Genomic DNA, 72,089 nt, shown 5'->3' with positions numbered 1-72,089 from the left:
ATGAAAGATTATTTGTGACGAAAATGACTATTTATGATGAAAATAGACTCATTTTAGTAATAAATAGTTATTTTCGTAAGAAATAACTAGTCACAAATAAGAAGTTTTCTTGTAATGTATGTTTCATCTTAATATTATATTTAGGGGTTGAATTTTTATTTTATTAAATGCTATATAAACTTTTAACGTTAGATATTATTTGTTGAGTATCTAAAAGAAATTTCTTAAATTATTCTTCTCTTAAAATGGATAGACTTAATTTAAAGAGAGAAGAAAAGAGAAAAAAGATATTAATAAAATGGAAAAATTAAATATGAATTCATGAAACACATAAGCACACCTCCACCAATTTATACTCATCTCCAAAAAATCAACTTTGACAATCATCATCTGTCAAAGTATCTACAGTTTTGATAAAATGCAAAATGCACCATGCAAAATCATGCGTGCTTGCGTTGTATTTATAAACCATTTCCGTACAATATGATAACTATAGATTTTACATAGATACCATTAGGACTCTAATCGTTACTGAACTTCATCTGGTGTTGGACTAAGATTCCATTGCTATTGGACTTTTATCCTTCAGTGCAATCTTTATCTTTATCTTTTCCCGGAGGGAGACGTGGACTTGGGTTTAAACTCTGTTCTTGTAGATCAAGAGATTGTAGAGATAGACTGAGTTGGACTCTTGTGATGTTAATGAACACGGTTCAATATCATCAAACTGCAAATAAATTGCAGTGTAGTCAAGGTGCTTTGTGTACTTTTTTTCATGAATAATTACTGTTACCACTAAACTATTGAAGTTGTCACGTAGTCCCGACTTTGAAAGATATGTTAATATTAGCATCTTTTGTATGCTTTGATCTTTATAATCCTACAACTAGATCTTAATAATATGAAACTGCAATCAATATTCCAAATTCGGTGAAATTTAAGTAGCTTGGAGATCATATCATTAAATAATGAGAGTTTGAGAGAGATAAAGTGTACTTATCCTTTAAAAAAATAAACTTAAGCATATATGAAATGCAAAAATATTTAGATCCCCTTCAGTTTATACACAAACTCTAAAATTTATAGTCAAAAAAATACTGGCATATATAGTGGATCTCTCTGTAGCAGGGGAAGGTATGAAGCCTTACTCCCCTTTCACTAGGGTTGGACGGTGGGGTACCGCTCCCCGCCACACCGTGTCCACCGCCCCCGCCCCAACCCCCTCCTGGGCTACGCAGTCAACCCCGCTCGCCCCATGTGGGGGCAGGGGCCCTTGCCCGCAGGGAAAACAAGGGTTGGGCCTAGGCCTACCCCCTCAGCATCAAGAACACCGGGTTGGGTTTAAGCCCAACCCAATTATATATATTTATATATTTATATATGTATATATAAAACAATTTCGTATTAAAATGAAGCTATGTTTTTAACAAATTTTTTTAAAAGCAACCGCACAACTTTATTAGGGATTTATTGTGTATTTTACTATTTTGTTGTGGATTTGTATTTTTTTTGTGGATTTGTGTTTTTTTTTGTTTTTTTTGCATTATTCAGTCGTGGGCGGCGATGGATGAAGAGGCAGATAGACTAGGGGTCCACCCCGCCCTCGATGTGTGGTGGTGGACTTCGTAGGAAGCAGGGTGCAGGAAGGGGCCAACCTCGCCCCCTAGGGGCAGGTAGCACTGCTAGCTTTCAACGTCTAACTTTGCCCACATTCACTTTACGAGTACATGGATGCATTAAAAGATCCATCTAATGGTGGAGAAACAAAAAACCAATAGCCCACAAACACAAAATACTCGCAAATAAAATGGAATTAAAATTGTAGGGTAAGCACCATAACAAATGAATCAAAACTAAAGGGTACCAAATCAATGGAGAAAAAAAGATAGAACATGCGGTGACACTATGATCGATGAAGGAAGATTGTAAAACATTGGTATGTGATGGTGAACCAAAGATCTAAGAGTCGTTTGGATACTTAGTATCTCTGTATATCTGTGAATAATAGTGAAATAGATTAAGTTAAAATGTTTTATTGGGTTTTGAGAAAGAAAAATGATATTTGCAATCGTGCAGTGCGTAAGCACCGCACAACGTAATCTCTTTAAAAAAGTGAGTAAATATAGGACCTGCATGAGAAAAACTAATTTTTTTTAATAGCAGATTCCACTCTTTTTCAAAATGATTATGTGGTGCTTGCACACTCCATGACTGTATGTAGCATTACTCTTTGAGAAATGAGAGGGAGAAAGTTGAATAAAAATATGAAAAATGATGCATCCACTGAGGATACATCCCGACAAAAGCTACCGATTCCCTTTTCTTACTTAATTGTTAAGGAATTTTTTTTAAATGAGTTTGTAAAGTTTTTATTTTTTTAAATGTTTAAAGGGGTTTAAAAAATGCTTAAAAAAACTTAAAATAAAAAGTACATTTTGCACTTCTCGGTAAAATCCTCGGGGCCACTATCGGTGTCCGTAGCATGACTCTAAAAATATTATAAAGTTAAAAAAAAAATTTGAATATAATTTGTTTAATATAATTTTTTTTTAAATTTTGAAAAAGTAATATTATTTTTTGTATTTTGTTTGGGAGTTTGAAAAAATTGTAATAATTAGGTAATGATTAGATAAAAAAAGTTGAAAATTTGATATTGAAAAGTGTTTTATATTTGAGTGATCAATATTTAGGAAGGAAATATATGTGAATACTTGAGAACAATTATGTTGCCAAAAGGCCCTAAGAGAACAAGTGAGAGAGAGCGCATAAGAAAGAAATAATAGATGAGTTGTTAAGGTGTGTTTTGTAGCTGCCACCCACAACTGTAATCCGGCACCTACGAGAGGGGAGGGGATACATGGCTGGAGCCGGGAGTCTTCGATGCCAAAGTCAGTGTCGCAAAGAACTTAAGGCCAGGGATGAGGATTGGAACCAAGTGTCTAACCTTCTTATTGTTGCCGACTTTCTCCTCTTATAGTCGCTCCTTTGTGTGGTTTCTTGGTGGTTGGTTTCCTCTGCCTTGGCTGTCATGACGTTGCATTTAATGCAGCCATTCTTGTCAGTTGTAGGGGCTTGACCTTAGGATCGGTCACTCTTAGTCGCACTTAATGCAGTCGATTTTGCAAGGGACAGGATCCCGGCCAGTCCACTTCCCATTAATGCTTGATGACTAGCGGACCCATTGATTCCTTCTCTCTTCCTTAGATCTCTGGGCTCATTCAAGCCTTTCCCCATTAAGGATCGTGGGCCTTGGTTGAGGCGAGCTTAGGATCCAGTTATTCCACAAATTCCAGTCACATGGGCGTGGCTAGAATTTAATTTTCCAGCAATACATCCCCCTTTCCCTTTAAACTCACAACATGCCACACATCTCCCTTCCTTGGGAACCTGCACAACTATCGCATCCCCATGTACCATCACACCTCCCATTTGGGGTCTCCTGAACAGTCGCGTCGTTCTTATTTATTTTTCCATTCCCGCTCCTATGTGTTCTCTGTCACCATTCCCACTTTTGCTCTTCAAGTCCTCAAGTTCTCTTGTTGTCTTCGTATTTTGATTCCCAATATTTCCCTAATTTTGCTTGCAATGGCTTCCATGGGCTCCTCTTGTAACGGTTCCTCGGCCTACGATGGCCACGTGTGCTCAATAGTTATTGACCTTATTACCTCAACAGGCTTTGGGGCACGTATGGGATTCCGGAGTTAGTGGCCTTCGATGTTCCTACTTCAAGCATTGGGGCTGTCAATTCTAAAGGCAACGTTGAGAGGTCGGCTTTGTACTCCGGCATGTTCACGCATGGGGTTAGGCTTCCCTTTCCCTATTTGATTCGCGATGTTCTGGATTTCTTGGGTGTAGCTCTGACCTAGGTTCACCCTAATGCATGGACGATCTTGACATTGTGTTGCATGGCATGGTGCAAGGTACTGGAATCTGTCGGGGAGGAGTATCCCAACTTGACCGTGCGGGAGTTCTTGTCACCCATGTGGTTTGGGCACTAGGGGGCAACATCTACAGCTTTAGATCTCACTCCAAATTTCGGCTCGACCAGCCATTCCAATGCAAAGTAGTGGCAGAACAAGTTCTTCTTCATGGTGGCCGAAGGATGGGAGTTCCCTATTCGATCTTACTGGGGGAGCGTTCCTATTGATAAACAGATAGCGTTGATCGCGAGCTAGCTCGCATCCAATTGGTGTACTCCTAGGTTCGGGAGCACAAGAAGGGGCTCGAGAGTGACGCACTCTTGACTGAGGATAACATTTTCCAATTCCTTGTCGCCCCTGACCGATCCCATGTGGCAAGTCGTGACTTGCCAAGATAGATCCTGGCGTTAGGGAGGGGTAAGTGACCATCGGAGGGTCCATTGGGCGAAGGGCGAGTGTAAAGCCCAGACCGTGGCACAAACCTAAACAACTCCATCTGAAGACCCCAAAACGACATTGTTTCAAGTAGGACCTATATCTTCTTCTTCTTCTTCTTCTTCTTCTTCTTCTTCTTTCCAGTTTTCTGTTCTTCATCCCTAACAGTTTCTCCCTCTCTCCCTCTCTTCAATTTCTACAATTCTAAAATCTCCTCCTTCCTGTATCCCATTTTCCCACTATTTCATAGTTCTTTTCATTTTTCTCATATCTAGCTCTCTCTTAACAACCACTCCCTCTCAAGTTCTCTCCCATTCTCCTGCGATTTTTGTGTTGTTGGTGCTGCAATTATGGTGAATTTTCAAATTGGTGTTGCCGAGATTTCTCATTCTCTTCTCTCTCTCGCTCTTTTGCTCTCTCTCTAAGATGCCCATCTCTTCCTCTCTTTTCATCTTCTCTGTTTTTCCCTCTTATCTCCATTGTGTGGGGTCACAGTAGCACGTTTGCTGAATAATCCATCTCTGTGTGCTCCCAACCACTATACATCACCCCCTCATGTAGGTAAACCCCATTCGCACTTTGTTTCTCTCAATTTGATTTTCCTCTTTATTTGATCTCAATATCGCACATATAAATTCCTTTTACAAATGTCTCACACAATAGTCCCTGCAAATCTTCCCCTCTCCATCATGTATCACTGTTATTTGAAGATCACTGGAAATCCCTCACCAACACTGGTAAACCCTCCCAAACCTTGATCCAGGTATTATAGCGTATTTTTACTTTTAAAAATACATACTAATGTTGTGTAAATTTTCCATCAAACCATCATTTTTTTAATTCCCTTTCCAGAGTAGATTTTGGCCATTTAAGTTTAGCCGTGAATTTATTGAGTCATCCGAGTCGACCTACTCCGCAACACACACTTAGGTAAATTTCTCTCATGTTTACTCATATTTATTTAATTATTTCATCGTGTGACACCTTCAAACATGGAATTTAACAATGTTGTTGTTGTTGTTGGTTTATAGGACAATGAATTCGTATTTGGGCAGTGTTGCTCCACTCTTTTATTTCATCGGATATCACACGACACTAGGTATAGTACTTCGATCTAAATTGCCCAGTCATTTAGTTACATGTGCAAGATGAGTAAAACATGATTGTTGGATTTTTGCTTGTGAGATAAATGTGGTTGGTTGAATTATTTGGCCGTGCATTTTTTCTTCTTGGATTGTTGTTGGGGGTACTCTTGGTCAAAAGAAGGTATGGAGGAATGTGTGATGCTGGTTGTGAGATTAGGGTCGGCTGACGGAGTTATTTTAAGGTTGAATATGTTGGTTTTATGGCTGTTTGGGGGATGAAGTATATCAGCTGGTTGTGTGGAACGTATTATGAGTTGTGGGGAGGTTCGGGATTGACGTATGGGCTGTTTTTTAGGTCTAAATGTTGATTGTTAGATTAACAATGGTGGTTACGAGTTGAGTTGGATATGTAGTTGGTTACGGTGGTTGATGTGGGGTTTGTATGGAATGTTGCATGTGGGCTTATTGTTTTGGATTGGTCATGATGTTGGAGTAATGGATTGGACTTGTAAATGAATTAAACTGCTTATAGATTGGTTGGATTCTTTTCATAGGATGGTGGAAATGTTTAGTTAACTACGTAAATACGTTGGATTAGTTATTAACGTGTGCACAAATATTATATTATAGGTTATTGTGACATGACTAGAGTACAGTTCCAAAACGTATGGAATACATTGCAAGAGTCAGGTAAGTAGGGTTCCTACTCTCGATTTGTATAAAAAGGAAATAGAACTGGGGTTGGTTTATAAAATGTGCATGTTATGTTTTAAAAGAAAATGTGAAAACAATCTTAGTTATGTGTCTGCATTGACTTATGAAATCTGTATGGAAGAGTAAATACTTGTTGACATGAATAGTTTAGACATAAGTAATATTTGGTATGTTTTTGAAATGTGCAAAAGAACGAATATGAAATCTGAGAATTTTTGTACGTGTGATATGAAAATGTTTTGGATCTGTTTTTAATCATATGAAAATGATATGAATATGTTCAGCACGTGGTTTATATGATATGCATCTGAAAAATCTTTGGCATGACTTATTTGTTTTTACTCTGATTCTAATTCTGAATCTGATATGATGATACTAGTTTACATGATATGGTACCAATGCGATATGATATGATATGAGTGTACCCACTTTGAAAATAAAGTGGTCTCTTTTATATGTTCTTTCATGTGTGCATACTTGGGACTTCGAGAATGAATAACGAAAAGTCTCACAATATGATATCGTCTGGTTTGGCCACCAAGGATAGCACAATCCTACCACGAGAGTTAAACATAGTATATGATATAATATGGTGATACGATACGATACGATATAGTATGATAAGAAAAAGATGTTCAGTTATGTTATGCCAAAATATTTTTTTTTTAATATGAACAATTATTTTTGAAATATGAAAAAGATTGAATTGAAATATGAAAAAGATTGAAATGCCGATCTAAAATGTTGTTAATATGTTTTGGCATATAAAAATGAAATGTTTTTGCATCCTTTATATTGAACTTTATGAAAAAGCTCATGTTGTACACACTAATATATGTGCTTTGCATTAACTGGAGCCCGAACTTCTCTCTCTAGGAAAATCATCTCCCTTCTCTCTAAACACTCTAAAACTTCAGATCGACCGAAAGGGGGTGGGAGCTTCGGCTCCTCCCCCCTCTTTCTCCTTCCCCTCCCCCTTCTCGTCTGTCCATGTCATTTTCTGTGTAGTGTTTTTTTGGGTTTGTTTTTTTTATTTTTCAGGCCGAATAAGGGAGGATCGCCGTTCGGATCTTTGCAGCCGTCACCCTCCTACACGCGCCCCACCGGGATGAAACCCAACTGCCGATCTTCAAGGCCACCAAATTTGGCGTTCATCGGAGTGGAGCGTAGCCCGCACGCGCGGGACGAAGCTCTGGATCCCGTCAACGCGTGCCCATCACACGCCACCACAGAGCCCTCTGCCGATGCCACGCTCCGCATCTCTAGACTCCTTGACTCCGGGGCTTCCAAGATTGATCGTCGATTTTCCTCCCCGAGTGACTAGTACCCTGCACGCGCCATTGCCGACGCATCGTGCACTGTTCATTCGCTTGGGTCTTCTGTTTCTTTGTTGTTCTATTCCAATTTTTGATATGTTTGTTTTTGTGTTCTTGTGTTCTTTTGTTGACCCAAGTAAGGTGTTGTGCCTTTGGATCGTCCGTAATCTGGCGCAAGAGCTATTTGAGAGTGGGGGGCGATGTCATGGCCGATGATATCGTACGACCAGTGCTCGCACGTAGGTGCTACTTGCGTAGTGGAGGATGTTGTGTCCATGTATGAGCTGGGTGCTCGTGCCGTCGGGGCTCAAGATGCCGATACCTGCGGTGGGCGTGACGTCCAGGTCATACTGAGGCTTGTGGTTTTGTAGTTTAGTTGTTAGTTAGTAGTTGTTAGTTGTTAATGTGTTTTATTTTTTTCTTGTTAGTTTAGTTTTTAATAAAATAGAAATAGGCTATTGGATTTAGTGTCCATAGCAATGTCCCGTACTTTTCCTCCCTAGGAGGATAGAAGGGCCTTCAGGTTCTGTTTACAGAACGCTTTCTCTGTTATGAGAGAATTTATTGAGGAGTTAAAGACAATGTCCGCCACAAAGAAATTTGTGTGTGGGGAAGCCCCAGAGCTTATGCGTAGTTGACTTATAGTCTGGATTTTTTCATGTATTGATAAGTCACAATTGTAACTTCGGTTCATTAATGAAATGAGACTATTTCCATAAAAAAAATATATGTGCTTTGCTTTCTTAGTTGTTGATAACTCACCTATTTATTTTCAAAATATTTTTCAGATGATGTGGAGGGTTTAGCTGAGGACCAGGAATAGAAAATGTGAGCAAGGCTGAGCTGAGGATAGAGTGTCGAGTACCTTAGGGTACTACTATTAACAGAAGGATTTCTGATGTCTATTAGATATGTTTATATATTTGGTTTAGTAAGACTTATAGATTTATCAGTTTATTATGTTGAGACTATTGGGAGATTGTTGACCCCTTGGTTTATGTTGTTATTGTAGTGATGATTTTGTGGTGATTACTATGTTTCTAATTGGAAAATATGAGATTGTATATTGTTTTCCAAATCTTTGGAGATTTTATATGCGTTGGGAAATGGGTTTATAAATGACAGGTAGTAATTCTCTGATCCATCAGGGTACCGGGCGTTATAGTGGGACCATGCCCTAAGGACCAAAGGGACCTGCAAGTGGCTCGGGGCGATGTGGGTCTACCCCCCTTGAGTTGCATTCCACCTTGCCTTTCTCCCCAAAAGCTTCTGCTTCCCTGCCTAGCGACTGGGGTGGCAAACCGGATCGAGATCAAGACAATGAGGATTTGAAGGCTACGTTACTCGTGGCTCTACATCGGACGGGGTTAAGCGCCCCACTGGGATCTGTTGTTGTTGATAGCCCCAAAACTTCCAGGCACACCAATGCAACATCGAGGGGCCAGCAACCGGGACATGGGGTCCATCCCGATAGGTGTCTCCTACCCTCCAGAGGGGGTTGCCCAAGGCAATGGTGATGGCGCCTCGCATCACACCAACTCTGGCTCAGGCGTGGCTCCCACCAACATTGTACCGCTTGAGCGTCTCGCTCATGAGAGTATTTCCCAGGAGAACTCGATGTTGCTAAGTGACGGTGGGTCCTAGTCCACTGCAAGCTCATCATCCTCAACCAGCACTTCAGTCAAGCTGTACTCCTCAACAATTTGCACCGAGGGTGCTTTCAGGTCATTCGAGGCAATGGTCCTTCCGGTCAATTAGGTAGAGTGGGAATTGAAGCCCTAAGATGGAGGAACCCACCCGACCCTTCTGGTGTTCGGCCCATGGACCCCCAGACGGGTAGGGACCGTGAGTGGGGATAATGCATTACCGTCTCGCCTTGCTAAGGGAAGGATTGACTCGACAAAGGTGAACATGATATAGAGGTGTCCAACCAGCTCAACGAGCTTTTTTCCCTTGTAAGATTTTTCGTCTTCTCATCTGATAGGTGACTTTGCTTCTAGGTATCGGTGGTTTGACCACTCTTGCCTTGAATAACAAAGATTCAATTTCCTAGCGGCCTGGATAATGGATGGCAGACTGGGATAGAGAGAGAGGTCTAGCTCTTGCACCGGTTGGGAGGGCGGGCCTATAGCGAGATGTTCAAACTCCAGACCGCCCTAGAGCGTGTGAAGATGGCCCATGAAGAGATTGAGATCGAGATTGAGCACCTACAGTGGATTATCAGGGAGCTTTACCAGAAAGGGTCCAATCTTTGGGTCGATACTAAGGTGTTGAGACTGGAGTGTCTCACCACGAGGCTACTACCAGGGCAGTTGCAGAAGAGCGGAGTCAAAAGGGGGCACGGATTCTCTGATTGGAGGAAGGGGTAATGGGGGCTGAGCAAAGACGTCAAGACTACATAGCTACAATTACAGAGGTCTCGAACATCCATTGTGACCTAAACACGCGCCTCAGTGAGCTTCAGCCCGGGAGGGACGCATTTTCAGTATAGAACGTTGCAGTCAAGGACCTATATGTGGAGCTATCGGAGTCTCACTTGCAGCTCAGGGAGGAGTCAAGGTCCCATGAAGAGAGGGTGAAGCAGCTGGAGCGCGAGCTCGCCTGGGTTACTTCCCAGCTCGAGGCGGCCAAACAGCTCCGTAACCAAGCTTAGAGCTACAAGTACTCCTTGGACTCTGAAGGTCCGCTTGCCTCCCTCCCGAGCATACCACAAATCTCTTTACTCTTTGGGGCGCGACCTGATGCCCAATGTCTTTCATGACCTTGCCTCTTGGTAAAGGTGTAAATATAAAAATACTTATCGAATCTAACACATGTAAATATAAACATACTTATCGAATGTGGCTTTGCACGCTTCTCTTTCTGCCACCTCTTTATTGTTAATGTTCTCTCATGAGTTTGCGCTTTTTTGGTTGGTCGTTCGACTTTTGGCTTATTGAGTTTTTTCCATTGCGTCGGGCCGATCGTTCGGGTGGCAAGGGGGGCAGGGCACTTGGGAGAGGTGATCCCTCCTTCATCGCCAGGGCGCAAGAGCGAAACGTGGACCCTCGGGACCATGCGGGATCTAAAATTGACTGCTCTGGCTACTGAAGGGCCACTGAGACACTTGGAAGAGGTGTTCTTCCATCCGTCGCCGAGTTGCAAGTGCGGAACATCGGCCTTAGGAACCAAGTCGGATTTGAAATCCGCTCTGGGTGGTGAGAGGGGACCAAGACACTTGGGAGAGGTGTTCCCACCTTCGTCGCCGAGGTGCGAGCTTTGAACATGGGCCGTAAGAACCAGGAGGGATTTGAAATCGACTGTTCTGGGTAGCAAGGGGGGACTGGGACACTTGAGAGAGGTGTTCCCCCCTTTACTGCTGAGGTGCAAGCACAAAGCATCAGCCTTAGGAACCAGGCAGGATATGAAATTGATCACCCTAGTAGCATAGGGGAGACTGGGACACTTGAGAGATATGTTCTCTCCCTCGTCGCCTAGGTGCGAGTGCAAAGCATCAACATTAGGCATCCAAGCGGGATGTGAAATCCACCGCTTTGGTGACGAGGGGGGATCGGGACACTTGTGAATGGTGTTCCCTCTTTCACTACATAGGCAGGAATGCAGAGTATTGACTTTAGAAACCAGGCGGGATCTGAAATCGAAAGCTTTGGGTGGCAAGGGGGACCAAGACACTTGGGAGAGGTGTTCCCCCTTGTCGTCAAGGCACAAGAGTGGAGTATCGACCTTACGAGACAAGTAAGATCTAAAATGGACCGCTAGTGAGGGGGGACTGTGACACTTTGGAGAGGTGTTCCCCCTTTCATCGCCGAGGTGTGAGCATGAAGCATTGGCCTTAGGAACTCGACAAGATCTTAAATCGACCACTCTAGGTGGCGATGGCGTACTAGGATACCTGGGAGAGGTGTTCCCCCCTTCGTCGTCGAGGCGCAAGCGCGATGCATCAATCTTTGGAACCAAGCGGGATCTGAAATCGACCCCTCTAGGTGGCATGGGGGGACCGATCGACTAGGGAGATGTGTTCGCCCCTTCGTTGTCGAGGTGCGAGTGCGGTGCATCAGCCTTAAGATTTAGGCTGGATCTGAAATCGACTACTCTAGGTAGCGAGGTGGGATCTGGACACTTGGGAGATGTGTTTCCCCCTTCGTCGATGAGGCGTGAGCGCTGAGCATCTGCCTTAGGAACCAAGTGGGATCTTAAATCAACCACTCTATGTGGCAAGGGGGACTTGGAAACTTGAGAGAGGTGTTACCTTCGTCGTCGTTGATGGGATTATCATGCCATTTGATCCATATGTGCAAGCTGGTGCGTAAAGAAATAGTAGCTTTCCCATTCATTTCAAATGTTCCTTACAAGGGGTTCGTTGGGTATACAGGGGAATGGGTAGTGGTAATGCGTACATAAGACAGTAACAAGGGAGATAACCAGCTGCTCGATCACATTATGAGTGGTGTTGAATGCGGGTGGCCAGGTTCCTTTCATTCTGTTACCCAGGCTCGGGTCCGTTACATGTCTTTTCCCACAATTCTTGCATATAACGCTCCCTTGCTACCACATGTTGTCCTCCCATGACCCCTACGTTGTCTTTTGTCAAATTTCATTTTTAGGCGGTAGGTCGAGGTCACCAGCTTTAGTTTGTTCAGGGTTTGCCGCCCGATTATAGCATTATATGAGGAATGGGTCTTGAACACTAAAAAGTCTGCCATGGTGGTCACAGTGAACCTCCCTGTCTCCACAGTGACGTGAAGCTTTATTGACCCAACCAGTTGTACTATTTCACCGAAGAACCTTCTCAATGGCTTGGGTGAGGGTCGTAGCCTATCTTGGTTGATTCCCATTTTGGAAAAGGCCTCCCAAAAAAGGATGTTAGTCGAGCTGCCATTGTCCACCAATATTCTCCTGGTCGTATAGTTGGCCACCAACATTGTGACCACCAGGGCATCGTCATGCGAGTAAATGAGCCCTTCGCAGTCAGCATCGTCGAAGGTCACGGCAAGGGCCCTTGGGTTCAGGCCTACTTGGGTGGTCTTTCGATATTGAAAATCTCCTCATACCTCAGCCTTCTAGCATAGGCCTTCTTGCCCGATGTCGAGGCTCCTCCGTTCGTGGGTCACCCATCGATGGTATGGATTTCTCCCAACAGGACATTATTACAATCTCATTCTGGGGGGCTCACCTCCCTCCTACTCATGACCCTTCTTCGCGGGCACTCGCTCCACCAACCTTCCCACCTTGGCTCTACCTATCCCAGCTCACCTGCCTGGGGGACGACGGGCATCTGAGGATCTCCCCCAAGACCTCTACTCTAATATTGTCATGGATTTCCTCAATGACCTTCTGCCTCAAGAATTGGCAATCCTCAGTCTGAAACCCCTCCTCTTCGTGATAGGCGTAGTATGCATGAGCTCTTCAACTGCGATCGCCACTTTCCCTCACTTGTCCATCCTCCCGTGTTTGTACACTCAGGCTCGCTTGGGCTCTTCTCATGGAGGTCCCGCCATCGCTCCTTTTTTCATTGTTCCCTTTCCTCACCCTGGGCTCCTTTTTGGGGGCCTTCGCCCTTGTAATTCGCTTGGGAGTGTCATCAGCTCAGTCAGAACTAGTGTGCCTGGGTGCGGTTAAGGCCTAAAAGGGTATCTTAGGCATTAACGAAATAGTCAACATGGTGCATGAAATCTCGTAGGATTGCTAGGGTTCTCCTAGCAATCTTGGCCATGAACAGGCTAAGGGGCTAGATGCTGCCTAGGATTGATGTTAAGGTGATGTTCTCGTCTTGGTCATCAATGGTCAGTCGCTATTTGTTGAAGCGGTATAGGTATGCCTTTAAGCTTTCCTCCTCCCTCAGATTCATAGGGAGGAGGTAGGCAACCAACCGCCTTCTTTTTCTGCTGGCCATGAACTGGGTTATTGACCTATTTCCTTGAAGTTGTGGATCGTGCCCGACTGGAGAGTTCCGAACCATGACTGTGCGGAGCCCTTTAGCTTCAGCGAGAATGATCTACATGTTATCTCCCTCGAAAAATGGTGCAACATCATGTAGGTCCTTGGACCCGTCATACATTTCCATCTGGGGAGCTTTGAACTTGGGTGGAAGTGGGACAACCATCACTTCCAAGCTATTGGGCAAGTCCATGTTGTTTAGCATTTGGTCCATGGAAGACGACCCTCCTATTCTATTTGCCATTTCTTCGTACTTGTCCATGAGGCCTCGTAGTTCGTCTCTCATCCACTTTCGCTCCTCGTCCTTGGGTCGTGCCCTGCCGCCGGTTTGCGGCTCCCCTGCTAGGCCCGGTGCTCTCCTCGAACTTTCACCAGTGTTGCACGATAACGCGTAGTGGCCGGCATACAAAAGGCACACCATTGTCATTAGGCCAAAACAACTTGGATCTCCTAAACGGCGCCAACTGTTAAGGCGAGTTTTGTAGCTGCCCCCCGCAACAGTAATCTGGCACCTGTGAGAGGGGAGGGGATACATGGCTGGAGTTTGGAGGTCTCCGATACCAAAGTCAGTCTCGCAGAGAAGTTAAGGCCAAGGATGAGGATTGGAATCGAGTGTCTAACCTCCTTATCGTCGCCGACCTTCTCCCTTTTATAGTCTCTCCTTTGCATGGTTTCTTGGTGGCTGGCTTCCCTTGTCTTGGTCAGTCACTCTCAATTGCATTTAATGTGGTCGATTTTGCAGGGATGACTGGAGGACCCATCAGTTCCTTCTCTCTTCCTCGAATGTTTGGACTCATTTGGGCCTTTCCTTGCTAAGGATTGTTTAAAAATATAAGATGATACTACTACAAGTATTACTTGAATCCTTATTAACATAATTATTGATATATGTATTATATAATTAAACTATATATATAAAGATACTTACAAAAACTTAAAGTTGGTTTGTTAATTTGTAAATAAAGTTATAAGCTAAATTATTAATATCAAAATTAATAATCTGAGAGCTATTGGTGCTAAGCTCCAGTTTTGAGTCGTAATTGAATAAAAATTTAAATGAATAAGGCTCGACAATAAGCTCGAGTTGCATTTGAATAATACATGGGTTTGGTTATATATGCATGTCCAGCTTGTTTGTATTTGTTTGTGGTTATAATTGGAACGATGGATGGATCTTCCATTACATATTTTACTAATTAATGGACCATGCAGGCCTGGGCTTTAATTTTCGTAAGAAATTCTGAAAGAAGCACGCAACATTAACCCAATAGCTTTTTTTTTTTTTTTTTTTTTTTTCCTTTTTAAAGAAAGAAATTAAATAGCACTAAAAAGAAAAATTGTCCTGCAATCACATCAGGAGAGAATAACGAGGAATTAGTAATGATTATTTGGTTGTTTGCTTGTAAGATTCTTAGATAAAACGAGAATAAGACCTTGCTTGCATGTTTAGGTTCATCGGCTTTTACGACTATAAATTTATTCACATCAATGATAAGACAAATGACCAAATTTTTTTGCTCATTTATTAGGATTTTTTATTTATTCAAAATTTTGCTTGAAAATATTCAAAAAAAAAATTATAGTTTTAATTAGGACCTATTTAAATAATGAGATGAGATGAGTTGAAATAATTTATAAATAATAATAAAATTATTAATTAAAATTAAATGAAATAATATGAGATGGTATCCATTTGAGCCTATTATTTTACACTTTATTAACTATTGAAAAATTTCCAGAAATTTAATACTAATTAGAGCTAAGATAAAATGTCAAAAATTCGATCCACAAATTTTATTTTTTTTATTTTTTTTTATTTTAGCTTCATATATATTTTGTTTAGATTTTGTGAGATACTTGACTCTTGATGTAATAAGGATATGCTTGTTTCAACGTAAACAGAGTTTCTAAAAATGTATAAATATTCTTGGGTGTTTAATTGATAGCAAACAAAAATGAAAATTCCATTCGATGAAGATTTTGTTAAAAAAATAACATTTTTATTGCATTAATGTTTGTCAAAGAAATACAGACAATGACTACAGTCAACAAAAAATAAAAAGCTTTAAGAAAAAAAAAATGGCTTACTCCTTTAAGAATGGAAATCAATTATATATGCATGGATCGAAAGAAAATTTAAAGAAACATATGTAAAATCAGCTAATGGAAGATATTATGGAAAGTCTTTAACATGAGCACGAAGATGGCCGGAGGTAACAGATTAAAATCCATGATAATTTTGCCTAAAAATATAATGTTTAGAGTAATGATTTCCGAACAATACTTTTCGCAATACATTTCACAATTATATTTTAAAATAAAAATATTATTATAGATCAGTGATGTTACTTTTATGACATATTTTATAAAAATATCCATCATTTTAAAATATAATTGTGTAAAATTTAGTGGAAAATATTGTGAATTTATCTTCTTCTTTTTTTTCTAATATTTTTGTGATATAATCAATATTTATGAGAAGGGAAATGATTACAAAAATTAAAACCAAATTGTCAATTTAATTATAAGAATATGAAACCCAAAGAACAAATTAAAATTAAAGACGAAAAGTGACAAGTCAGAAGCAAACATTTCTGAAAAATTGAAGAGGTCTGCAAATTATGGCGCATTTGAATATCTGAAAAATGGGTGATGTTGGGGAGTGGACCATTTGGTTGTCCTTAATGACATTTGCTCACACTTTAACCTAACAGCATTATGGAAACTGTACGTACGTGGGATATCAGCTTTTTAAAAGATTCTTCAATATTGCGTGGTACGTACGGCCTCATGCCAAAGTCCTGGTTAACTCCATTATATTCTATCATATTTACGGTGATAGAATTCGTAAATATCGCACTTTTTTTTAAAAAAATAATAATAATAAATATAAAATTTACATAAAAAAATTAAAATTTTAATAATAAATATATATATATTTTTTTAAAGAATGTACACATATATATATTCATGACTGTATATAGATTTGGAATGGCCACTCATACCTTTGATTAGGGCCCATTACCATTCTTAATGGTGTCCTTTTCTCGATAACAGTTAGAACTGAAGGACGGAGAAAAAAAGATGCAAAGTGATTAAATGCTAAATGGTCTGAACGTGTAAGTTTCAGAGGTGACAATTTTTGTACGTGCATGGCTACAATTGTCTTCTTGAGTCTTGCAGAAGCTCCCAAGCACAAACGGTTCTCTATTGCTTTGGTCCTTCATTTCATGAGTGTTTCTCAGGACTATGATCATGATAATTAATTTCTTCTTTTTGCTTTTTTGCAGAGAAGATTTAAGATAAGGAAACTAGCTGATGATGGCTTATGAATTAAGGGCTACATGCATTTTAGTTGCCACTTAACATTCCTATATGCAGTACCTATATATATATATATATATTATATTTATAGGTGGGGCAAACAAAAAGAGGAGCACATAATTAATGGTTCGATTGATAATATTATGATAAAATACTTCTCATGGATTCAAATATATATAATTAAGTGCGCCATAATTGGAAGTTAATAAATTATAATAACACTGGCCGGTGGATATGAACTTCGATCTCGTACTGGGAGGTGGATGGCCGGCGAGGAAGAAGAAGATCAATTGAGATAAGAGTAATGCCTGCTAGAAAAATGGACATGATATAATTTTGTACTTACATATAATTTGCAATCAATTTTGGTAATCATTCCTCAAACATATATGCAATGATCATAAAATTGAAAAACATTTCCCCCAAATAATGTTTTTTTTTTTTTTATGTGAGGCTTTTGAGACCTGCCAAAGAGGAAATTACTCTTTATTATTTAAATTGAAAAATTATATATACAAGTTCTAAATAAACAAATTTCACATAAATCTTTGAAAAAAAATAAACTCCACTTAAAAAAAAAATATTCTTTATTAATAGAATACATTTTTTTATACCTAACATTAGTCGTTTGAACTAAGGACCATGCATGTCAGTTTTCTTTTACACACGCTGGAGTTGATTACCAGGCGCTGGTTGCGTTAAAGGTAGCTTTGAAAAAAGCGGCCCTGCATGAATTCAAGATAAACATGCATTATCATGAAGAAGGCCTCCTCGAGGCATTACTTCCTTCTAACCCTAATTATGTGAAATAACTAAGAAGTCCTTTGCAGTCAGACCATGACTCCTCTTTCTTGTTCATCCACACATAACATACCACATAATATAATTCTTTGAAAGTCGGTAATGCTCCCAGCTGGTTTAATTTTATATTATATATTAGAGTCGACTGCATGATTTTCTTTAATCAATTGATATTATTCTTCATTTTAAACTTGGGTTATATGATATTGAACTGAGTTGAGTTGAGATGATAAAATATTATTTTTTAATATTATTATTATTTTAATTTAAAAAAGTTGAATTGCTTATTATATTTTGTGTTAAAATTTAAAAAAAATTATAATGATGAGTTGATTAAATAATATGACGTGGTATAAGTCATAAGTGAATTCTTATATCAATTACTCATTAAAAATACTTTAAATATACCAGATTAGTTGATGTGATTGAAGTTGACAAAATTTATGATAAAGAATAATATTTTTATTTTCACTCAAGCAGATGATGTGACCACTTTTGAAAGTTATTCACTGTCGTGTAGGGGTGTCAATTCGTGTATGCTGGTTGTATTCACACTATAACAGAAATGGTCTTTTGAGACGAAAATTTTCATCTCAAAATACCCCAATTTCGTCTCAAAAAAGTTTTTAGGATGAAAAAAAATCGTCCCAAGGTCATTCCAACATCACTGTGCCAAAATGTATTATGGGACGAAAATCACCATTTCGTCCCAAAAAATATCTTTTGGGACGAAATTGAAAGAAACCGTTCGAACATATTCGACCGGTAATTTCTTTTTGTCACGGTTGAAATTTGTCCCAGAATATCGTTCAAACGGAAACAATTTTAAGTTCGAACAGTAGTGACGTGTTTGAACGATTGCAAAATATGTTCGAACAAACATGAAGTCATTAGAACGGTATGAATTTATCTTTGTGTTCGAACGTTAAATGGTCAGGTCGAACGGTATATGGGTTCGAACGGTATAGGTTATATTCGAACACGACTGAAATAAATGACGTTCGAACGTTGTGTGATCGTTCAAACTCTACAAACATAAATTTTGTTCGAACATTATGTTAACGTTCGAACGCTATTGTAGTTCGAACATAGAGTTCGAACGTTTTATATTCGTTCGAACGAAATCTCTTCAATTTAAATCAATAATAGAAAACCAAATAGATATTCATAATATTTGAAAAAATACATTAGAAACTGTTTAATACTCACAAAAGTGTTATAATAAGCGCAAACTAAATAAATAACAGTCGAGACGGGCATTGTTCGTACATAAATAGATAATCCCAAAATCTGTACGTAAAAGGCTATCAGTTGCTTGGAGGCTTGTACTGTTGCATAAGCTGCTGCATTTGGAGTTGCATCTGTCTTCTGAACTCTTCTTGTTGTTCTTCATGTTGTTTGAGGCGCATCTCTATATCTGCTTGTTTTGCCAATTGAGCCTCTAACCATGTTGTCTTGCAGTCAATTCTTCGATTATGGAATTCGCATTTTCTAGCGCTATAGAAGTCATAGATGCATTCCCAGAAGAAGAGGAAGAGGGACCAGGCTTTACACAGCGACCCAAACCCCTCAAATATCCTGAACGTTGACCCAGGACTTGTGTAAAAATATCAATATCACTTATTGATGAATTTTGATCTGACTCAGATTCAGCACGTAGCGCAACCATTTTATCCTAAACATATATAAGATAAAGAATTAATATCGTCATAAATATTTTAATATATTTAATTAAAACAGGTAATAATACTTACATAATTTTCACGGGCATCAGGATGAGTCTACTCCATTACAATCAGTGTGCGATGCAGCACATTATTTTGTCAGATCATAATTAGTATCTAAATCTTACTACAATAAATGTGTTAAAATATAAAGTCATTATGATTCATCCAAATAATTAACTATATCCAATAAAAAAAATAGCAATACCAATTTCTTAAAAAGGCGATGGAAAGATCTTGAGCCTGCATGATGATTAATCTTCAATTTTGATCTATTTGTTTTGTTTATAAAACTTCGCTCCTGCAAAGAAATTGAAAATATTATGAAGCGAAATAACAAATAGGACAAGTAAAATAATTAAATTTAATTATACCTGATATGATGGATCCTCAAACATGTCACAAAGTTTTTCCCACTCAGAAGGTCGGACATCCTGAAAAGGATGTTGCCATGCATCTTCCTTCTTCTCAAACTTATTATAATGCTCATGACACCTCGCCTTATATTTGCGAAATGCATTACCCATAAGCTCTTCCACAGTTTTACGCTCCTCTCTCCGACTAAAATTTAATTCGAAATCATCTTTAAAAAAAATAGTCACAAACACATTATCATTTATAATATTCTAAATTTAAGTAAAATATAGAAATTTATTCTACTAAATCAATGTTTTAAACATTATCAAACAACGCTTCTTGATAAGCTCTTTAACATCTTGGGGGACTTTCTTCCATGAAGCCGTTGCCAAAGGTGCGTAAGTTCGTGTAAGACCACCTACATGCGATGCAAGCCAAGCTGCTGGTTGTCCTTCGCCCCCAGTATATTCGTCAAGAATGTTAACCTTGATCTTACCCACCTTCCGATATTTTTCCAACGTCACCCCTCTAGTGGTGCCTCGACCTTGACGAGATTGTACTGTAGACTCTATAAAGAATAACATTGTAATCAATTTCATTTATATGTCTATTATAGGACCTTAATTAATAACTTTTATGAGTATTAGATTTTTACTTGTTCTGTAGAGTCAATCTCTAATGGTGAGTCTGAATGAGAGCTAGGAACAGGTGGAGATGGGTTGCGAACTTCCTTCCTCTTTGGCGGCATAATTTCAAACTACTGATACATTCAATAAGTAAAATATTTCTCATCAAGTGTAATGTTAACACATAATTAGTCAATCATAATCTGTATCAGTTTCATTTGACAATTCGCTCTCATCATCTGTAGATATTTCAGATGATTCAACATTTTTCTCAACTGTCGCATCAACAATTTCAGCCTCAATATCTTCTCTATTTAATAGAATCATCTCATACTGGCTCAAATCCACAAACAAATTTAAGGCGGGTTGACTCTCTTGGTATGCTTCTTGAGTAGATGAGTCATATTCTTCTTCATCTTGTCCTTCCGCCTGAGGGATAACATCATATATATTTCTTGGAGAATATTTTTGTACTACTCGCCATTGATTTCTTAACTTCGGGTCATCTAAGTAGAATACTTGAGATGCTTGATAAGCTAAAATAAAAGGATCATCTTCATACCATTTTTTTGATATATTAACACTCAAAAAATATTCATCATCACGGACTCCAGTACGAGGATTGCTTAAATCCCACCAATCACACTTAAACAGATACACCGCAATCTCTCCCAAATATTTCATTCCAATTATATCGACAATAACCCCATAGAAATCAATATTTTCTCCATCATGACTTCCTTCGACTAGGACACCACTATTTTGGATTTTCCTATAACAATCTCGATCCATTGTGTGATACCTACTTCTCCGAGAAATACATGCAGAATATCGTGCAGCGCGTCTCGATGGGCCACCCGCAAATGCATACAATTCATCCAATATATCATTTGGATTATTCGCATGCATTTGTACAACCTACATATTGAGTAAAGCATATACTATTAATTTACAAACTTCATTTTATTAATTTAGAATTAAGTATTTAAGTATTATTAAATCTTAACTATTTGTATTTAATTTAAAGATTTAATAGTATTTTAATTTACAAACTTCATTTTATTAATTTAGAAGTAAGTATTTAAGTATTATTAAATCTTAACTATTTGTATTTTAATTTAAAGATTTAATAGTATTTTAATTTAAATATTAATTTTATTAATTTAGAATTAACTATTTAAATGATATTAAATCCTAATTATTTGTATTTTAATTTAAAGATTTAGTAGTACATATAATTTACAACTATCCGGAAATATTTATACTCTAAATGTAAATACATTAATGTAATGTTTACGTTCGAACGATTCTAACCTATGTTCGAACATAATGAATACGTTCGAACGGTAATCCTAAACCGTTCGAACATATTCATTCCAGTTTTCAGTCGTCTTCAACAACGCCAAAAACTTCATTAATCACAAACTCACAGCAACACAAACAACAATATCAAAGCATACAAATTTTTAACATTGCAAAATATTAAGTTCAAATCATGCATGAGAATATAAAAGGTATACCTGAATTTTTGGAGATGAAAAGGGAAGGAGATGGTGATATGCCGTGCGAAGAAGCTCCACTGCAAGTAGTAATCCGAGAATAATTGAGTGAGATAGAAATTTTTTTGAGTTTGGGGGCTAGTTTGAGGGAGAATACCTCTGGTACGCGAATGGGGTAAACTTCGGCGACACTGAGAGGGCGCACAGGAGAAGAGCGACAATATTGTAAGGTTCTGTCGTGTTTTTGCAGAAGATTTCATGTTCGAACGTGAAAATATTTAGAGGGAGAAAATTCCCTCCTAGATTTTCACGTTCGAACGTATAAATAATATGCTCGAACGTTATTGAATTATTCCCGCTAGAAAATTATCCGTTTGAACTTTGACTTGTAACTGTTCGAACGGTATCATAAATGTTTATTAATATTTTTTTTCATTATACCTTTGAATAAAAGAACAACATTAATATATATAGACATATTAGATGATAATATAGTTTAATTAGCAGGATATTTTCCCACCACTGCAATAATCCGTTCGAATTATAACAAATTACGTTCGAACGGTAGTCTATCAGTCTTTAATTGGTAGGATGTTTTCCCACCATAGCAATAATCTGTTTGAATGTTATTTTATATGTTTAAAGGCCAAATATGTGTTCGAACGGTTTACGAGTGCCGTTCGAACACATCACCTTTATGTTTAAATATAATTTTTTTCATCATTAAATGAAAAGTACTATAAGATCATATTTATTAGTTATATATACTATCATATATATAGTAATCTATACTAAATATCATCTGATATAGTATAGTATACTAGAGTATACTATAAACATGTAAGATGATATCTATTAATAATATATACTATGATATATATTAGTAATATATACTATAATATATATTATACTATACTAAATTAGTATAAAGGAAAATATATTAGTAATGATTACGATATGATATATAATAATCTATACTATATATGATATATATCGTATCATATATATTATCCTATATTAAAGTATAGTGAAAAATATTAGATCATATGTATTAGTAATATATCCGGAGAACATATCTATAGCCCAAATATACTAAGGTCACATAATAAATGATAAAGAAATTTATAAGATAATAGTATATTAGTAATCTATACTCTATATATATATATGCTGTATAGTATCATATATAACTTATATAGTAAAGTATAATGGAATATATAGTATGATATATATTAGTTAACTATAAACTCATACCATATAGTTCTATATGCTATTTTATATATATATATATATATATATATATATATATTACAATCTCATATATAACACTTTGATAGTAAAGTATTATGATATATTACTATTATACTATAAAAAAATACATATAAGTTATTATATTTTCATTTAAAGTATTCTACTATCATAATATATATTATAATATTTATCATAATATATATTATAATATTACATATATATTACAGTATATATAATCTACTATAATAATATATATATTATATTAATTTATAGGATTATAAATATAATACACATTCAATATAATTTTTACTAAATTTAAAACAAATTACGTTCGAACGTGAAATATTCACGGTCGAACGGTTTTATATTACCGTTCGAACGTAAAATATTAGGTTTTATATTACCGTTCGAACGTTAATATTTAACGTTCGAACGGTTATGCACATATAAGTTATCGCGGGCAGAGATTTCTCTTACACTGCCGTCCCCACCGTTTGAAAAAGCGAGAAAACATTTGAACGCAAAACAATCGCCGCCATCTGCCGCCTTAATCAGCACCTACGTCAAACACTCTTCCCCCCAAGTGAAGGTATGCATTTTCAAACTCATTTTACCGTTTATTTTATAATTTTATGGATTTATTCGTTTTTGTTTTTAAAAAATTAGATTTTTTCATCAATAATTACCGTTGAACATCATAAATCTACCGTAGGATGTTTAAAAATGAAGAGTACTACGTATTTTGTCGAAGAAACCACGGAATCGATGCTATTTTAGGTGTTTTCATGGCCGCTGAGTTGACTCAGCCATGGCCGAGTTAGATCTGGTTTCCGTTCGAACGCGTTCGAATGATTTAACCCTTACGTTCGAACCATATATTAAGCGTTCGAACGGTGTTCAGTTTCCTTTCGACCATATATTATATTCGTTCGAATGCTTTATATTAAATTCAAACTATTTTGTTTATATTAGATTATTAAATTGTTTTAATAGTTTTATTGAATTATTCTATCAATTAATTTATTAAAGTAGATAATTTTGTAAATCTTTTCGTCGTAATTAGATTTTATCACTAATGTTGAATATATATTTTATTTTTAAAATTTCAGGTTCATAATAATGTCTTATCGGGGCCGTAAACGTGGTAGATCAGGAGAACCTTCCAACCAAACAGTTCGAGAGAGAATTGTTTTACTTGAGCGACAGGTAAAACTATCTGATTTTGTAGCTCTTATATGGGAGAGTCATTCCCTCCCATCAGTATTTAATGATCGTGGTTGGGCACCAATCTTAGATCAGCGAGAAGAAAGAATGGAACTCGTTTCCTTCATTGATATCGTTACTGAGTTCTATAAAGAGCTCGGTACTGCCGGCATAGATGATGGAGGGGCATACAGGATCTGTGTCCGAGTAGCTCCTATTATATTTTCAGCAGACGGACTCGCTGCATATCTGGGTATTCCTAGACTTCTTGATGCCTATCCAAACCTGCCGCCTAGAGAGTCTAATCCTTCAGGTGATGCAGCTATGTCTCAGGACGAGGGACCAGATTACATAGATGAGATTGATAGACTTGCTGATCATGAGGTCAGGAACTTGATTGTTGGTCCAGATGCTCCAGTGTACGATGAGACGAAGAGTATTAGGCAGACAAATTTATCTTCTTTCTTCAAGATTATGAATTTGATAATTGTCAACAATATTGACCCACGGCAGCACAAGACCGAGGTCGGCATGGATCGAACGAGATTTATGATATGGGTCGCTCGTGGCATCCCGATCGACCTCGTTGGTTATATATTTGAGAGGACCCGATCAGAGGCACGGTTCATTACTACAGATATACTGCCATTTGGGATCCTCATCACTCATTTTTTGCTACATGCCGGGGTCGTGTCCGAACCTGCCGAGCGTTCCCAATTTTCGATGGCACCGATCAACAGCACCACCCTGTCACGGAGCACGGGACACTTGAGATTTCGTTTTCGTGGGGCTGTTCCTAACAGGGCTGAGATTCAGAGATATGCACAGCCGGGAGATACTGGAGTATCAGCTGGTGAGACATCTACACAGGCTGAGGCATCACGCACATCTATTCGCGAGGAGATGGTTGACATATTGCGTGCTGAGCTCGGCGTACACACATCAGCAGTGATTGATGCAATGCATACTGTAGTGCATACTACCATGTCTGTGTTGCGTACAGAGATTATGGCTGCCGTCTCTGGGTTACGTACAAAGGTTAATGAGTTACATATATCGATTAATGCCAATAATACAACTCAGGTCACGCTTAGTACTCGACTGACACAAGTAGAGACACAATTAGCTGCAGTCGAGGATGTGTGTAGAGATCTCGCATCACAGTAGTTTCTATTTTTTATTTATATTTTCTTTTATTATAGTTATGAACAATATATATGGTGTTTTGATAATTTGCTTTATTTGTAAATTAAATATAAAATCTTTTCTGGAGTAATTAGTGATTTATATTATGTGGTGTATGGTTGATAATATTTATTTAACTAAAAAATCTTATTTAACATAAAATAAATCATTAAAATATTTTTAAATTAATTACATAAAATTAATTAATGAATTTGTATATATGATGTATATTTTTTATATTTTGAGTTTCGTACCGAAATTAATATTATACCTTCGAATGTATAAATGTGGTGCTTGAATATGTTCTAACTAAATATATTCCGTTCGAACGGTTTAGAAACCTTCTCGCCAGGATTTGCCACCACATATTTTCCGTTTGAACGCAACAAATAATCGTTCGAACGTTTGTGAACTTTAACCGCCATAATAAATTAATTATCCGCCAAATTTTACCGTTCGAACGCATTTTTTGATGTTCGAATGGGAAAAAGATTTTGAGACGATTTAATTCGTCAGAAAAAATTATGTTCGAACGGTTTTGTAAAGTTATCAATTTTTTGGGACGAAATTTAAATTCCGTCTCAAGAAATGACTTTTAGGGATGAAATTATTTTCATCCCTAAATAATTTCGTCCCAAAATCTCAAATTTGTTTTAGTGTCATATCGTGTTAAATCATGAGTATTAAACTATATGAGTCAACTTGAATACGACTCGTTTAATTAAAATGGTCAGATCCTAAAACTCTAATATGATCCATATATGTAACAGATGATACGACACGACCTGCTTAATCCATTTAGTAATTAACTTTTATTAGATTAACCTGGACATGATCCATTTATCCCATTTCAATCTGCTTCAACCAGTTTTTAACTAACTTTATATAAATAGACTTAGCTTACTCATATATATTTTTTAATCCAATTAATATAATTTCATATATACTTCAAGTATAACTATATAAATTATGCACAATTACAACTGGATTTATTTGTTAACAATATCTAAACCAATAATATATAAGAAAATCAATATTCTCGTAAAATAAAATTACATATTAACAAAAAAAAATTAATTGTTGGAGATATTAAGTAGTTAAATACCAATATTAATATTACGTATTCTCAACAACAATAACAAAAGACATATGAGATTAAACATTTATAAAATCTAAAAAATAGAATTTATTTGTATTATATGGGTTGATTGCAGGTTTTGCGGGTTGATCCGTTTATTAATCGTCTCTTATCGGTTCATTAACCCGTTAATCCGTTTATATCAAATTTAAACTTACTTATTTCGTATCGTATTTATGTCGAATTTACAATCGCGTCATATATTGACATGAATACTTTCATGCTTTGTTGCCACACCATGTATGCCCCAGTTTGGTAAGTGAAAGAACCTCCCTCTTGCTGGTACGTAGTTGATTTTCCTGGTTAGTTCTTATATAGTTTTTCTTGCTTTCTCTTGTAATAATGTCATCTTGTAAAAAGCAAAAATCATTTACTAAAACCCTAATGATCAATCTCCTGATAATTAAGCCAAAGATCTTCTATGCGACCAATCTAATAAAGTCTCAAGTTATAATTAAGTTGAGAAGCATGTGGCTTGTGCAGAAGTAATTAAGATGCTCATTACAAATCTAAATCATAGGTTCAAATAATGCAACAGTAGTTCTCTTCCTGATTGATCAAGTTCTTTTAATATTCCCTACCACTTGAAAAAGAAAAGAAACAAAAATGAAAAAGCAAAGGGTTTTGCAGAGAAGTTGTTGATGGGGGGGTGGGGCCTGCTTTTACCCATAATTTTTACGTATGGGATAACTGTGGCCTACAGTATACTCAATGCCGTTGAGTTTTAGCTTGCAAGGAAGAGAAACAGAGTGACACTGAGCTTCACCATGTGCCACCATCAAAACTTAGAAGTCACCTCAACTCTCATGACTTTTAATAAGGATTCAAACAAGGTTTTTTTATTATTAGATTATTGATCTTGGATTTTTGTATATTTTTAATTAAAGTAATGCTAGGGATAAATTTCAAATACAGTACATGTTTTGCGCAAATCTTTAATGAAAACATTATCACACTTTTTTATTATGGAGTATAGTCTTTTTATAAAAGACTTATCCGAGACTTGTTATTTTAGTTTTGTATATATCATTGTTCTTTTAAATAAGTTCGATTTTAAGAATTCGATGATTGAATTCTTCATTTTGAATGAAAATAGTTATTGCGTTTATACGGGTGAAATCAATATTTGTTTATACTAATAAAACTTTAACGCATATGCTCAATCATGTCATCTTAGCTTTGTGCATACAATGTTGCCCTCTCAAATAGTTAAAAAGAAAATTACAAAACTAAACCCCAAAATTAAAAATAAAACTAAATTAAAAATTAAAAAAAAAATATTGGGAAAAGGGGGCAAAGGTTTCATCCTCATACCTTCGCCTGGGGTGGTTCTATACCACTTGTCGGGTAATCCATCCTTGCCACCAAATGAGACTCGTGCCCCCATGCGTATTGGCCTTAAACTAGAGGGCAGGGCCGGTGGATTTACCTACAAAGGGGGCAGAGCTCCCTCTCTTGCTTTGCAAAGTCATCTCGAAAGGGGTGGATTTCGTGGTGACGATTTTTATTACTGAAAGACGTCTGCGCCCACCCTGAGGTGGACCCACCCCACCCAGAGCCAGGGCTGTTGCATGCCATGCCATCCTGTCACGGGTTGGCCGAAAATATCCACTCCTCTTAAAGTGAATTTCCTTACAAAAAGGGTGAAGCCCCTCTCCTACTAGGCAAAGGTAAGATATTGCATTGGTTAATTCCCTTGCAAACAACAGATCCCTCTCTCTCTCTCTCTCTCTCTCTCTCTCTCATGTTCATTGTAGTCAACTAACAATCAAAACTTCAAAGCTTGCCAATGTAAAAGGCTGCTGGTTGAAGACCAGACCTAACTTCCCCAATTAATTATTGATTTATATAGAGAATGCATTGCATTCCCCCAAACAATCCAAATATTTTCTTAAAAGATTCTTATCCCCTAGCCTCTTCAATAATTCAATTTCCATATGTCTTTCTCACCAGAAGAGTCCAAAATAATTACATTTCTTTTTCAGACCAACTTAGCATATGAAAAGATCAAATAAAAGTAATTGGAGAGTATATATAATTTTCTTTCCTGCCCCCACAATAACAACAAAAAATCTGACCTCCATTTCCTTTCTAAAATCAAATCATATATATGCCCACCAAAATCTTCCTAATTATAAGTACTTGGGGTTCCTTATAATTTAAAGTTCTAATTATAAAGTAAACAGAAGAAAGAATCTGTGTTGGGGACCCATCAACAAAAAGAGTAGACATATATTATTGCTTCAAAATTAATGATATTGCTCCCAATTTTTGAAAATAATAATCTTTTTTTGGATAATTTGTATACAAATGGAACATGCATGATATAGATTTTGTCGTGGATACGACCAAGACGATAATAACGTGATGTCTGGTTTACAGAATTCAACATTTTTTTTGACATCTACGTTATAAGAAGAAATGTAATTTTGAAATTTTGAGTAATCGAAAGTGCAGTCAAACACGACTTTAGAGATTATTTTCGATATAGTGTTTTAGAATTTTATGTTTATGTTTTATTATTATTATTATTATTATCATACATGATAAGTTCATATATGTTGTTCTTGCTTCATATAAATACAATTACTTTTTTTTTTTTTTCTAAAATCATGTGATTAAAAAATAGAAAGAGTAATAATTTGGTTTTCTTGGTTCTATAAAGTTAGGCCGTGGATGCTTATGTTGTAGCAGAAACGGCATAATTGAGGCATGTGCATTTTACTTGTAACAACTTGGGTTTGCTGAGCACCAGACTCCCAAACCGACGCTAATTATGATTGGAACCATTTTTACCTTTTCCTTTTTTTTTTCAACAATATCCATCAGAACTATCAGTTTTGATCATCTGTCCAAAAAATATTCCCTAGCTTTTTAATCTTTAATGTAATCCATTATTTAATCGCAATACCTTCTTAAAAGCAATATATATATATATATATATATGAATTTTGCTATATATAAATTATTATTCATCTTCACACTCTACACCTCATATTTGATATTTTTTTTTTTATATAGGATATGGAGTGTGAAATAGTAAATAATAACTGATGATGTACATATCCTCAAGTTCGGGTTTAAATTTGACGGTATATTTTTACTTTTTAAAATGTTCTCGTTTTATATCCCTCTTTATTAATATTAAAATTAAATAAAGAGTAATGATAAAGTATTAAGCGTGTAAATCCATACACTTTTTTTAAAAAAATAAATAAATTTATTTCTTTTATACAAATTCAAAATTTATTTATAGAAATGCGCCATACATGAACAATAAGTATGTGTATAAATATATACACACACAGACAGAGATGCAGTGCAGTGGACTAGTGGAGGTGGCAGGACTGGGGAAGGGGAATTTGTTAGTAGGGTGACGACTGAGGGCCGTCCTTTCCACCGCCCGTGACGCCCACCCAAACCTGTTTTTTCTTTTCTGTCGTCATTTGAGATAATGACACCATGTCCTATCATCCAAATAATATGTATAAATATATATATATATATATATATGAGAAATACTTTAATCACAAATAAATTACATAAAAATAATCACATAAATTGATGTGGCTTCACGTGGTTCGTCAGATTATAAAATTATTTTTATTATAAAGTAAATTTAACGAATTACATAAAATTACATCAGTTTGTATAATTGTTTTTGTGTAATCTCTTTATTACTATAACAGTCCTCTATATATATATATATATAATCTATTAATCTAACTACGTTCTTATTAAGTGGTGATATGGCTTAGAAATAGAACATACATGAGGTGGGTTGGGATATAATGCCAACATTGTGGGGTGGGTAGGGGGGCATTGTATCCCGCTACCCCGCCCCCGTTCGTCCCGCTCCTCTGCTCTACATATATAAAAAAATATTTTTTTTATATTTATATATATAAATAAATATATTGTATATAGATCTATACAATTTATTAAAGATTTGAAATTATATTGAAATTATTGGATTACTTTGGCCTCCTAGGCCAATCTTTATATAGGAGGTCAAGACAATACAATAGCCATACAATAGTTATACTTACTACTAAGTCTCATATTGCTTAAGTATGGTTATTGTATTGCTTTGACATCCTATATAAAAGTTGATCTAAGAGGTCAAAACAATCCAAAATATAACTCTAATAAGTTTAAGTTCTTTTTGTATTTATAAATTTTATTTATAATTTAAATTATATTATAATTTTGGTCCAAAAACAAAAAAATAAAAACTTTTAGACCCAATATGTTGGTCTAGGCGGGGGGCGGGGTGCGGGAAGGGTCCCCCCAGCACCATGCGAGTAGCAGCCCTACTAACATCAATGTTGACAGTTTGATGGTAGTTGTACCTAAGTCCCACATTGCTTAAGTATGATTATTGTATTGCCTTGACCTCCTATATAAAGATTGACCTAGGAAGCCAAAACAATCCAAAATATAACTCTAATGAATTTAAATTCTTTTTGTATTTATAAATTTTATTTATAATTTAAATTATATTATAATTTGAGTCAAAAAATAAAATTTTTTAGACCCAATGTGTTGGCCTAGGTTGAAGGCGGAGCGAGGTGCGGGAATGGTCCCCTCGCCCCGCACCATACGGGTAGTAGCCCTACCAACATCAATGTTGACAGTTTGGTGGTAGTTAGAAGAGGTGCAACGACAATTGCAAGTGCACTTCATGAGAAGCACATGTATCTTTTAATATAATTAATAAAGAGTAATATTATATATAATCGTGGAGTGTGCAAACGCCGTATAATTGTTTTAAAAAAGAGTAAGGTCTACTATTAAAAAATTAATTTTTTTTTTCATATGGGTCTAATATTTATTTATTTTTTTCAAAATAATTACGTGGTGCTTACATACTCATGATTGCAACTATTATTTTTCGTTAATGAAACATTTGAGAAACTAAAAACATACATTTGGTAATTTATTAATTAGATTAGGCTTGAGAGATTTTATATTCAAGTTTGGATGATAAATTGTCCTATTGGTTATAACTATAAATGTTAATTTAGGAATTGATTAAGAGAGATAGGGACAGATATGGCAGCGGCTTGCCAATTCATCGTACTAGTTCAGCTTCTAATATGTCTTAAACAAATTGAAACGATGATTCTTATAATAACATTAAGGCCTCGTGTATAGTTATACAGATAAGATAAGATGATATAGTTTGTAAAAACAAATCAGACCATTAAACCATATTAGTATAATATAGCATATCAATGCTCTATACTTTATAATTCAAAAGAAATTCTAGAGATTTTGATCTAAATTCAAGATAGACACAACGTGAAATCGTGCTCGATCGGTAGTAATTTCATTTGGTTTTGAAAAACATCTCAATTCATCATTATAATTTTTTCAAATTTCAATATAAAATATAATAAACAATTTAATTTTTTCAAATCTTAAAATAATAATAATATTAAAAAAATAATATTTTAATAATATTTTATCATCTCAACTCAATTCAATTGTACATCTAAACCAGTTTTAATGTACCATGAGATCTATATAATTTGTATAATTATAGAGGATATTGACCCAATATTCATATTCATATGATTTGCATCTCTTCCTAAAATCTACTTCATCTGGATTTATAACTCATCTCAACTCATCATTACAACTTTTTCAAATTCTAACACAAAATATTATAAACAATTTAATTTTTTCAAATTTTAAAATAATAATAATATTAAAAAATAATATTCTAATAATATTTTATTATCTCAATTTAACTCAATATTCAAACACAACTTTAGACTTAATTTGTATAAATTGTAATTTTGCAATCACGGAAGTGAAAGTGATTGCAAAATCTGTTTCTTCGGTTAGCATTTATGTCCGGCAACATTGCCCATTCGATTAACGCAGCGGTAACTTTAATGACATTATTGTAATTTATAAGTGTCCGAAAGTTGCTTTGGTTTAGCTTTTTTGTGATGAAGTCTCACGTGTGCACTGAGCAGGATTTATCTCTTCTCTTCTCCTCTCCGTACACATGTTTATTTGTTTATTCCTAAATTATTATTTTCATAAACATAAATTAGTTCAGAAAACATTTATTAAAAAAAAAAGAAAAATAAATTACTTTAGAAGACTGGAGTTGCCAGGTTAACATGCTAATGAGACATTTTACTTGTTTTAAACTTGTTTTGAAAGCAACAGGCCACTTTTTAATATAAAGTCAAACAAACTATGATAGTTTTATTCTACTTTATGCCCTTTTAACAATTAAAAAACATTGTCAAATCAATGAAAATTTGTTTTAATTTTAGCTGAGATTGTTAAATATATAAAGTGAATTTCACAATAAATAATTTTTTTCTCAAGCATTATTATTTTTTTAAATAAAATTATATAGTAGAACTCGAACAAGAATACAATTAGAGAATCATGATAAATAACAATTCTTAGGTTGACTTGTAAAAATATTTCATAATTTATGTGTGGAAACTTATGAAAATAATATTGATCAAATATACAAATATTTTGTATGAGCCATTGTACTGGAAAAGGAGTCAAAGAACTGTCTATATTTTTGTTTATCATCCAATATTTTTTTTTCTGGTCCGTTTGGATTGAGAAATCATCTCAATTTATCTCATCTTATCTTATTTTATCTCATTATTATAATTTTCTCAAATTCTCACATAAAATACAATAAAAAATTTAATTTTTTTAAATTTCAAAATAATAATAATATTAAAAAAATAATATTCTAATACTATTTTATTTAATTTTAAATTTTTATTTAAAATCATTTCATCTCATCTCACTATCCAAACGACAGCTAAATATTCGTATTGCCAACTAAGAACACTCTCATTGGATTAGCTAAAGTTAAAGGATATTTTTTATGAATATAAGAGAAATTTGACTTTTAACTATTTCATTCACATAAATCTCCACATTGGAATAACTATTTTTTCATTATATAATAAAATAATATAAGATGAATTTGGTTTTAGTTATTCACATCAAATTTTACATTAGATTATACATTTATTCATTATATAGTAATGAATAACTAATAATTTCAAAAATATTTAATTTCTTTAATTATTAATTTATTTTATTTTATTATATTTTACTATTCTACCTATTATATATTAATTAATAATCATATTCTTATTAAATTAATATATCACTAACTCAAATTAATATATCAATTGTGATAAAATATGTGATATAAAGAAAGAGAGAGAAAAAATTAATAAAATATGTATTTGATGTATATACAGTAACTTTCAAATTTAAAATTTTTTTTCAAAGTCACTGTAGTTAAATTTCAAATATTTAGAATTTGGCTAATCTAATGTGAATATATTTTACTCTCTAATAGCTAAATACTCATTAAATTTCACTAAAACAGTGTTCTAAAGAACTGATCACACACGTATACATACATCGGTAAGAAAACATTCTTCCTCAAAAACATGCAGGAAAACAAAACACAAGGTAAAACAAATATTTTTTTTCCCGGAAATCCAAACCAAAGGGAACACCTACTTAATTCCAGTCCCTGTTTCGAAAATAAACCCCTTTTATAAATAAATAAATAAAATAAAATAAAAAACTACAAAAAAGACTCTAATCCGCCAAAAGACTGAAATAATTAACAAAACCAAATTTAAGGAAATAATTACTCCGATGCCAGAAAGAATCATTAATTACAGATTTTAACTTTCGTTTCTATGTTTGTGGGGTTTGTCACTTTGTCTGCGTCTCCGGCCAACTTTAATTTTTTTTTTTTTCTTTTCCTCTTTTCCTCTTTGACAGTTCTCATCAGTCATGAGAGCCTAAAAAAAAAGTACCGCACAGAGACATAAAGCGCGAGAGAGAGAGAGAATTTTTGAGGCATAGGCAGAAAGATCCAACAACATGGGTTGAGAGTGAAAGAAGAAAAACAGCAGAAGGTGCTGTTGTAGCAGTTGCTAATCCAGAGCAAACCCAGAACTTGATTACTATCGGCAAACCTTTTGATCTCTGAATGATCAGTTTTTACTTCAGAAAATCCACGCCCATGGTATCGTTTTGAATGCCACATATAACCGTATATGTATTTTTTGCTCTTGTGGTTGACTCTTTGAATCTTTTGTCTTGCTATATATTTTTATTATTAATTACTGGGTTTTAGAAAAGTTTCTACTTTACTTTTGGACTCATGGCATTGTATGCTTCGGTTTTTGGTTCATAAGGTTGTTCTGAAAAAAAGTGTTGTTGTGTGCATGATCATTTCTTTTATGAATCGAACAAATGTTTGTATTTGTGATAATACTCTGAAGCATGTAAGATTTATGTTTTTTGATCATGTTTTCTTTATATGATCCTTTTTCTTTTCTTCGTTTAATTTTGTGGTGTATCTGTGATCGGGTAGTTTGAAAGATTCTAAAATAGATATTGCTGCTTGAACTTAGTTTTTGACTGGGGTTCAATTGATCTGGGGTACTTTGCGTGCTGATTCTGGTCTTTTCATCAAAGTTCTTGAGAACCTGGTTTCTTAGAGTAATTATTCTGATTCATCTGAAGCTGAATTGTTCTCTTTTCTGTATTAATATTTGGTGAATAGGTAAACAGAGCAAGAAAAACGTAGGTTTCTCCTGCTAATAAATAATACATCTGGTATTGGGTTCAGTTCCATTAATTGGATCCATTACTGGTCTTCAATCGGACTGAGAGCAGATAAGAGAAGTGGTGGTGTTCTTGGCTGGATTCATGGCAACCCTGTCACATCCTGATTCGAAACGCAAGTATTCTTGGTGGTGGGGCAGTCACATAAGCCCCAAAAATTCCAAATGGCTTCAAGAGAATCTTACAGGTATTGCTTTCTTTGTTGCAGTTTTTGTTTTGCGTTTTTTGTTGAAGATACTACTAAATATAGGTTCCAGATCTCTCGAACTTGGAGTCACTAGAGACCAGTTTACAATATTTAACGTTTTTATCCTTCCATTTGGTTTGCAGAAGTTAAAGAGAAGGAAAATACTTAAAGGGATCAGTAATTTCCATCAAAAGTCATTTTTAACGCCCCTGCCCTAAAAAAAAAAAAAAAAAAAAAAAAAAAAATTTAAAAAAACTGAGGTTATAGTGTTGATTGAACAAAATGGCTTAAGGATTTAAAAATATTTTGATGCCCTGAAGGAATTGTGTAGGATTTTACCTGTGACATTGCCTTTATACTTCATATTGTTGCCATCTCAGTTGTTATAAAATATCTGATTACTCTTCTTTTATTTATTTATTTATTTTTTGATAAGTAAACTCTTCTTTTATTCAGTTTCCGTGATTGAGTGCGTTGCATATGTGGTGCACATGGGCATGGCACGATGAGATTTTCTGTTGAAACAGCCGCATTAACAAGTATTATATGGAAGGGTAGTCACGAGTTCGTCAAATATAAATGGAAAAGCCTGCTGGTCTAGGGTCTCTTAATTTCTCTCCTCTCTGGCCATGGACACCACATACTATTTAGATGAACCACTAGTCCCTATAACTTAGCTGCGGGAATTTTCTAAATAATGTAGCTTAACTAGAAAAATTCAATCAGGTCTATTGTTCTATGAGTCCTTGCAATTATTAGCTTGGTCAGGTTATTTGCAGATGAATCCAAGGCCTGATAGCCTCCATATCCTACCACAGAACTAAAGATTTAATCAAATGACCTAATATTTATAATTGCTGAGAATTGAAATTTCTGGATCACACATAAAGATGGAATGGATGTTGATTACTTATAAAAAAAGAAAGTAAAGGAAACAGAAACAGAACAGATGAAATGACTGTCCTTGCGATCATATCAGAATTATCATTCTAAATTCATCTTTTTTTTGTTCAAATGCTGTGATCATGGTCTTTTCATGTTTCACCCTATATATATTTTAGTTATACCTTTTCCGAATCTTTTTTTTTTCTTTTATGGAATTAGAGAGAGTGCTCTCTCTGTCCAACTGATGAAAGATTTCTTCTCTGCTTGAACAGATATGGATGCAAAAGTCAAACAAATGATCAAGCTTATTGAAGAAGATGCAGATTCCTTTGCAAGAAGGGCAGAGATGTATTATAAGAAACGACCAGAGCTTATGAAACTTGTTGAAGAGTTTTACCGAGCATACCGGGCATTGGCTGAAAAATATGATCATGCAACTGGAGCGCTACGCCAAGCTCATAGGACTATGGCAGAAGCATTTCCAAACCAAATTCCATTTGATGACTCACCTGCAGGTTCTTCTGCAAGTGAGAATGATCCTCAAACACCTGAAATGCCACCCCTGATACGTTCCAGTTTTTACCCTGATGAGCTGCAAAAGGATGCTTTGGGACTGTCTCCATCTGCTTTCCATGTTTTCAAGAGGAGTGGAGCTTTTACCGAAGAACCTACTGTGACAAGCAGAAAAACTCTAAAAGAGCCTAATGATTCGTTTGGCGAAGGAAGGGCAAGAAAAGGCCTTAATTTTCAAGATGAAGAGGAGAAAGAACAAAGCACCCAAAATAATGGGAGCAAACATATCAATGCTCAAGTTCGTTCCCAGTCTGAGCAAGTGGGTAAAGCTGAGATGGAAATTTTGACCTTAAAGGAAACTCTTGCTAAATTAGAAGCCGAAAAGGAAGCTGTCCTACTTCAGTATCAACAGAGTCTAGAGAGATTATCTGCTCTGGAATCAGAAGTCTCTAGTGCGCAGAAGGATTCCAAGGGATTTGGTCAACAAGCCAGTCAAGCTGAAGCTGAAGTTCAAACTTTGAAGGAAGCCCTTTCCAAACTACAGTCAGAAAGGGATGCTAGTGTTCTTCAATACCAGCAGTGTATGGAAATGATATCTAAGTTGGAGGATGAAGTCTCTCATGCCCGGAAGGATGCTGGAGAACTTAATGAGCGTGCTAGTAAAACTGAAGTTGAAGCTAAAGCCATAAAGCAAGACCTTGTAACAGTAGAAGCTGAAAAAGAAGCTGCCCTTGCTCAATACAATCAGTGTTTGGAGATGATATCTAACTTGGAGGAGAAATTACTGCAGGCAGAGGAGAATGCCAGAATGACTAGCGAAAGAGCTGATAAAGCTGAAACCGTAGTTGAGCTCCTGAGGCAAGAACTTGCCAGATTAACTGAAGAGAAGGAAGCTGCTGCCCTCCAGTACCAGCAATGCTTGGAGACTATTGCTGATCTGGAGCATAAAATCTCTTATGCACAGGAGGAGGCCCAAAGGTTAAAATGTGAGATAGATGATGGAGTTGTGAAGCTAAAGGGTGCTAAGGAAAGGTGTCTTCTGTTGGAAAAATCAAATCAAACTCTTCAGTCTGAGTTGGAGTCTTTGGTGGAGAAGATGGGGTCTCAAAGTGAAGAACTTACGGAGAAGCAGAAGGAATTAGGTAGACTTTGGAGTTGCATACAGGAAGAGCGTTTGCGATTCGTGGAGGCTGAAACTGCTTTCCAAACTCTGCAGCATTTACATGCTGAATCTCAGGAAGAACTGAGATCTCTGGGTGAAGAACTTCAAAATAGGACCCAAATTCTGAAGGAAATGGAAACTTGTAATCAAGGTTTAGAGGATGAAGTCCAGAGGGCCAAGGAGGAGAACAAGAGCCTGAATGAGTTCAATTTGTCTTCAGTTCTCTCAATTAAAAATCTGCAAGATGAGATCTTAAGTTTGAGGGAGACAATAGGGAAACTTGAAGAGGAGGTTGAACTTCGAGTGGACCAAAGAAATGCTCTTCAGCAAGAAATATACTGTCTGAGAGAAGAACTTAATGAGCTGAACAAGAAGCACATGACTGTGATGGACCAGGTGGAGTCAGTAGGCTATGATTCAGAGTGCTTTGGGTCATCTGTGAAGGAGTTGCAGGCGGAGAACTCAAAACTAAAAGAGATGTGTGAAGCAGAGAACGGCGAAAAAGTTCTTCTGTTGGAAAAGTTGGAAATCATGGAGAAACTTCTCGAGAAAAATGTTGTTTTGGAGAATTCCCTCTCAGATTTGCATGTCGAGTTAGAAGGGGTTAAAGAGAGAGTCAAAACATTGGAAGAATCCTGCCAAACGCTTTTGGGAGAGAAATCCACTCTTGTAGATGAGAAGGCTACCTTGATTTCTCAATTACAGAGTACAGCTGCAAATTTGGAGAAACTCTCCGAGAAAAACAACTTTCTTGAGAATTCCCTTTTTGATGCAAATGCTGAACTTGAAGTATTGAGGGTAAAATCCAAGAGCTTAGAAGATTCATATCTGTTGCTTGATAAGAAGAAGTCTGGCCTGGTCACTGAGCGCGAAAGCTTAGTTTCTCAGCTGGACGTCACTAAGCAAAGACTGGAAGATCTGGAGAAAAGTTTTTCAGAACTTGAACACAAGCACTCTGATCTTGAGAATGAGAGAGAATGCTCACTTCGTAAACTAGAAGAACTGCAGGCTTCTCTGGACGCTGCACAGCAAGAACATGCCAGCTTTTCAAGCTCAAGTGAAAAACAGTTGGCTAGCATGGAATTACAGATCCATGTTCTAGAAGAACAAGGGCAGTGCAGGAAGAAAGAATATGAAGAGCAGCAAGACAAAACTTTCAGTGCTCAGACTGAGATCTTCATCTTGCAGAAAAGTGTACATGATCTTGAAAAAAAAATCGTCTCTCTTTTGATTGAGTGCCAAAATCTGTTGGAGGCATCCAAATTATCGGAAAAACTCATTTCTGAACTAGAGCATGAAAATCTTGAACAACAGGCAGAATTGAAGTCCGTGTTTGGACAAATGAAAAATTTAAGGATGGGGCTGTATCAGGTTTTAAAAACTCTTGAGATTGATGCAGGCCATATGTTTGAAAATAAGGTCAACCAAGATGAAGCACTTCTGAGACACATACTGAGCAAGCTTCAAGAGAAACAGAATTCTATCTCTAGGAGTTATGATGAAAATCAGCAGCTACTAATTGAGAAGTCAGTTCTTGTTACGCAGCTGGGACAACTGAAAGTAGATGCAGTAAATGTTATGACAGAAAGGGACAACCTTGCTGGGGAATTCAGGATTCGGTCTGAGCAGTTCTCTGAGTTGCAGATGGAGATCGAAAAACTTCTGGGGATGAATGAAAAATTGAGGTTGAAAGTAATAGAGGGAGATCACAGAATCGAGGAGTTGATAACTGAAACAGAGAATATGCGTGGCCAGTTGATGGACTTGCAAAGCGCCAATCGGAACTTACAAGAAGATTATTTCAAGGTGCTTGGAGAGAAAAAGTCCTTGATGAAGGAAGCATTTGAGTTGGTGGGAGAAAAAAGTGACCTAGAAGAAGCTAACTGGGTCTTATTTGGTGAAATAATGTCTCAGTGCAATATTTCTTTGATTTTTAATAATATGGTCATTGAAAAGTTTTCAGAAGTGAAAGAGCTGACTGAAGAACTGGATAAACTTCGTTGTATCAATAATGACCTTGAAGAGAAGGAAAGATTAATGGAGGGGAAATTAGAAGATGTAGAAACGGAAAATTTAAACCTCAAGGAGTCATTGAATGAGTCAGAGAATGAGTTTGCATCACTTAAATCTATTAGTGATCAATTAAGATTTGAAATTGCACACGGGAAGGATCTATTGTCTCTGAAAGAAAATGAGCTTTTGGAAGCAGAGCAGATATTCAGTGCAACTGAAAATGAGAAAAGAGAGTTGCATAAATTAGTGGGGGATCTTAAGGATAAGTATGACAAGGCTAAATTGATAATCAAAGATCAGGAGAAGCAGATTCTGAAATTATCTGCAGATAGTGACGATCAGAGTAAGGAGATGGGATGTGTACGTGAAGTGAATCAGAAATTGGAATCTGACCTGTTTGGACTGTGTGAAGAACTTAGGGGCGCCACAATTAGGGAAGAAAGCTTGAATTCTGAAATGCAAAAGGGAACAGAGGCGATTAAACTGTGGGAGAGTCAGGCTGCCACATTTTTTGCTGAACTGCAAATCTCCAGTGTCCGCGAAGTGTTGTTTGAAGGAAGGATTCATGACCTAGCTATTGCATGTGAGAGCCTTGAAAGTACGAGTAATTGCAAAGATAAGGAGATTGAATTGCTGAAAGAAAGAGTTAGCACCTTGGAAGGTGAAAACGAAGGACTGGAAGAAAGCTTGAATTCTGAAATGCGAAAGGGAACAGAGGAGATTAAACTGTGGGAGAGTCAGGCTGCCGCAATTTTTGCTGAACTGCAAATCTCCAGTGTCCGCGAAGTGTTGTTTGAAGGAAGGATTCATGACCTAGCTATTGCATGTGAGAGCCTTGAAAGTAGGAGTAATTGCAAAGATAAGGAGATTGAATTGCTGAAAGAAAGAGTTAGCACCTTGGAAGGTGAAAACGAAGGACTGGAAGAAAGCTTGAATTCTGAAATGCAAAAGGGAACAGAGGAGATTAAACTGTGGGAGAGTCAGGCTGCCGCAATTTTTGCTGAACTGCAAATCTCCAGTGTCCGCGATGTGTTGTTTGAAGGAAGGATTCATGACCTTGCTATTGCATGTGAGAGCCTTGAAAGTAGGAGTAATTGCAAAGATAAGGAGATTGAATTGCTGAAAGAAAGAGTTAGCACCTTGGAAGGTGAAAACGAAGGACTGGAAGAAAGCTTGAATTCTGAAATGCGAAAGGGAACAGAGGAGATTAAACTGTGGGAGGGTCAGGCTTCCGCATTTTTTGCTGAACTGCAAATCTCCTGTGTCCGCGAAGTGTTGTTTGAAGGAAGGATTCATGGCCTCGCTATTGCATGTGAGAGCCTTGAAAATAGGAGTAATTGCAAAGATAAGGAGATTGAATTTCTGAAAGAAAGAGTTAGCACCTTGGAAGGTGAAAACGAAGGACTGGAAGAAAGCTTGAATTCTGAAATGCGAAAGGGAACAGAGGAGATTAGACTGTGGGAGAGTCAGGCTGCCGCATTTTTGGCTGAACTGCAAATCTCCTGTGTCCGCGAAGTGTTGTTTGAAGGAAGGATTCATGGCCTAGCTATTGCATGTGAGAGCCTTGAAAATAGGAGTAAGTGCAAAGATAAGGAGATTGACTTGCTGAAAGAAAGAGTTAGCACCTTGGAAGGTGAAAACGAAGGACTGGAAGAAAGCTTGAATTCTGAAATGCGAAAGGGAACAGAGGAGATTAAACTGTGGGAGAGTCAGGCTGCCGCACTTTTTGCTGAGCTGCAAATCTCCAGTGTCCGTGAAGTGTTGTTTGAAGGAAGGATTCATGGCCTAGCTATTGCATGTGAGAGCCTTGAAAATAGGAGTAAGTGCAAAGATAAGGAGATTGAATTGCTGAAAGAAAGAGTTAGCACCTTGGAAGGTGAAAACGAAGGACTGGAAGAAAGCTTGAATTCTGAAATGCGAAAGGGAGCAGAGGAGATTAAACTGTGGCAGAGTCAGGCTGCCGCCTTTTTTGCTGAGATGCAAATCTCCAGTGTCCGTGAAGTGTTGTTTGAAGGAAGGATTCATGAGCTAACTATTGCATGTGAGAGACTTGAAAATAGGAGTAATTGCAAAGATACGGAGATTGAATTGCTGAAAGAAAGAGTTAGCACCTTGGAAGGTGAAAACAGAGGACTCCAAGCTCAGTTGGCTGCTTATACCCCTGCTGTTATCTCTGTTAAACATAGCGTATCTTCTCTGGAGAAGCATACACTTTTTCATAGTAGGCTTTCTGCAGTTGAAAATGAAAAGGCAAAGGTAATTTCCATCTATTCTGCACTACTTAACCCAGTTCTTTAGACCAAGGTGATACTAACTGTTTCTTAAATGCTTAATTATATTTATTGGCAGAACTGGATTGATCTTCACCCAATTTTATCTATTGTCTCATGTTTAGTTCTTAAAGCTACAATTGAACATTCCACTAGCATGGCTTTTACTTTCCCATCTCTGCTCAATGATTAGCTTAGAATATTTGTAGAATTAATGCTTGAGTTGGAGGTGTTTAATCATGTAAGAACCTTTAAAAGTAGGCTGGATCTTTTTTTAATTCTTTTGGGTTTAGCATGTAGGGGCAACTTATGAGATAGGTGAAAAGTTTTTTTTTTTGTTTTTTGTTTTTCCTTTGCCTCCAACTATACTATGAGGTTTTGGGGCTCGTCTAATGTTCAATGTTAAATTTGTCTCCAAATCTGCCCTGTGGTTTTGCGTCTTATAATGTTCATTGGTTACTTTTAGTGAGGAGCCACATCATGCTGAGTGGGGGATAATTGGCCTGACTGAAATTTGTGGAGGTTTGGGGGCATATATCAAGTATATGATAGATTTTGAAATGATTTTGTGAAGGCATTGAAGCAATTTTTTATCAGTACTTTCCTAAAAAAAAAAAAAAATAGCTCTCCTTGCAATTTAGGTCCCCCATCTCTTTCATGTGCAGTCGCTGGAGAAGAATTAGCAAGGGCAAAAAGTCTTAGTGGGAAACTTTAATTATTATTTTTAAAACTTTTCCAGAAAAAATTTCTAATATTTTCTAAACTGATATTCATTTATTTGATTGTTCGTCAAACAATGGTTCATAGTCATGGCAGACTTGCCTATTGTGTTGAGCATATGATGAAAATGTACAAATGCTCTATTGCCTCTGTCTTTCACCGAGTCTCTTCCGTTTTAGAAATGGCATTGCCACTACCTTTGGCACCACCCAGTTATAGTTTAGCATAATTTTCCTTTCACGATTTATTTAGTTTAATTGGAATTATATTTACTATAGATAGCTGAAATTGATTCTTTTTGGACTTTAATATTTAGTTTTTGAATAACTAATTTCTTGATTTGGTTGTTTAATAGTAAACCATGTCTCTTTAACGATGCAAACTAGTAGAGAGTAGTTTTTTGTTTTTTTAAAGTTGATTTAAGAGAGTTCTTATTTGTTTTTTGAAAAGAATTCAAGTATTGTAATTTATTATTTATTAATCCATTTAAATTTCAACATCCACCGAGGGAAAATCCTAACCCCACAGCTTATTTTCTACTTGTCTGTAGGATGTTCTTTTGGTGACTCGCCCACATGCTGAAATCTATCAACATATGGATGAAAATGGAATTACCATGGTGCCAGACGAATTCTCGGACTTGCAGGATTTGCAAAGGAGGGTGGAAGCTATTGAAAAGGCAGTGGTGGAAATGGAAAGGCTTGCGATGCTGGAACAACTAAATGCTAATGGCAAGCTAGAGGCAGCAATGAGGGAAATCGAAGAGTTGAAACTTCAGAGTCACTCGCCTCAAGAAAATGCTCAAGCAGGCAAGCATGTTACTCCACACCAACCTGAAGGGAAAAGGGTGCATGATAATGGTCTGAGTCAGGGGATGCAGACACGGGAGGTCTCTGATGCAAGAAATGAAGTTCTGACTAAAGACATCATGCTTGATCAGATATCAGAGTGTTCATCTTATGGTATAAGCAGGCGAGAAACTGCAGAGGCTGATCAGATGCTTAAGTTATGGGAAACCACTGACCGGGATGGCAGCATTGACCTGATGGTTGGCAAGGGTCAGAAGGGGGCTATGGCACAACCCCACAATCAGATTGAACCAGTCAAGGAGCACAAACCTTCACGTACCCCTTCAGAGTCATTACTCGAGAAGGAGTTGGCCGTGGACAAGTTAGAAATATCTGGGAGACTTGCTGAGCCCCGTCAGAGAGGGAATAAGAGGAAGATTTTAGAAAGACTTGATTCTGATGCACAAAAGTTGACAAACCTTCAAATCACAGTGGAAGATTTAAAGAGGAAGGTAGAGAATACTGAGAAAAGTAGGAAGGATAAAGGTGTTCAATGTGATACAATCAAGGGGCAGCTGGGTGAAGCTGAGGAATCCATCATTAAGTTGTTTGATGTAAATCGCAAATTGATCAAGACAGTAGAAAATAGTTCCCTGTCTTTTGATGGAGTTTCTGCACTTGACTCAGATGAGAGTATGAATGCCAGGAGAAAATTTTCTGACGAAGCACAAAGAGGGTCTGAACAAATTGGTCAGTTGCAGTTGGAGGTGCAGAAAGTACAGTTTCTTCTGCTGAAGCTTGATGACGAGAAGGAAATGCAAGGGAAAACAAGAATCACTGACCGAAAACCTAAAGTTCTCCTGCGAGATTATCTCTATGGTGGGGTAAGAACCAACCAGAAGAGAAAGAAAACGACCTTCTGTGCATGTGTCCGACCTCCAACCAATGGCGATTGAAGCAGATAAAATTATTCTGCATATATTGGGGATGAAAATAATTGAGATATTAGTTTCATTCCCTATAGAGTTTCATTCATTGAGATGTTAGGCCCACATGTTTTACTTTGTTTTGTAGACAGAATCTTCTTCGTTGTCTCAGAAATCCTGCTGTAAATTTCAGAACCATATAATTTTACGGATTCTGCTCTTATGGAGCATGATTCGCCCCACCCCAATTTTCTATCTTGTATAAGTAACTTGGGTGCAAACCCATCTTCTTCAAGGTTACCAAAGTTGTCCTGTGCATTGAGTTCATTGAATTGATTCTTGGATAAATGAGTGTCTGCAGCTAGGCGGCCTCGAATGATCAATTTCGCACGTCTCGCATGCCAAAACACAACAAAGAAACCACAAAGAGGGTAGGACTGCAGTTATCTTACTGACAGTGGTCATGTGATCAACTGGGAACTGGATGATTCTCAAATGATTTAAATTGATCATACGAAACCTCGATACTTTATTACAGTAGTTGTTCGAATGAGATTAAATCCACACCATACGAAACTGATCCTCTAAGATGCAAAGAATCTGTGATCCCGACATTTTCCCAAAAAAGATGGGAAAACATAATATAATTTATGTTTAGAAAACCAAATGGCACTTCAAGAACAAAATGGTTTACATCTTAGTCTTTGCTCCCATAGCAAAATGAAGCTTTACAAGAAACCAGATTCCGGAGGTTGAACTAGTACTGTGCAAAGAACGGAAACAGATTACTTTGATGGAGCTATCTCTTTGCCATGGTGGAAGTATTTGGCCAGCTTTTCCCTCAGTGTCCTTCCCAATGGATCAGCTTGCTTACAGAACTGTTCTCCATATCCCGAGTCATGATGACCAGACAAAGCTACATCTTGAAGTAAATTATCTCCACAGTCGATTATAATATTGTGCAGTAAACAACATACCAAGATAATGCTTGGCAATTTTCGCTTATCAGGTCTCCATATTACCTTATTAAGAATTCTCCAACTACCCTTTACCTGTGAGAATGCTCTCTTGCATGCTCTCACTGCAAGCAACCTTGCAGCCTGGTGCATGGCATTGAAAGTGGACATGGATGCTGAGTGACCGTCAGTTTCGTAAGGAGTTAAGAGCCAAGGAAGAAGAGGGTACCCACCCCCGCCAACTATAAATTCTCTAATTTCCTCTCCTCCAGATAAAGTTCTTACATTTCCATTCAAACGCTCTCCTCCCTCACAGAGTTTGAAGAATCCAGTACACTTCAATAGCCTAGAAACCGTCATTCCCCCCGGCCAACCTGTAACAATATCAAGGAATCTCATTTCATGATCGACAATTCCCTGCAAGAGCATGCTGTAATTATTCTCTGGGTCACACCAATCATCTGACGTTTGTACAGCTGGAAGGGTCATGATGATGTGCGTTGCATCAATGGCTCCACAACAATTCAGCAGCCCAAAGGATGCTTCAAATTTGGACTTGATTTCCTCCACTCTCTTGGAATCAGGCCACTTCAGATGATGCTTGGCACGTTCTTCCAGTGCTTCAATAAATCTCCATGTCACCTGAGAAACCGTGGACTGGCCAACCCCAAATGCAGCCCCAACTAACACTTGGGACTCACCAGATGCCAACCTTCTCAAGGCAATCGCAACCTGTTTTTCAACGCTAAGAAGCCTTCCCTCAATGTTGATGAGCCCCAATGGTGGCCTCGATATAAGATCTTCTCTTACAAGAGAACAGATGTATCCAAAAGTCTTCTTTGAAACTCTGAAGAAATACTTGAAACCTTCAGCTTCATCGCTGGGGACCAAACAACCTGCAGGAATGAGTTATATAATAGAGACTCATTACACATACACGAACAGAAAAGAAAAACAATGACAGCACACCAGCAATTATCATGGATTTTGATTCACAAATATAAAATTCAAAACAATATTTCGGAACCAAACCTAATTCTGCCTAGGTTGCAAATTTTATCGGTACTTAGGAACCCAAATTCACATTCAATGCCACCATTTAATGCTGCAATTTTCACCTCTTCCCTCTCCAACACTCTCAGGTAAGCAATGGCGGGGAAAGGAGGGAAGGCCAATTGGCAGTCCAGACCACCGCAGCTAACAAGGACAAGAAAGGACCCGTTTCCAAGTCTTCCCGTCCAGAAGTTAGTTTCCTGTGGGTTGGATTCATCAGCACCTGAAAACGAGGATCTCTGTAAATGGCCGTGTTGGGGCAACTGCTGCTGTTTACTTGGCTTCAATTCTGGAGTACCTGACTGCAGAGGTGCTCGAGCTGGCTGGAAATGCAAACAAAGATTTGAAGGTGAAGAGAATGACACCCAGGCATTTGAAGCTGGCAATCAGAGGAGAGGAGGAGCTCGACACGCTGATCAGAGAAACTATAGATGGAGGTGGAGTCGACCCCCAGACTCACAAGTCCCTCATCAGCAAAAAGAACCTCTAAACTTAAAAGATATAATAAACTTACTGCTAGTCACTTTTTTAACTATTAAGTAAAATTAAAAAATTAAAAAAAAAATCAAATATAAAAAAAATAGTAAATAAGTAGTAAGATAGTAGTAACCCTATCATTTTCTTTTCCCAATTACGAAATCAATAGATTCTGTTTATTTTGTATTCGAATGCATGCATTAAGTTTATCAGGCTCGGTTTGGATACACAATTTCTCATATCATCTCATTTATTATATCTTCTCATTATAATTTTTTTAAATTTCTATATAAAATATAATAAATGATTCAATTTTTTTAAAATTTAAATTAAAATTATTATTAAAAAATTATATTTTAATAATATTTTATTTAATTTTTAATAAAATATCTCATCTCATGTGATCCCAAATGGGTAACTAAACCAAACCTTTTATAATGTTATGTAGGTGTGCAAATGCTTACAATTTATTGTTAAAAATATAATTTTTTTATATGAATATCAAATTTATTCAATTTTTTTTTGTAAAACAATTATACGAAACTTAACAAATATCATTTCTTTAATTTTATTTTTATTAAAATATAAGTTATAATTTATATTCTTGTCCAGGTTATTTATTTTTCAATTAATTTTGAGATTCACGAAATATTTAATTTCGATTAAATAAATTATTTTTATAGTAATCTTGTATTTGAGTTGATTGTAAAATTATTATTTGAAGAAAAAGTCTACTCAACCTACACCACACACTTATTGAGGAAAAGATTTTTTTTTTCACATAGTAAGCATACGGTGTAAGACTGCTAAATAGAAAAACTCTTACTCAAATATTCATGTTTTTACAACCCAATATCAAAATTTTAAACTATAAAAATCTCACAATTATATGGTTTTACTAATTTTAATTAAAAGACCAATGGAAGAATTATAGTGTGACATCAATATGCCATGTGTCAATTGGATGAGGTGAAAATATGAGTTTTACACTCTCAAATAAGAGACAGACACGTCAATGATCTCATAATATTACCGTAGAACTAGAGGCCTAAGAGTATTAGCTTCATCAAATTTATTTTTAAAATTTAATGAAAAGTACATTATTTTTATAAATCTAAAATCTTTCTAGTCATAACCTCATATTGAATTAGCAATTGAATTCATCAAAATAATAATATAATATTATTTTTTTAAAAAAAATATTTTTTATTTTTTTTTATATTTTACAATTACACTAATAATATGTTAATTAATATTAATTTGATTCTTACATTATTATTAAAAGACGGTTGGAGATTAAACATAAATAAAAAAAATATTTAGAGATTAAAAGTAAATAAAAAATAGATTTGATGAGTGAATAGTAGCCTTTTAAATTTAAAGAAACCCATCAATATACTATAACTCAAAACTTCACACTTATCTCTTTAGCTAATCCAATATAATTTTATTTTAATAAAATTCATCATATAATACATTTGAATAGACTTTTGATAAAGTCAATACCAATAGTCTAATACTATCTTCTCCCAGCAAAACTCTCTCTCTCCTCACTCTCAACACTCTGTCCGCAAGCTCTCCCCCTCACTCTCAGCAAACTCACTTTCTCCCCCGCAAGCTCTCTCTCTCTCTCTCTCTCTCTCTCTCTCATCCATCAGCCCGAAACTTCTAGCAGAGAATGCGAAAGGATTTTCTTGCCACACAAGTAAATTAATTCAGTAGAACGTGAATTTAGGAATTGGGAATCAGAAGCGTAGGAAGAAATGAAAAAGAAGTTACTAGAGTTTCGACTAAAAGAAATGAAATTGCAGGATCACAACTCACAAGAATTGAGCGAAAGGGGAGAGAGCTTGAACAATGCGCTTGAGGCGAGAGAACTTGGGGGGAGAGAGAGAACTTGAGAGCATGGGAGAGGAGAAATTCTACACATAAGTCTTATTCTATATACCACTTAAAAATATATAAATTTATTATTTTAGCCTCATATTTTATGAAATATGAAATATGAAATATGAAATATGAAATGAAGATAAAAGAATAAGATTACATGTTTTTTAAGTAATGTTTGTGAGACGTTTAGAACAACTCTGAAGGAAAGAGCTTGACTGGCTTTAGTTTCCACACGCTTTTCATTTGCTTGGCTGTTGTTGCGTTTAAAGTACAGAAAACCTTCAAATCGGATGAGGTGAGAAAGTGATGTTTACAGCCACCAATGGGACTGCGACACGTGATATTTCCATTGTTCTTACCGTGTGCCTAAATATAGTGACAAAACTCCCTTTTACGTGTTTCCATTGTTTTTACAGCAGAAGTCACTCTCTGTTGATCTCTCAAGGCTATCAATCTCTGGCGCCTCTTCGTCGATCTCCAGCACTTTTGTCATTTAAGAATTTCAAGAGCAACTCATTGATGTTGTTCGCGTTTCTCATGTCGAGCTTTCACCTGCTATAGTCCAAAAGATGGAACCAAATCCAATCATGACAACCATTCGTGAATTCATGGGAGTTCAAATTGTTTTAAGTTCATTGTTTATACTAAAACACTTTTTTCCCTCTTTCTTTTAGATCTATTTGTTATTTTATGATTTCAACAAGAATGAAATGAGGGAGTCTGTATAAGAAAATATGTAGAAAAAGGAAGAAATCAAGTGATTCTTTCTGGTCACCGGCATATCATCTTCTTCCCCAAATTTCCGTTTCAGCAATACATTTTCACTTTTTATATTACTTCATTTTAGCTGCTAAAATGATGGGGTTTTGTCAGGATAGTGCAAAATATTGACTGATTGAAATATTTCCATTCAATTTGTGGCTGTTGTCCCTGCGGACGATGGTTGTGCCGGCGGATTGAGAATATAATCGGGGGAGAAAGAGACTTGCAAAACCCAATGTGATACGATGTTTGAAAATGGGGAGAGAGAGACAGGTGAAAATCGACCACGGCGACAAAAATGCAGGAGACCGACAAGAATGTGAGATTGAAACGGAGGATTGATGGTTGTATGAATAACGGAAGAGCAGAGGGCTGGAAACAACATCTAAACCTGAATACAATTCGCTACATTTGAGACTACCATTAAAAACAATGAAAATATGACGTGGCAGCCTACTATTGGTTGGTGAAAATAGCCCCTTATCACCTGACCGGCCCCTAGCGTCTCTCTTTAAAGTAATATAATAAGAAGACTGATGTGGTTGTGATGTATTGAAGGGTATAAATCCCATATTTACACCACATCCTGTCCAAATAGGCTCCCATCGATCAATTGTTTTGACTCACAATCCAAGACTACCATGAAGCTTAGAATTTCCAAGAAATTGGAAGCCAATTTGAATGGTGAGACCAAAAATAGTTTCGTTCATTTTTACAAAATTTTTCATCTCATCTTATCTAATTATTACAATTTTTTTAATTTTTCATACAAAATATAATAAACAATTCAATTTTTTCAAATCTCAAAATAAAAATAATATTAAAAAAATATATTCTAATAATATTTTATTCAAATTTTAATTTTTATCTCAACTAATCTTATCTTATCTGCAAAAACAAACGAGACCTAATAATCAATCCCTCTCGAGTTATTTTGTAACACCTCGGTCCCGGAGGTCCGGAGGGTTAGCTCTTAATACTTAATATCAACTCCAATATCACAACTATAAAATCCGGAAACTCCATAAAATATTCAACACAAATATCCATGTTCCTTCATAGGGACACTAAAGTGAATCATCAACAAAATAAATTAAAAACTCACCAAAGACTCAGCAATATCCATAACTTAACATACCAAAATAATTGAGAACAATAGCTCTACTAAACATAATCCAATAACTACTTATAACAAATGACACTTATTCCTCTATGATCATTACACCTTATTAAAACTTTCTACTCTTGTTCTCCAACTGAACCATCAAAACTATCTGAAAACTATTATCGAGATAAGGGGTGAGTTATCAACAACTTAGTAAGTAGAGAACATATACTAGTATGTAAACATGAGCATTCTCACAGAGTTCAAAATGCAGAAACAAAACATTTCAGTTTCAATATGCAGATATCAAAATACATGTTATTAGAAAATCAGAGCGACATTTCAAACCATTTATATTCAAAACCAACTGTTCATATTCAAAGACCCATTTGGCACAACATGACTGAACATCATCTTCATCTTATCATATCATATCAGAGCATCATATCAGAACATAGACCATGTTTAACCCCCATAGTAGGGTTGTGCATTCTGCAGAAAGCCAAGCAGAACATAAATCACCATAAAGCGACTGCATTCAGAGCAAATACTACTATTATATCTCATGGTAGGGCCAGAGATCACTATTATATCATGTGACAGAGCTAGATGTCACTATTATATCCCGTGATAGGGTCATATATCAAAGCAAAACAGAATCAGAATCAGAATCACCATATCAGAACTAGAATCAGAGTTGGAATAGAATCAGAAAGTAATGCCAAAGGTTTTCAGATGACACATCATATCAAGATAGAGTACTGAAATTGAGATCATTTCACATTTTCCAAAACCGATTCAGAACATCTTCACGTCACATGCAAAAATTATCAAATTTCATATTCGCTTATTTTTCTCAGTTCAGTAATAGAATGCAAAAAATAAGCTCATGTCTACATCAGTCATGCCATAAGATACTTTATTCTTATACATAATTTCATAAGTAAAGCAAAACAAATAACTGAGGTTGTTTCAATTTTTTTTCATAACAAAACATGCATATTTTTTAAAAATCAATCTCAGTCTATTTTATTTTTATGTAAAGTCTAGCAAAAGAATCCCGCTTACCTGGACTCTTAGCTTTTTAGAAACTTTCCTCAATAATGCCAAACAAAATTACTCATCACCTATAAAATAATCACGTAATTTTTGTAAATTTCCATTCGAACACATACTTGGTAATTAAAACTTGAGATATAAAATTCTATATTTTTTCTTAATGTCTAAAAATCCTCGGAACTCTAAAATATCATCTCTCCCCAAAGTATTTTGATTTTTACATAAATTCTCCAAACAAAAACACGATTAACTCTTATGATCATATTACTCCATAAATTGGTCTTATAATATTATCCATGCAAATACGTGATCTCAACCCCAAAATATACATGTCCCAAAATCGAAAATACACACCAGTCTATTTTGATATGCTCGACCCATCATACCATCAAGCCCAACACAATAACATAAGTTCATAACATGTGTTCAGATTTATGACTGGAAGGGCAAGATCGTAATTACAAACTAAACTTCTCTTCAATCTAATATTTACATAAGAACCTATGGCAAAAATAGTTTAGTTAAAAAAGAAACCAAGCAGCCATTCGTTGTGGGTAAAAGGCAGCAGTAGGCTTACCATGAGGAGGAGCATGCGGCGAAGACTCGGCAGAGTTGGCCGACTGAGCCCTAAGAGAGAGAGCAAGAGAGAGAGATGAGAGAGAGAGAGAGAGAGGGAGAGAGAGAGAGAAAGCGAACACTGTGAGAGGGATATGCACCATGCACGACAGGACGTTACGGACTGGGGTGGTGGCGTCATCCAGGGCAGCGTTTGAAGGTGGAGGCTTGTCCTTTGGCATCTTCTGCTGTCAGTGGCGTCATTTGTGGCTGCGGCAGCTGGTGGGGTGGTGGCCGAGTAGGGGGTGCTATGGTGGTGTAGGGCTGTTTTGACAGCATCTGGATGTGTTGCGAGTTGGAGGTTGGGTGAGTTTAAGTGATAAGGTGTGGGGTAACAGCTTGCGATGGCAACGACAGGGATGGGGTTCACAGTTTGCCAATAAGTTGGGCGGTGGGGTGGCTCTTGGTTTGGCCCCAGTGTGCCATGGTGGTGCGCGGCTAGAGGAGCTGGAAATAGCAGCAGTTTTCGTGCGAAGTGGAGGTTGTGCTTCACTGAAGCTTTGTGGCTTGGGTAGTTTCTTGTTGTGACGAGGGTCTCTTTAATAAATATATAGATGATTGGAAACCCTAGAGAAAAATAGAGAAAGAGGCGTGCATGCAGTGGGAACAGAAGTGTTGGAGCCGTGCATTCAGTGAATAAAACGGACGTGAAACATGATTAATACTGTGTGTGAAGGTAAGGGAAAAAAAATTTGAAAGTTTGCATGAATATGAGGGTATATATAGATGCGTTATCATTAACCCTAGAGGGATGGAAGAGTGCATGGCGTGCATGGTGGGGAGTTGAACTAATACCGGATTCTTACAGCCTTGGGCTTTTTAGCCTACTAAAAAATATTTGGCCCACATCTTGGATCTTATATGAGATTAATACATGGGTTTTTTCCCTAAGTTTTGGGCTTTGACTCGATCTAAAAAAATACAATTGTCCCATAAATTTTACAGGTGAAAATTCACTTGGTCCATTAAAAGATTTTAACCTAATTATCAGGCCCTTGAAAAAAAAAAAATCCATACTCAGCCAAAATAAATTTTGGGCCTATAGTCTACTCCAAAAATTACTCGTTAAAACTTAAGTGAGCTTCTCATACATATTAACCTAAAACAATTTATAGAACATAGCTTGACCTAGACTTGGTGCTAGGTCTGGGTGTTACAAATTTGTTTACAATTATAGTTGCAAGAAACTATTGTAGACACAATAAGTTTATTATCTTCAATATAAATTATATTGATTGATGCCACTTAAGAATAAATCATATTAATTAATGTGATTCAGAATAACAATAATTTCATTAACAAAGGAGGTGGTAATTTATTTTTTGTACGGTATTTCTTTAATTACAAATCAAATAACCATTAACAAACACAATGTTTATTGTCTAAGGTCCTGTTTGGAATTTGGACTGAAGTGAGATCAATTCAGTTTAGTCTAATTTTAAGCTGAGTCTAATATCCAAACACCCAACTCTTAAATCACTAAATTCATCTTAACTCAAAACCTCTTTACACGTAGAATTCACAATTTTTTTTAATTCAACATCTCTTTGCATGCGGGACCCACAACCTTTTTCAACTTTCTATAAATATATCTAAACTCATCTTAACATCCAAACAAATCTAAACTCATCTTAGGTGGGTCTCACAAAACTCACTCCATTATCTTAACTTACTACTATTCATAAAGAACTCAACTATCTCAACTCAGCTCAACATCCAAACGGCTCAACTCAGCTCAATATCCAAACGGGACTTTTTATGGTATAATTAGCTAATGTGTTTCCTATTTTTGCTTTTTATTTTTTCGGAAAAAAAATGAGTGCCAAGAATTATCTACTATTTCTATATACCTTTAAACTTTTAAGATTTAAGCAAAACTCCACCTTGAATTTTTTGGAACTCAAACATTTTTTATAATTAGAAAATAGAATGCCACTAGAAGGTAAGGGGTTCCTAGCATTGATTAGAATGAAATTCATATACTGTATTATATCTCTCTAAATTGTAAAAATTCTTGAAATTTTTAAAAATTTGATTTTATAGAGGAAAAAGAGAATGATAAGGCCTGGCAACTAAAATGTTACATGATAGCCCAAAATCGGCGTCTAAAACCGTTGCTTTTTGGTTGAGAAATAAATTAACATTATTACAACTATCCCAATTATAGTAAACATATTTTTGATGGAACACCCCTCTCAGTTTTTTGTTTTAAACCAAAATAAAATATATATGATTAATCACAAATGTTGGCATTCAGCTAGTACAAGAATAGAAATACATTAAGCAGTAGAGTCTATATCGATCAATTCATATGTGAGAGACACAACCTCCTTATACAATAAGCAAGTCGATGAGCTACCTCATTTGCAACACTCATGACATGTCTTATTGCCAAACTCAACAAATAAAATTCTTATTTCTGAAGTAAGACAACTAAAACAACTAGCAGGATCATCCTTAGCTAAAATAGCATTAATAACTTGGGATGAGCCTCCTTTAAAGAAAACATTCTGCAGACCAAGATCCTTGCAAAAACAAGTTGCTACTAGTAGACCTTATGCTTCAGCTATAGATGGTGCTAAACAAAATGTTAGAGGTTTCATCTCTAATAATAACACCAACACCAACTTTTTTGTTTTTAGTATTGATGGCTACATCCCAATTGGCTTGAACCCAATTTTTCTGGAGGAGCTTCCCAATGAAGAGCTTGAGGTTGTGTGGGACAGATAGGCTGCCTTAGATACCACATAGTAGCTTTATACTCATTACATTCTTGAAGTGCATGGCTATAGAGAGTAGCAGGATGTAGCAAGTCCCTTCATGAATCAGTGCATTTCTTCTAAACCAGATGGATCTAGCAATTACTACAAATAGTACCAGATCTTGTGGTGATAACCTCTCCATCATATGAGTAAAAGAGGTATCAAAAGTAGTGGTAGTAATAGGGGTTTTCTGGAAAGCTTTAGATCAAACTAACCACACATCTTTTGCTGAAGGATAGGACCAGAGAACATATCTAGGAGTTTCATCCTCTTGTAGACAAATGGGACACATAGATTTAGCAAGAACATGTCTCTTACAAAGATTCAATTTTGTAGGAAGAGCATCAACACAAGCACGCCACAAAAAAACTCGATCTGCATTAGTTGTAGGCAAAGATAAAATCTTCTTCCATAGTGTTAGAATTCACCTTGTTTAGAAGATTTCCCCCTACTACAATAAAAGAGTTGCATGCATAAATGGTATGCACTTTTCAAAGAATAGTGTCCATTGAATGTTCCACTCCACACAAGCTTGTCTGAAATAGCTGTTGAAGTCACTGGAATGTTTAAAATTTGTTAAATGTCTTTCTGAGTAAATACAACTTGAATACGATCCATACTCCACCAACCTTATTGTGAATCAATTAGTTCTGCAACCAAGGCATCTTTAGATAGAGTGTTCACAGGGGATTGAATTCTATAGGAGCTTGATCGTGGTAGCCATTTATCCTTCCTAATAGGAACTTGTTTGTATCACCAACCCACCATATAAGTCCCTCATTAGTTTGGTTGCTTGCCAAATACTTCTCCAAATAAAGGAAGGGTTCAATCCCAATACAACTAAGGTGATAGTTAAATGAGAAAAGTATTTGGCTTTGAAAATCCTGCTTGAAAGGGAATGTGGGAAATTCAACATTCTCCAAGCTTGCTTAGCCAAGAGAGCTAAGTCAAAGCAATATCTAAATCCTTAAATCCAAGTCCTTCATGTTTCTTACCAACACACAAAGCTCTCCAATTCTTCCAATGAATCCTAGAGCAATTATCTTGGTGACCGCACCAGAAACTAGAGATCAAAGAGTTAAGGTTATTACACATAGATTTAGGCAATAAAAGACACTCATACTATATGTAGGGATAGCTTGCAAAACTGCTTTGATAAGAATTTCCTTCCTGGCCATGGAAAGAAATTTTGTTTTTCAATTATCTAATTTACTCCTCATTCTATCCACAATTCCATAGAAAGTAGCTACTTTGGGTCTACCAACTAGAGAAGGGAGACCCAAATACTTGTCAATATTTGAAGAGGGCTTTAATCCTGTTATCTCTGTTAAGAATTTTTTAGTAGAGTACTTGGTATTCTTGTAGAAGTATAGAGAGGTTTTGTCTCTATTGATAAGTTTTTCCGAAGCAGATTCATACACTCCTAAAATGTGATTAAGCCTTGCCTATTCATGCATATTTCCTTGAAAAAAACAAGAGACAATCATTAGCAAAAAAGAGATGGCCCATCCTTATCACGCCTCTGGCTATAGGAATACTAGACAGACAACCTTGTTGTTACAGAGCATATTATTGAGAACTTAAAACCTCAGCAAAATGGATAAATAAGTAGGGTGATAAGGGGCAACCCTGTCTTAAAGCCCTTTGCCGATTGAACTTGTCAAAGGGAACACGATTAACCAGAACTGAAAATGAGGAGGAAGTGATGCAGTGTAAAATCATATTAATCCATCTTGTAGCAAAATCCAATTTGGACATCACAGTTACAAGGAAGTCCCATTAACATGATCATATGCCTTGCTCCCATCCAATTTTAAAGCCATGTGACCCTATTTCCCATGAAGTTGAGTATGCATAGTGTGAAGACTTTCATATGCAACAAGGATATTATCTGTGAGTTTTGGTCGGGTTGGGCATGCCTCATCCAAATGAAAGTGCACATGTGAGGTTACAAATGTAAAATCAAAGTGGAAAAGATAGAGGTTTAGACGTAAACTAAGACCTTGCAATACCATAAGTCTAAATCACATCATAGAGACAAGTGACACTATTCCTCATTAATTCCATTATTTGAAATACATACAACCCAAATACATTATTCATCACCTAAGGGGGGAGGGGGGAGGGGGGAGGGGGGGGGGGGGTAGACCGAATACAAGTGGTCTCCCATTTTGAAAGGAATAAATACAATTCAAAATGATATATGGCTTTTACAATAGAGACAAGCCTTCATACTCAAGGTTTGGCTCATCTTCTTTGGGCATCACTCCTGTAACTAATTATGCGTCAAAGTTTATAGTTTTGAGGACAAAATCATAGGCAGGTTAGGTAGCCATGACAAAATTGCTAATAAGAGATAATACTCTTAAAGATTCAATTAACAGTTTCATGTAAAGAAAGAACACAAATATGTATGCTTGGTGAGGAATCACCCTCTCTGTTATAGACACATGGAAATTCATAAACATGGCGACGAACCTCCCTCCTTATTAAATATATATAAGCATGACGAGGAATCACCTTCGAAGGAGTTACCATCTACGCAATATAGTTAAAAGTATAAATATTACCAAAGTGAGGAATCTACCTCTGCTCTAGTAGGTAAAATTTATAAAATTGTCACATGGATAATGATTTCATAGGCACAATTGTCATCACATAGATACAATGGTCATCACACAAATGTCTCACACAAAGATTACATGTTGCACAGGGCACAGGAGAAACGTCTACCCAGCTAACCAACTCGAGGACACCACACGTGATACGTGTGGGAGATTCTCATTCTTGCCTATGAGGTGAGGCCAACATGATACCGCTCCACCCTAATCATCACAGGGAATTCTCATTCCCATATGATGCTTGTGGCAACGTTTTGCAACAATGGTTTGGGGAATTCTCCATGCTGTCCCATGATGGTAGACATACACTATAGACTTGTCACACAAAGATAGAGATTTCTCACACATAGATATGGATGAAAACAGTAAACACATTCAAAGTCTCAACATTAGGGAGTAAATGCAAATATAAACATAATGATGAAAATTAGATTTATTCATGATAAAAAAAAAAAAAAAAAGGTTTCAAAATATCCATATGCCTCTTATACACAACATTTACCTCACATTTTCCAGTATTGTCTTAGAAGTTAACCTACCTCTCAGAGTCGAGGTCGCTGTGCCGCTCCTTCTTTGTTTCCTCTGAAGAATCAAGTTCCACGAGGTTTCAGGTGCTTGAGATCTCAAAAGTGAGATGTTTTTCATGTCCAAATCTATTTTTATAGGGCATGACTATTAGATGTCCTTTTGTCATACTTTTGACTCTAGGTAAGCTTGGATATGAGTCCTTTAGCCTCAACTGTTATATTGCAAGTTGACAGAGACAAATGGCCAAGGCATGGTACGCATGCTCAATCCTCAATCCTTCCTCGAATGAGGGTTGTGCATGTGGCTCTGGGTCATACCTTTGGATTCAAATGACATGACTTGTCGATTTGTAGCCTCTTTTGTAGACCCACTCCAAATGTAACCCTTCAGAGGATTGTGGGCTTCTACATACGACACTACCACTCGTCTGAGCACTTCCGTGTTATCCCGAAAAGCTCCCATACCTGTCCCAATCTATCCTAGACCGTTGCTCACCTTGGGCAAGTAACTCTGATCTCATTAGAGACACCGAACTCTTTAGCTCCTTGTCCTTGCCTTCACAGTAGGCGACTTTTCTAGCTCACCTACCATAAGGTGAGACATTCATCTCCACCTCATGTTGGGATGTGCCTGTCAAACCTTTTACAAGGTGCATGCTTGCCCATGTGTTAGACTAGTTGCACTCTGCAGCACCCACAACTATTTTTTTCTCCAAACCAATGGAATGGTTCTTCATTTTTCTTTTCACTCAACTCCAATAGTGGTATGTCCCCTTGTGCTGACAGGATCCTTACATCCTCTCTCCTCAAGGAATTTCGTCATAAAACTTCGGAGGTTCTCCCTTGCTCTACCTTTCCACCAAGGGAGGGGATCTTTGACGAGAGATATGTCGATGCTTACGATCACCTCAGACTTTAGATGAGACTCTCCCTCATCTGGATCTGTGAACTAACCTTCACCATCTACGAGAGGGTCATGAGATTTACTCCCTATATCTCCTCCGTCTAGGCTGCCAACCGGTTGTGCTCTCTATCATTCTAGCTCCTCTACTAGGTTCGACATCATAGGATGTTGGAGAATACTCATCCTTGTGCTCATCTTGCTCGTCACATTTTGGCACTGTTCATTTCTCACCACGTTGCATCATAATGGTGTCATCGTAGTGCAACATTTTCGATATTAGGGCTCTAGCCCTCCCAAAACTTTCTTCGTCTTAGTGTCGTTTCTCCTCCACTCTTCTTCATTTAGCCTCTAATCCTTCCCTTTCATGTTGTTCTTCCAAGAATTGGCGCATTATTTCGGGTGGCATTGCTACCCTCCATGCAGTTCTCTTCTCTTGCACGATAACTTTGTTTCTGATTTTGAAAATGGTATGTCGAAAGCTTATTTATAGACGTGCCTTCATCTTAAAATTGTCTGAATTACCCTCACATCGTGCTTTACAAGTCATTACTACAGCTTGAATAAATATGGGAATTGCTCCTACATGACCCGCTCACTTTCCCATGTAAACTCCTCAATTCCCTCATCACCCCATTGCACCTTCACCAATGGTACGACTTTAGATCACAATCGCTGCTCCTTCTGATCTACGACTTGTACCATTTCTCCTCGTAAGTGAGATTCAGTTGTAGTGGAACCAAATCTAAATTAATTACTCAGAGTTACTGATTCCCGAAACTCTTACTTAATGAGAAAACTTGGAATACATTGTAAATCCTTTCATATTTCGCTGGTAATGTAACTCGGTACGCTACTGGGCCGACCTTTTCCAATACTTGGTACGATCTGATGTACCTTGGGCTTAATTTCCCTTTAAGCCCAAATCTCTTAACACCTTTCATACGTGATAGCTTAAGGTACACCTAGTTGCCATCCTCAAAGATTAACTCTCTTCTCCTATTGTCAGCGTAACTCTTATGATTACTATGAGTTGTGGTCATCCTTGCGTGTATGAGTTTGACCTACTCCGTCATCTCTTGAATGATATTTAGTCTAATCACCTTGGCTTCTTCTGCTTTATCCCAACATATCGACGATCTACACTTTCTACCATACAACGCCTCGTAAGGGGTCATTTGGATACTCGCTTGTTAATTGTTGTTGTATGCGAATTTAATGAGAGGGATGTGACCTTCTCATGGCCCTTTAAAATCCAACATGCATGCCCTCAGCATGTCTTCCAACGTCTGAACTGTCATTTCTGATTGTTCTTCAGTTTGGGGGTGGTAAGCACTACTGAACTTCAACTTGGTGCCCATGCCCTCGGGTCTCGATCCAATACTATAGTTTTAGGAACTCCGTGTAATCTAATTATTTCCTTTATGTACATCCAAGTAAGTTTGCTTATTGTGTTCGTAGTGGTGACTGATAAGAAGTGGACGCTCTTGGTCAATCGATCTATTATTCCCCATATGGTGTCCTTTTCACTGGGGGTTTGGGGTAATCCTATCATAAAATTTATAGTGATATCTTCCCATTTCCACTCAGGAATAGGTAAAAGTTGTAGATTTCCTGCTGGCCTTTGGTGCTCCACCTTTACCCTTTGACACATAGTACACCTTTCGATGAAGTGGGTGATGTCTTACTTCATTCCTTCTCACCAGGATCATTTCTTAAGGTCAAGGTACATTTTTTGTTCCCCCAGGGTGTATCGCATACGGCGAGGAATGTGCTTCAGCTAGTATTCGTTCTAAAATTTTTCAATTAGCCGAGACCACCTTCCATCCTTTAAACAACAAGGTTTGATCCTTCCCCAAACTGAAATGCATAGGTCCTTCGCCTTTACAGATCCTCCATCAAATCTCCAACAATTTCGAATTCCCCTACTACTAATCCTTCAGCTCATTGAAATCACTTACCCTAAACTACTGTAGAGCGATGGGAATCTCCTCTCGTGGCAAGTCCTTTATCAATAGTTGTCTCATCCCTTCTGAAAGAGAATCCACCTCCAAGAGTTCTTCATCTCTTGCCACTTGCAACTTAAGGCATCAGCGACTAAATTATCTTTCCTTGGGTGATACTTGATTTCGCACTGATATTCACTAATGACCTCTAACCACCTTCATTGCCTCATGTTAAGACCTTTTTGGGTGAAGAGATGTTTTAGACTTGTGATTGGCATACACCTCACATTTTTCATCGTACATGTTCCAGACTCTTCAAGGCAAACACTATCGTTGCCAATTCCACATCGTGCATTGGGTGGTTCTTCTCGCGGTCTTTAATTGTCTAGATGCGTAGGCTTCCACATTGTCTTCCTGCATTAGGATGCAACCTAGACCATCCTTCGACACGTCGCTAAATACCAAAAATTATTTTTAAGGCTCAAGCGAACTTGACGGTCCAAGCGACCTTGATGTTCTTCTTGGTTAGAACTGCGAGAGGACCCGACAATCTAGAGAGTCTTTCTATAAACCTCTGATAGTAATGGCCTTATTTGGATTAGCGAAAACTAGAGTTTAATCGGCCAAGCCCAAGAAACTCCTTACTTCTTACGCATAGGCCAGTCGTACTTGTTGGATATCATGTGACCAAGGAACTTTACTTCCTTTAGCTAGAGCTTGTACCTGTTGAGTTTGACAAATAACTGTTGGTCCTTGGGTGTTCCCTACACTAATCTTAAGTGATTCTCATGATCTTCGTTACATCTGGAATACACCAGGATGTTGTCTAGTCTATGAACACTACTACAAACAAGTCTAAAAACGACTGAAACACTATCTTCTTGATATCCATAAATACTACTAGGGCATTAGCTAACCCAAAGGACATCGCTATAAACTCATAATGATCATACCTAGTCCGGAAGAATTTATTGGGTATGTTGCCTTCCCTAATTTTAATTGGTGATACCCCGACCTAAGACCAATCTTAGAAAATATAGCAGCTCCTTGCAGTTGGTAAAAAAAGTTGTCTATCCTTGACAACGGGTATCTATTTTTTATGGTCAACTTATTCAGTCATCAATAGTTAATGGGATTGTGGAGTTTCTGTAAGTTAGTTTTTGTGCTTGTGTGGATTGTTAACTTGGGTGAATATTTTTCTGATTTAGGTTATTGTGATTTGCTAGAGAACGAGCTCCAAATGTAGATAATACACAAAATTATGGTAAGTAGTGCTCATATGCTAGACTTTGAATAAAAAGAATGGACTGGGGTTGATCTTTATGAAAAATGTGCATGTTTTTGTTATGGAATATTAGAAACAACCTTGGTCATTTTGCTTTGAGTAATTCTGAATAATAATAATAATAATAAAAAGTGAAAGGTATTTTTGTCATGACTGGTATCGACATGAGAAAATTTTTGACATTCTATTCTCAACTGTGCAAAAAGAGTGAATATGAATATGAAATTTTGTAAATGATTATGTGACATGTATCTGTTCATTACTCTGATTCTGATATGAAATGTTACATCTGAAAAATCTTTGGCATGACATAATGAGTTTGTTCTGTTTTTGTTTCCTTTTTGACATCTCTATTTCTGATTCTGACTCTGTTATTGTGTTGGTGCCAACATTTCTGTTTCTAAGTATACCCACTTTGGAAATAAAATGATTTTCTATGTGGTCTTTTGACTATTTCTTGTGTGCAAACACGGGGTCCGAGAATAATAAGGGGAAGATTCACTTTTGTTTCTACTCGGTTTGGCTATCGGGGATAGCACGACCCTACCACGTGGGTTAAAGATGATCTCTGTTCTGATATGATGCATTTGATCTAATAAGATGATGCACAATATTGCTATGCCAAAGGACTTTTGTATATGAATACTTTTGAAACTGTTGCTATGATATTTTGATAATATGTTTTCTCTACATTTTGTAACAAATGTTTTATATATATCATTTTATAACTAATATGTTTTGTTCTGTATTATGTACTTGGCTCATGTTTACACACTGATATATGTTCACTACTTACTGAGTTGTTGATAACTCACCCATGATCTCCACTATATTTTCAGATGTTTTGGATGTTTTAGTTGATGATTAAGAATAAGAAGCATGAGCAAGGTTATTTGTGCATAGTGGATTAAGTAGAAGAGAGTACTTTGATTATTAAGAGTTTTATTCAGTAGATTTATTACTTTATGTTGATTCGGGTATTTTGAGATGTGGATGCTTTTATTGAGTCTTTATGGAGATTTTAATTTGTCATGTTGAGATCTTCCTTTGATGTCCTTGTAGAGGAACATATATATTTGGTTTGAACAAATGCATTTAAGTTTTATGTAGCCTTTGGAATATATTTTGTATTATGGAAGATGAATTTTAGGTGACAGAAAGTAACTTCTTAGACCTCTGGGTATAGGGCGTTACAAAAATAGTAAATACATTCAAAGTCTTCAAATCAAAGAGTAAATGTAAAAGTAAATGTAATGACAAAAATCAGATTTATTTATTATCAGAAATGATAAAGGTTGCAGAATATTCATATGCCTCTTACATACAACATTCACTCCACATTCCTCAGTACTGTATTAGAAGTTAACCTACCTCTCAGGGTTGGAGTAACTACGTCGCTATGCCGCTCCTTCCTTGATTCCTCTGAAGAATCCAGCTCCACAAGGTTTCAAGTGTTTGAGATTTCAAAAGTGAGATTTTGTCTTATGTCCAAATCTCTTTTGTAGGATGGACTGTCAAACTCTTTTTGACCTACTTCTAACTCCAGGTATGTTTGGATAGGAGCCCTTTTTCTCAACTATTATACTATAGGATGACAGAGACAGATGGTTAGGGCATGTTGCTTATGTCCAATCCTTAGTCCTTCGAATAAGGGTCTCACTTATGACGCTGGGCCATACCTCTTGGTTCAGACGATATGACTTATCGAGTCGTAGCTTCTTTTGCAGACCCACTCCAAAGATGACCCATCGGATTGAGTGTGGGTTTCTACGTATGACATCACCACTTGTTTGAGCCTTTATGTGTTGTACCAGAAAGTTTACATACCTACCCCTGTCTCTCCTAGACCGTTGTACACCTTGGGTTGGTAACCGTTGCTCGCCTTGGGCGGGTAACTCTTGTCTCATTAAAGTCACATGCCTCTTCAGCTCCTTGTCCTTGCCTTCACAGTAGGTGGCTGTTTTAGCTCACCTTTCATAAGATGAGATGTTCATCTCCACCTTGTGCTGGGATGTGTCTGCCAGACATTTTACAAGGTGCATGCTCGCCCATGTGATGGATTAGCTGCACTCTACAACACCCACATCTATTTTTTCACTAAACCAATGGAGTGGGTTTTTGTCTTTCATTCCACTCAACTCTAGTGGTAGTCTTTCCCCTTGCTCTGGCGGGCCCCTAAAGCCTGAGTCCACGACATAAAATCGAGACAAACATTAACAACTTCCCATTTATAAGCATTAGGGTTTCTAGATGGTCTATTGAATGTCGTTTATGTAGATTCCAAATAACTAGAACAAAACATCAATAATTCCTTCTACAAATATCCTTCAACAATAGAACATTCGGGCACAACTTTGTTACGCACGTGAAACTTAAGTCTATCTAGGTAGCTACTACAAACATCACGTAATGGCCATGAAATATTTTTAGAATATGTTTTTACGATAAAGGATTTATGTGTTTTTAGATACAATAACAATGTCATACCTCTCAATAGGATACATCAATTGATAATGAACTAGTTCTCCATGCTTGCATTCTACAATTAAATGTATAACCAAGTGCACCCTAATCGTAAAAAATGATGGTGGAAAGATCATGTATAATTGGCACAATATACAGGGTGCTATATATTCCAACTAGACCATATCTTCAAATTGCAACGTGTTCAAACAAATTCTCCTGAAAAATCTAGATAGCTCAATTAAAGGTTCTATAACCTCTTGGGTAATTATCCACGCAATGCAATTTGTAGGAGCTATTGCATGAGTACATGACTATCATCACTTTTCATATAGTTCATTGTCAAAGTTTGACACAACGTGAAATATTTGAGGCATAACCGTTTTTGTAACACTCAGGCCCAACATGAAACTTGTGCTCGAATTTTTTTTTTTAATATGGATGAAAAACCCATTGAGATTTAACGAGTAATTTTGGGAATAGGTTACGGACTCATAATTTGTATTGATGGATTATGGACTTATTATTCAGCTTTGTATTTAGATTATTTTCGTTTAATATTTTATGGATCAAGAGAGATTTATTTTGAATTTTTGGCCCGACAAATTATGGAACGAAGGCTAGTTTAGAATTTGAGACGAAGCCCTTTTATAAATCAAAAAGTGGGCCCAACAAGTCCAAATTCGTATGAAGCCATTTTCAGCCCCTGTCCACGCACATTTTCTATCTATTTTTCTCCCCTAGGGTTATTCTTCACGTCCATGGCATGCACGTTTCTATCCTCACGACTTTCATGGCAAGAGTGCGCATAGTAGATATGTATTCGCATTGCATTTATTCTTCTTTTCCTTTAGTTCCTCTAGGGTTTTTTCAATCACTTGACCTATATATAGCAGCAAAGGTATTTTTTTCTTCTGCTAGAGAAGCTGCCCAACCAACGTGAAACCTCAGCCCTCAGAATCGGCGCGCATCACTCATGCTAGGCCAAAAGCCAACCTGCACCAATGTCCCCCTCATCTATGCTCCTCAACAACCAGCCACGAGAACCACCTTGCTCCTCCACGTTTAGTGACCATCACCGAAGCTATAGCCCCACCGTTCACAATGCAACTAGCCTGCACCTTCACGGTTTTACTCAACCATCACACGGAAACTGCAGCTTCCCAAGAAGGTCAAGCCGTCGCATGCTCCTCCACAACGCTGTCATGACCCAACCATGAACCTACAAGTGAAGCCATCGTTAGCCATCCCGCGAAACCTCTGTTCCTCACTCCCAAAACAGAGGATGTGTTTCCTCCTACCTTGAGTCATTGCAACCATTCCCCACCGAGAGCTCATTGACGTTGTTGCCCTACACAAATGCCGGTGAAGACTTCCATCGCCCCAGGTCCGCCTCATGCCACCTTAACCTTGCTGCCTCACGATAATCTCCCTCTTTGTTTATCTCTTGCGCATCTCTCACTCTCCATTCTCTCTTTCTCGCTCATCACTCTCTCTCTTCCAGTGCACCGCTGTAGTAACCACCGCCGCCCACCGCACCCAACTCCGTCGCATCTCCACTTCTCTCGATGAGCCTCTGCTTCGCAAATTGTTGTTTCATGAATGGGTTTTCTTATAAACAAAGTTTCACATAAAGCTAGTCATGCATAAGATAATTTTGTGTTGAAATTACAATGTTACCCTTTTAATTACAAGTCATGTAAGTCGGTTTTAAATTTTAATATGCATAGGTGAGCATTATTTTTATTTTTATAATATTCCAAAAACTCTTAAATACAGAAATTTTTATAAGTGGTTTAAATTGTTTCTTTCAAAGGTAAGTAAGCGATAATGATGTAATTTTATTTTTAAACACTTCAGATATGATCTAGTTTATTAAATAAAAGTTGTTGTTTAATTTAAAATATTTTGGTATAATTATATTATCTAGTATTTGATTACACTAGTAAATAAGTTAGGTTTTAATGTTTTAGTAGGAGTTATTAAGTGGACAATTTAGAGAGCGATGGTATTTTAGAGTTAAGAGAAATTTTAGGTTTTTGATGTATTAAAATAGGTATTTCAAGTATAATTACAAAGTAATTGTTCACTTTGACGTAATTATAGTTTGGTAAATTTTGAAACAGTAGAAAGTATGGTATTTTAGACGTTCGAACGGTACCCCGTTCTACCACTGTTTTATATGTTCGAACTATACGAGCTAAACAGGTTTGCATACCGTTCTAACACTATTTTAGGCGTTCGAATGGTATAATTAAATTTAGTAATATTAGTGAATTGTTATTTTTATTCCATATTGTAGTTCTATTAAATCTTAACGAGAATATATATTATATTATAATTAAATTAATATAGAAATTTATCACATTTTGTTAAATATTTAATTTCTATTAATATTAATCTAAGTAATATTAAATAATGTGATATTATTTTTATAAAATTTTGTTGTTCACAATGTCTCACTTTATTAAATTACTATTCATATGCAATTTAGTGATTAGTTATTTATTATATTTTTATCGTTAATGTTGTATTGATAAGCTCTTTAATTGTAAATTTCAGGTTGATTAAAATGTCTTGCTCTAGGGCGGGATATAAGCGACGCAATCCAGCTGAGACTTGTATCAGTCCAGGCAGGGAGAGGACTGTTTCACTAGAGCAACAAGTGAAGCTTTCTGACTTCCACAGTCTTGTCTGGGAGGGTCATTCCCTGCCATCAGTTTTCAACGATCGTGGTTGGGGACCTATCTTAGATGAGCGGGGGGAATCATGGGAGACCGTCTCCTATATTGACATTGTTTCTGAGTTCTATATAGAGAGTTCGGTGGTGCCAGCCCAGATGACGGAGAGGCATACAAGATCTTTGTCCGAGGAGTTTCAGTTTTATTTTCACGGGACGGACTCGCCGAGCATCTCGGTATTCCTAGGCTGCCAGATGCATATCCGAATGTGGTGCCTAGAGAGTCTGATCCTTCAGCTGAGGAGGAGGCACCAGTTTATATAGATGAGGTCGATACCCTTACTGATCATGAGGTGAGGGATTTGGTTGTTGGTCTAGATGCTCCCCCATATGACGGGACGAAGAGCATCAAGCAGGCATATCTATCTTCTTTCTTTAAGATCCTGAACTTGATAATTACCAACAACATTAACCCTCGGCAGCACAAGACAGAGGTTAGCATTGATTGGGTCGCTCGTGATATTTCTATCGACCTAGTGGGGTATATATTCAATAGGATTCGATCAGAGTCCCAGGACATTTCGACGGATATACTGCAATTAGGGATCTTGATCACCCGATTTCTGCTATTTGCTGGTGGCGTGCCTGATGTTGTCGAGCGTAAACGGGAGCTGATGGACCAATCAATAGCACCACCCTCCCACGCAGCACCGGACACTCGAGACTGTGTCTTCGTGGACATGTTCCAGACCCGGTTGATCCTCAGAGAGATGCACAGCCGGTAGATCATGGAGTATCGGTCGTTGAGACATCCAGACAGACCGAGGCATCAGTACACAGCACTACTCGTGAGGACATGGCTGATATCGTGCATGTAGCGATCAGCGGACAGACATCAACGGTAATCAATCCAGTGCATTTGGAGGTCCGTTCTGCTGTGTCTGAGTTTCGTACAGAGATTACTGCTAGCATCTCTGAGTTACGTACGAAACTTGATGCCATGTCTGCGACTCAAGTCACCATCAGTATTCGACTGACACAGATAGAGGAACATTTAGCTGCAGTTGAGGAAGTGTGCAAAGAGTTGGGGTCTTAGTACTTTCTATCTTTTATTTATTTATTTTTTTTGTTTTTAGAATAGACAATATTTAGTATTTTATAAATTCAATATTTAATTATGAATTAGTATTATTTTATATTTTCTAAACTAATTATTGATTTATATTATTCCTATTAGTCAATTGATAAATTTCTTATAATTACTAGTTAGTATAAATATAATTCTCTAAAAAAAAAAAACATATGATCACCATTCAAACCCTACAAATAACGTTCGAACAGTGCTGATTCATCATTCGAAAGGTGAAAATTGTACATTCGAACGGTAGAGCAATTTCCCGCTATAATAATTTTACTTAACGCGCCAAAATATATGTTCGGACGGTTAACCGTTCGAACATTAAAACATTATATTCGAACGGTTTCATTATTAGGAACAAAATAGTTTGTCCCTAACTATACCATTCAAACACGCTCGAACTGTATTGTTCTTCTGTTGTATTTTTGGCACGAAATAAGAAATTCGTTCCTAAATCTCATTTTTAGAGATGATTTTTATTTCGTTCTAAAATAAAATCGTCCCGAAAAGTCTTTTTTGTTGTAGTGACTGGCATTCATATGTCTTATTTAGAGAATGATCAACAGAATATTCTGTGTATAATATAATAGTAAACAGCTGCATGGATGACTAAGAACAATGCATGCATGAGAGAACCAGGACAACTAATCATGCTAATTAATTAGCACAATAATAATAATAATAATAATAATTTATTATTATTATTATTATTATTATTATTATTATTATTATTATTATAATAATAAAAGCTTCTCTAGTCATGCGGTAGTTGCAAATTATAAACCCTTAATTTAGGGCCCCCCAAAGAAAAATTCTCTCTGATATATCAACCATCCATGCATTCTTTTGCATGCATGCAGTCTGCTCTCTCTCTCTCTCTCTCTCTCTCTCTATATATATATATATATATTATATAAGCTTCGATATATATATATCTACAGCTAGCTGAGAGGGATCGCGCGATTAAAAGAAGAGCTATTAATTAGAACGTATATACTAACACACATGAGGCTGATCTACTGATCTATTATTACAAAAGAAGGACAAAGAAAGAAGACTGAGCCTCTATCGATATTCCCATATATATATAAGACAGAGAAGAACAACCAATGAATGCATGCAAGGTGGTAATTATTTATTACTATTTCCCCTCCTGATCTGAATCATAATTAAACTAATCATATACACATAATATAACATATATGTGTGCAAGTGCCACTTCGAGATCTTTAATTGCACCAGGACTTCGAGATCTTTCTTCTTTGCAAGGGGAGATAGCCATGCGCAGTAAAGCTGTGTCTCCCGAGTTGTTGATCATCTTGAACTTCTGAGGCCGCAGATCCTGAACAACTTTTTCAAGTAGATATCATAGCTAGATCTCTAGATTCGCTCTGTGGTGGATGCCATTTTGTTTCCTCATCCTCCCATCGTTGGAACGAGGAAGGCCAGACAAAATGGATAGATAGGATCAGGTGGTGATACAGGGATTTATAGATATAGATTGATCTATATATACTGCCTGTGCACATGGGCCGACGAACCGATTGGTCCAATTTAATGAATCCGATCCGTCCGACAATATGACGGGTCACTACAAAGTCGGTTCCCAACATCTTCGGGTGTTAATTCCACCGACTCCATAAATTTGTTCTTATTTCTCTCAAAGTTTCGGGTACCTTTCAAGATTTCATCAACGAAAACGATGAATGAAAACACAAAATTGACATTTGGCATCGTTGAAAAAGAAAGAACAAGAAGCCATTCTTCTTAGTTCCCTTCTCAGCAAAACAACCTCCTTGCGTTTCCTGTCCAACATCGCCTTGTCATCGAAGAACCTTATCAACAAAACCTGGTTCCAAGCCACCTCTCTTCCCAATTCTTGATCGAAAGCTCGATACACCTTCTTCACCGCTCCGGCACCGAGCAAGTCCCTCTACCGTCCCACCGTCATGTTTGAGCATGTTTGAAGAGAACAACATGTTCTCCGGCACTGATCTAATGTACGGCATGTTTGACGAGAAAAAACTCGACCCACCGTCAAAAACCCAAGAAACAAACAACGAGAAGAAAACATACAAGGCAAGAAATCTTATGTGTTGAACGGAGCAGATCGAATGGTGAGATATGAGATCGAAAACGAGGAAAGGGAATATGTGAGTCTGATGATCCCGAGTCTTAAATGAATACTGAGGCAGATGGGCTTTCAGTTCTAGGCGATGGGCTTTAAGTTTTCTTGTAAAAACATAAAAAAGAAACCCGATATTTTACCCGATCAGTTCGGGTCGGATCGGGTTATTTTTATATGAGCACGGCTGCGGGCCATAAAGTCCTTGGACGGGCCAATGTGCAGGCCTTGCCGAGTGGTACCCGGCCTAGGGTTTGCGCGCAGTATATTAATTAACTTGTCTCTTACCAGACTCATAATGCATGCATGAATAATTGAAGCTATTTTAAGTTAGCAAACAATATTATATATATATATAAAGAATTGAAGAGCTGGGGATCATCACTAGACACCGTTGGATAGGATAAAATAATAAATAAGTTTCTCTAGAATAACAAAGAAAATCGACCATGAATGTGGTTGAGTTTTTGGATATATATATATATATATATGTATATATATGTGTATAAAGGAAGTATATATACAAGTCATAATCAAGTAATAACATTATTTGGGTGATTATATATATATTCTTAAAGCTTTCACTGTCAGTACTAGCTAGCAGCTTGTTCAAACAATACTAGCTAGGGGTATCGTGATGGATCTATATATCTCTCATGTCGACAACATGATGAATTATATACAGATAATGGAGTAATCCAAAAAAATATATTGATTTGATGCATGGTTAGGTTGTTACGTGACCTTCACTTAATTACAACAGAAACGTACGTGCTTCTCTTGATCTTTTTGTATCTTTTCGTAAATTGCATGATCATCATCATGTGCATCTCTTTATCATTCCAATATATTTGGTAGACTGATCGAGCTAGCTAGCCAGACACCAGGAAGGAGATCAACATCTTCTAAGGTGTCATTTGGATTTGAAGATAAGTTGAAATGAGTTGAGATCGGTTGTGAGATGGATTGTAAATAGTGATATTTGTGAGTTAAAGTTGTTGAATAATAGTGAATAGTAATGAGATGAATTGAGATAAGTTGAGATAGGTTGTGAATACAAACGAGGTCTAAAACAAAAACTTGCGAGTAGTCT

The 72,089-nt window shown here is 36.7% G+C and overlaps 2 protein-coding genes and 1 pseudogene across 3 annotated transcripts; 2 read left to right on the top strand and 1 right to left on the bottom strand.

Annotated features, from left to right (window-relative positions):
- The first annotated feature begins 34,294 nt into the window (after positions 1–34,294).
- LOC121261544 (protein NETWORKED 1D-like) lies at positions 34,295–44,931 on the top strand. Of its 2 annotated transcripts, none has more exons than XM_041163973.1 (4): positions 34,295–34,562; positions 35,114–35,354; positions 36,512–42,177; positions 43,468–44,931. In XM_041163973.1, exons 2-4 carry the CDS (start codon positions 35,252–35,254, stop codon positions 44,659–44,661), a joined length of 6,963 nt encoding a protein of 2,320 aa, XP_041019907.1. In that variant the 5' UTR covers positions 34,295–34,562; positions 35,114–35,251; the 3' UTR covers positions 44,662–44,931. The 2 variants fall into 2 exon arrangements, with proteins under 2 accessions (XP_041019907.1, XP_041019906.1); XM_041163972.1 differs by having other exon boundaries at positions 34,296–34,562; positions 36,512–42,183.
- A 185-nt stretch (positions 44,932–45,116) lies between these two features.
- LOC121260197 (protein ANTAGONIST OF LIKE HETEROCHROMATIN PROTEIN 1-like) lies at positions 45,117–46,569 on the bottom strand. Its single transcript, XM_041162040.1, has 2 exons — positions 46,557–46,569; positions 45,117–46,483 (listed from the first exon to the last, which is right to left on the bottom strand). Exons 1-2 carry the CDS (start codon positions 46,567–46,569, stop codon positions 45,417–45,419), a joined length of 1,080 nt encoding a protein of 359 aa, XP_041017974.1. The 3' UTR covers positions 45,117–45,416.
- On the top strand, positions 46,537–47,130 carry LOC121260196 (annotated as a pseudogene).
- Positions 47,131–72,089: the final 24,959 nt, after the last annotated feature.

The sequence above is a fragment of the Juglans microcarpa x Juglans regia genome, chromosome 4D (genome assembly GCF_004785595.1).
Source record: "Juglans microcarpa x Juglans regia isolate MS1-56 chromosome 4D, Jm3101_v1.0, whole genome shotgun sequence".
Lineage (NCBI taxonomy): Eukaryota > Viridiplantae > Streptophyta > Magnoliopsida > Fagales > Juglandaceae > Juglans > Juglans microcarpa x Juglans regia.
The sequence above is the reverse complement of the archived record's forward strand: the minus strand, read 5'-3'. Positions and strand labels throughout refer to the sequence as shown.

Bases quoted from the DNA above. Each gene is read 5' to 3' on its own strand.
- LOC121261544 (XM_041163972.1), top strand. From the start codon at position 35,252: ATGGCAACCCTGTCACATCCTGATTCGAAACGCAAGTATTCTTGGTGG. The intron at 35,355-36,511 runs GTATTGCTTTCT...CTGCTTGAACAG, and splicing joins GCTTCAAGAGAATCTTACAG to ATATGGATGCAAAAGTCAAA. The intron at 42,184-43,467 runs GTAATTTCCATC...ACTTGTCTGTAG, and splicing joins TTGAAAATGAAAAGGCAAAG to GATGTTCTTTTGGTGACTCG.